We start from the raw sequence: 59,418 nt of genomic DNA, 5'->3' as shown, positions 1-59,418 counted from the left end.
CAGTGTGAGCAGCTCCATATTGCCTTGGGTTGTTCCCAGCAAGCACTACACAAAGAGCTCTACTAGCTACCATTTGTATTTTGTGGTGCCTTTCAGATTAGTTTCTTTCCACAACAAAGTGTAATTATAGATTGCATTATGTTTTAGGCATAAGAAAAGAAAACATTCAGAATAAAGTAAAAAATAGGAATAAAGTTGGGAAAAGAGCTTCATCATGAGAAAGTATGTGGCCACTAGATGTAAGACACACTTTACATAAAGCCTTTCACTGCTGTGAGGGGAAACACAAAACACTTGGAGAAACTACAGGGAAAATTTTCTTTCCATATGCAGGTAAAATGCCATTCTGTCCCTCCTCTCCCAGCATGGGCTGTGTAGTGAGCAGCTCTGGCACGGGACACCACATGCACTGCTGCACACGGGCTCCTTCATGACCCTGAACCCATTCCGGATGGCAGTAGGGGAATGTTGGAGCTTCTTCTCCATGATCCCTCCACCTTCCTTTTCAACAGGGACAAGGGTGCCCAGACCCTTCTCTCCCACCACCTTCTCCTGACCAGCCTTTCCTCAGAGATTCCCTTTCATGATTAAAGGCAGCTGATCCACAGTGTTGGGAGCACTCACCTGTGCAGTCTGTGCGTGTTCCTGGTGCTGATCTGATAGATTCCAGCCAGACCCTCTTTATCTTGATAATGTCCCAGTGTTGAAGGCCAACTCACACTGCTATCAAGATGTCACTGTCAGGAGTTGTGGCTTTGTCTAGGGAGCAAGGGCTTCTACTGCAATGCATGTCCCCAAGGCCATCTCTGTGTGTTCCCTGGCTCCCTGTTATTTCTCTAGCACAGAAACTTTCTGGTCTTAATTACAGTGCCTGTGTGCAGGGAGGCGAAGGAGGGCTGAGATGATGAGCAGTACCTTCAGGGATATAGACGCCTGGACGTGGTCCCTGTCCTGCCCCTCCCCTTCCTAGCACACCAAATTCTGAGGGAACTTGGGAGGAAACATCTGAGAATTCAACGTGGGTACTTTCCAACATTTGCAAAGTTCAGAAACATTGATAAACTTTCACCTCATGATGAAATCTGTGTCTTATGTTCAGGTGTGGTTCTCAGAATCAGCAGGGACATGACCTCAAACACGTAATGTCTTCAGGTACTTGCTGGATGTAAGCTGGAATGAATTTTTGCATTTCACCAAGAAGTTTCCTTCCTTCTTTCTTTCTTCCTCTTGTTCCCTCAACTTTCATTTTGTTTTTTTTTTTGTTTATTTATTTGATTATTTATTCATGAGAGAGAGGCAGAGAGAGAATAGCTATGTCAGAGCCTATTCTCTCTCTGCCTCCAGACACATGAGCTGCCTTGTGTACCTGGCTTTACATTGTTATTGGGGATTGGAACCAGTGTCATCAGGTTTTGCAAGCAAGCACCATAGACACTGAGCCATGTCTCCAGCCCTCACTAAGAAGTTTCTACGGACTCCTTCTCTTCTTGTATGTTACTTTTTTTCATGTGCTCTTTCAACGCCTCCATTATCCTTATATGTAACATTTAAACCACTCTCTCCATATATATATATATGTGATTCTTGAGACAGGCATCTTAGTCTGCCTTCAAAATCCTGAAACTCCTCAGACTCCCAAATTCTGAGATGGGGAGGGGAAGTACTTTTTTTTTTTTTTTGACTCATTCTTATTTTATTTTTTCCTGGTAGGGTCTCACTCCTGCTCAGGCTGATGTGGAATTAGTCTGAGGCTGGCCTCTAAACATAGCAATCCTTATTCTTCTGCCCTTTGAGTACTGGGACCAAAGGTGTGGACCATCACATCAGGCTGACCTATTCTATTTTTTAACTTTTAATTAATTTATTTTTATTAATCTGAAATACTGTATGGGTAAATCCTGTGTTGGTTCCATTCCCCTCATTCCACGGAGGTCCCTCCTCAGTGAGTTTCTGGGATTGACCATGAGGTTATGGGTTATGAGTTGTGACAGAAGTAGTCAGTCATTGTGGTGGTGTGCAATGCCTCTGGATACTCCTTAGCACCCTTGGCTCCTGCAATCTTTTCGTCCCTTCTTCCACAAGGTTCCCTGAGCCTTGGTGGGTGTCTTATAAGTCTACTTTAGTGCTAAGCTCTCAGCAACTTCTTGACTTTTGCTTTCATTCATTTTGGGTGTCCTCACTTTCTACTGCCACCACCCTGGCACAGGTTGTCAGGCTTGCAGTGGGAGCAGCGCTCCTGCTTAACTCGCCAGTTCTTCTGTGGCTCCACCTGGACGCTTGTTCTTGTGCGACACGTGGCTCACCCAATGAGAGGGAGGCTGATATCTTTTCCTGTGATGTTGATGGAGTTTGGTCCTCCTCAGTTTCTACTGCCTTCTGTAAAAAAGAAACATAATTCTACAGTAGATAGTGAGAGGAGAATGGGTTAAAGCAGATAAGCATATTTAATTAGAAGAGATTCGACAGTGTAGCCTTTCCTTTGGCCAAAGATTAATGGGAGCTTCCCACTGTGGTCTGCACCTCTCATCTCCATAGTGTTGTGACTTGGTTCTCATACCAGCTATGAGTACATTCCCATTGTGCGGGTCTCTTATTCAACTAGAGAGCCATTGTTTGCCGGCCTATGCTGAGTGGCACTATTGGGTAAATGTGACCTGTGGTGCACCTCGCTGACTTTTTATCTGGTAGGATCCCCCGCTTGATCACAGTGATGCTGGTCATGTCCCCGAAAAGCTCTTGGAGCACTATGCAGCACCTTGAGGACTAGCTATTAGGGAGCTGACTCAGTGGAAACAAGTTTTATAAATGAGATGTAAGCTTTTCTGTCTGTTCTAAGATTGTTGTCATTTATGTGTATAAGTGAATTATCATTAATTATTTTTAAAACAACGTCACCCACTACATGATTGTTATAGCTATGCATTGTTTCCAAAGTTACTCATGGAGTAATGATGACTTAAGAATTCATAACTGAATTCTTTATTTCTATTCATTTATAACTTTGGGTGATAAAGACACTGATGGCAGAGTGGCACATGCCATAACCCTAATGAATCATATCAATAAAGAATCCACAGATGGTTGGAAAATCATTATTATTTGGAAACAAATTAAATTCACTTTTTTTGTGTGTGTGTGAGTGGGGAGAGACAGAGTGATAGAGAAAGACAGAGAGAGACAGAATTAGCATGCCTGGGCCTCAGCTACTGCAATCAATCTCCATATGCTTGTGCCACCTAGTGGGCATGTGAAACAATGCACTTGCCCCAGCTTTCTGCATCTGGCTAATGTGGGATCTGGAGAGTTGAACATGGGTCCTTAGGCTTTGCAGGAAAATGTCTTAACTTCTAAGCCATCTCTCCAGTCATGGTTTTTGAAGAAGGGTCTCAGGGTAATCTGGAACTAACACTGCAGTCTAGGCTGGTCTTGAACTCATTGGAATTATCCTATGGCAGTCTGCAGAGAACACCACCTTCTTCTTTCTATTTGTTTGTTTTTGCAAGGTAGGGGCGTGTCTTGCCCTTACTATTCTGGACCTGACACTGTAGTCCTAGGCTGGCCTTGAACTCACAGCGATTATGCTAAATCTACCTCTGTAGTCCTAGGAGTAAAAGGCATTTAACATAATTCACCATTCCTGGATACGTTCTTCTCTGCTATTCTTTTTTTCTTTCTTCAAGATCGAGCCTTGCTCTAGTTCAGGTTGCCCTGCAATCCACTATGATTTCTCAGGGTGGCCACAAACTAGCCTACTGTGTTTGTGCTGGAAGTAAAGGAATCCACCACCACACCAGGCCTGGCATTCTTAACAATATAGAAAATACAGAACATAGAAAATGAAGTTTTATGTATTATGAAATAATTTAATTTCTCAAGAAAGTTATATTTTCTCCTACATTTGTCCACATAATCATCAGGTATACAACATCAAATGGAACATGTTTCCCTGAATTTGAATCATATTACTCTGCATTGTCTTCATATTGTTTAAAGTTCTGCCATCAGGCTGTGGAAATGGCTTACTGGTTGAGGTGTTTTCCTGTGAAGCCTATGGACCCCGGTTCTATTCCCCAGGACCCATGTAAGCCAGATGTTCAAGGTGGCTCATGTGTCTGGACCTTGTTTGCAATGGCTGGAAGCCCTGGCATGCCATACTCTTTCTATCTGCTTCTTCCTCTTTCTCTTTCTCTCTCAAATAAATAAATAAATAAATAAATAAAATCTATTTATAAAATATTAGTTCTACCTTTTATGTTATTTCACATAAATCAGTTCTTAATTCTCCATGCCATAAGAAATTCCACAAAATTCCATTGTATAGTAGATGCTTTTTATTTTTTTATTTTTATTTTTTTGGTTTTTTGAGGTAGGGTCTCACTATAGCCCAGGCTGACCTGGAATTCACTATGGAGTCTCAGTGGCGCCACGAACTCACAGCGACCCTCCTGTCTCTGACCCCCAGGGCTGGGATTAAAGGCGCGTGCCAACATGCCCAGCATGGTAGATGCTTTTAATAAACCAATGGAAATCTTCATTTGTTAGTAGGAAATTCAAATATATACTATATATGCATAGAAACGGGTCCAAGAAATGGATTTCCTGGCACAAAAAAATAGATGTGTTATTGCATTTAAAAACTGTGTCCAATTGTTTTTCACACTCTACTATGGAAACTGTGATAAACAGTTCAAATAAGGTAGTTAAGGACATTTTTGAGAGTGGCAGATTGCAGAAAAAGCTTTCAGTGTCATTCCAGCTGTTTCATGATTACCATGTCTTCACTCATAGCTAAAGGACAGCACAGGAAACATTAAAGCATGAACCGCGATGTCTGTCATATACTTTGGTGTTATTTTATTTTACAAACAAAATAAGAAAAATGAGATCTATCAAACTTATAAAAAACAAAATCTTTGAAGACGTTTTCTCCATGTTTTTCTCTCGCACTAAGCATGCCAACCATGCAGATGTCCACCCCTGTGAGTCAGTAAAAAGGGGCTGAGAATGATACACACAATTTGCAGAAATTTTCTAATGTCTAGCATCATAAAATTACTGTTAAGTAAAGAATTTTAAAATAGGGAAAACACACAATTTGTGCAGTAGAAGAAGAGAAAGCACAGCATAAGGAGGAGGACATTCCGAGCAGCTCTCAGCTCAGGGGGAGTTTGGTGGAGCAGCTTGGGGTTCCGCAGGTAGAGGGCATGCTGGTGGTGCCTGTGCAGAAGCAACACCATGTACCCACTGGCCCCACCCGTGACAGCCTGAAAGGCAGCGTTGTATAAAAGCCTGATAATCAGAATGCTCCACTTGACTTTCTTGTAGAAATGAACAATAGGTGTATCTTTGCTTATCTGTGATATGTTTGTGCTGGTTTTCCTGATGGAATGGAGGAAATTCATGATCTTTAAGGGCGTGAGGATCCAGAAGATGAGCAAGAAGGCAAGGCTGAGCCATGAGGTCTTTGGCTTTTACCTCCTCCACAGGGAGTCTCTGGGGCACACAGTGGTGGCCTGGACCACCACTAGCAGACTGCTGGTGCAGACGGAGAGGTCCTGGGCATCCTCTACAGGTAAACCACACTCTGACAGCCTATGTCGTCCAGCAAGTTTCTAAAACCAAAAGCTGCTACTGTGGTTGGCACCCCTTTGGCAAGAAGCGCTGTGAAGTTGGTGAGAGCCACGTGGGTGAAAACGAGGTACACAGACTTCTTCTGAATGTCTCCACAACAGGTGCACACAACGTTCCCAAAGACCAGGACGATCCCTGCAAGTGGATGAGAATGAGGTGCACAGACTTCCTTTGATTGACTCATAACAGGTGCACACAGTGTTCACAAAGGCCAGGATGTTACCTGCAAAGCCAACTCTAGTTTAAGGAAGAGGATAGACGCAAGTTCATCTCTTACACTAGTGGTGGAGAAACCAGGATCCAGGAAGCAGCAGCAGTCCTGGTGTGCATCTTCAAAAATATTTCAAGAATTTTCTGGCATAAATGGAACAGTCATGCTATAATGTAACAGTACCATATTTGTTTTTATGCCCAAAACCTGTAATCGTTTTTCCTCTCTGGTAGTTCTCAATTAATTTGAAATGTCAACTTTACTATTAACAATAAAAAACCTAGATTTTTTCAGTGCAAGTCTTTTCATAGTTGCATAATAATAAAGTCATCCTACTATTTTTGTTTCTTCTCCTGATCTCAGGATCACCATGACAGAAAAGAATCATAAATTCCCAGAAGACTTTCTCCCTGTGAACTTTATTTTGCATCATTCAATTTCAAAAGCCTCGGGACTCAAGCCTAACTTGACTAGTTTCTTTGCACCCCAGTTGAGGTACCTGATGGTGATTGCCTGGACCCTGCTATGGCAGTACATACATGTATCGCTTATATGAAGATATCCTCACCTTTAATATTCACACCTTTAATTCTAGCACTGGGAAGGCACAGGTAGAATAATCAAAGTGAGTTCAAGGCCAGGTTGAGACTGCATAGGGAAATCTAGGTAAGCCTGAGCCAGAATGGAAAAAAGATATTCCTTACAAGTCAAGTTCGGAATTTGAGACCGAATTCTGGACTGGAAGTCCCTGTCTAGATCTCGGGCCCAGAGGTCCCAAGACCCCAAAGTGCTCTCAGCCCATCCCTCACACTGGGTGGTGGATCCTGGGAAGGCGGAGCCACCATGGTCTCTCCACCATGGTCCTTGTTTTTCTCCTATGCATGTCCACATCCGTTTTCCGAGGACGCCCAGAATTGGATATTCCTCTCCTGACCTAGTGAGCAGTGACCAGAAGTGGGAGGCGGCCTGCCGGCTGTGGACAGCAGGGCTGATGGGCAGTGAGCCTAGGCCCTGAGCTCCATCCTTACACTTTGCTGCTCCTGGAGCCTTGGAAGGGAGTCTTGTCCCTGGGCTCTTTGTCGCGCACGGCCAGGTCCGCGACATGGTGAGAAGCGTGTGACCGCGGCGATGGTCACCAGTGTCCTCAGAGCTTCTGGATGCAGTGATGCCCTCTGAGCGCGGGTGGATTCTGCTGTGCTGCCTACCTGCGGGGTCACCTTCTTTGGGTCACGTCCACGCTGCCCTGTGAGCCCCCTGCTTAAAGCATGGCCCAGACTGCTCCTTCTGACTTGCTTTGTTTACACAGGTAGAGAACCATGTGCTCACTGCTCCAGCCCATGAGACTCTGTCTTTGTGAAATAAAATAAATATTTTGTGAAACTTTTATTTTATTTATTTCATTTTTTATACTTTATTTTGATTTATTTAGTTGAGAGAGAGAGAGAGAGAGAGAGAGAGAGAGAGAGAGAGAGAGAGAGAGAGAGAGAGAGAGAATACATGTGCCAGGGCCAGCAAAGTTGCAACCATTTTTCCCATTGAAAACAAGACAATAAAAGCCAAATGATATAAATGGTGAAACGGAGGCAACAAGAGTTCAGCTTTCCAGCTTCTTGGACACCCTGAAGTAGTGTTAGATTGCCTAGCACAAGATGTGCGCTGTGGACTGGACGTCGTATGACATTGTTTTTCCAACTTATTGGAAGTGCTGAACTCCTCTAGTTTGCTGAGTATCAGATTTGTAAATCAGTCCTCCCCACCCCTGCAAAAAACAAAACAAAAACAAAAACAAAAGAACAGCAACAACCCCCCCGAAAACCCAAACTAAGCAAACAGTAAATCCACTATTTTGTTCTTAATTAGTTTTAATTTTAAACTTGTGAGCACTACAGGAATACTTGGTACAAAAATGCTTGCCTTTAAGCACACAGGCAAGGGGACTAACAGGTTAGGACAGACTCAGTTACATTACAAAATACATTACTAAAATAATTAGAGCAAAACATTTTTTCTTTGCAATTCTTAAGTTCATATTTTCAGTACACAGAAACGTGGGTAAAAAATATGATTTAGTATTTTGTCAGGACACTAGCCTTTAGCAACATGGAGATGTCTGCAGATAAGAATAAAGGGGCTGAAAACAGCATAACCAACTTGTAAAAAAAGGATAATCATTAAGAGTATGGAATCATATGTAACTATGGAACTTATGTAGAATGAGAAAATGAAATCTGCCCAATAAAAGAACAGGAAACAGGCCATGAGAATGAGAGTACTCTCTGTGGCTCTGATTAATGGGCTTGAATTATTGGCACACTTGGAGCCATGAAGGTAGAGGACACGCTTGTGATGTTTATGCAGATGGAGAGCCATGGACACACTGCTCCAGCCCATGAGAATCTGAAATACGACATCACGAAGAGTCATGAGACAGATGAAAAACCATCTCACTATTAGTCTGGATGGAGTCATATAGCAGTACCCACCATATGTATGAACTCCAGATCTGTTCACAGTCCTGACTGCTGAAATATAATGCAGCATGTTTGAGCTTACCAGAGAATTTAACAACCAAAAGAGGAGAAGATAGGGAAGAACCTGTCCAGCAGTCTGTGGTTTGAGTTTTCTCCACAGGGTCATCCTGGGATTAATGGTGACAGCCTGGACCATGCTGAGGAGAGAGGTGGTGCAGATGGAGAGTCCTCGAGCCAGCCTTCCCAGGAACACCACAACTTTGCAACCAAAATCACCTAGGAAGTTTCTCCGGTGAAATACTGTGGACATATCTGCAATTTCTATGTTACAAATCAGTGCCAGATTGGAAAATGCCAGGTGAATGATGATGAGGTCTATGGGTTTTCTGTCAGTTCCCATGACCAAAATATATGCATGTCTCACAAATATTAGGATATTCCCCATAATTCCAGGTCCATTAAGAGAAGGAAAGATGGTTGTCCGGACAATGTTGTTCCATATCATGTTCTGACTTTCTAATTAGAACCACGAGAAATTATTTGGGAAACATCAGCAAAATCCTGCATTCATTTTCCTGAAAACAATGGCTTCTGAACTATATATTGTACAGGGCTGTTTCCAACAGGTTACTGATCATATTCCTTGTCATTTTCTTCTATTTGTCTTGCTCCCACTGTCCCCTCTGAAATGAGGTTTTTGATAAACATGTATTGGACACACCTCATCATCAAACACATCTATCTGCCTTTCTGGAAGAACCTTCTTGGTGCCCCACATTTCTGAAATTTATTTGCCTATTAGCTTCCCAGAGAAAGTCTTAAGTACGAGGCATCACTTACTGATCCTGAGTGTCAGTTTGAGCTGCCTCCTTCCTTTTTACTCTTCTCATCAAATTCATGATGCCATGTGCACTGGACCATCGTCCTACTTGATTCCATTGCCCCACATGCAGGCATCACTCAGGAGACTGATTGTCCAAATCGAGTATCTCAGGGGAAACTACATGGCATATAGTTCTCCCCAGGTTCTCAGGCCATTGGTGACAAAGAGGTTAGTGAAATTGAAGAGTAAAAAAGGTTCTTCCTCCTTTCTCAATGTGACACTAACTCTATTGGGAAATTTGTGCTCCAATCTGCTAGCTGGAATCACTGAGGCTCAGTTCTGTCCTTCTTCCAACTTAGCATGTTCTTATTCTTAGTTTCTTTACCACCAGAGCACCAGGAGATCAGCTCCCACCTCAGGGTCTGCTCTTAGGCACTCCACCTAAGACATCTTCTGGTTATGTGCTTTGTCTCTTAAAGATTGTAAAGTCTAGATGTTTTTTCGGTGTGAAATACTCTAGCCTAGAATCAACCTTTCCTGATAATCTTACTGTGTTTTGTGACCACTTTATAGACATCATCATTTTTTCCTCCTTATATGTTAGAATTAAAAGTAATTTTTTTCTCTCTTTTTCTTTTTGTTTTGTTTTGTCAAGGTAGGGGTTTATTCTATCCCAGGCTGACCTGGAATTCACTATGTAGTTTCAGGGTGCCTTTGAACTCACCATGATCTTCCTACCTCTGCTTCCCAAGTGCTGGGATTAAAGGCATGCACCACCACGCCTGACTCCTTTTCTTTTTTGAGGTAGGGTCTCTCACTATCCCAGAGTGACCTGGAATTCCCTATGTATTCTCAGACTTGCCTTAAACTTATAGCAATCCTTCTGCCTCTACCTCCTGAGTGCTGGATAAAAGGTGTGCACACCTAGGTACCACAAATTAACTTGAGGTACAGATCAGTTCCATGAGTTTCACCTCTTACAAACATACATAATTTTACATGTCTATGCAGATTCTGTTTGTCCTCTACAATTTGGCATCCTTCCTACATCCAACTTACTTTTGTTTATTTTAAACTATACCAAATTGCTGTAAAATTGGCACTTACCTTGGCTCAAGGATATACATAACATCCTTGAGCTGGTCTTTGCTAAACCATCACCCTCCATAGCTACCTTCTGTTCATTGTTCATTGTTTATAACTCAGCTCAGAGTTTGTGAAATACACTGCCCTGAATTCACCAGGGTTGCCATCTCTTTCCTTTACCAGCTCCAGCTGCTTCCTTCCCACACAGCATAGCCAGAACACCTGAGGAACACTGCTTAAATATCTAGTTCTAAGCTCTCTGGCATAGCACTTTCTTTCACATTGTTTTAATTTGCTTATAAAAAAAGTTATTAAATGAGTGTCTCGGTTTTTAACAACACTAATCACAGATCTCATCTGACAACTCAGAGTGAATGCATATTTGTTTTGGTTATGCTTGTTAAAATAGCCTAGAGAAATCAATATACTTTAGATGACACATTTATTAGAGTGTTTAGTGTATCACCATATCTATGCTGAGGAAAAAGTTTAGCTTTCCAAAATCCAATGAATGGTACCAGCTATTGCTCAAAGAGATAAATAAGCCAGGTGTGGTGGTGTATGCCTTTAATCTCAGCACTTGGAAGGCAGATGCAGGAGAAACCCCATGAGTTTGAGGCCACCCTGAGACTACATAATGAATTACAGGTCAGCCTGAGCTGGTGAAACCCTGCCTTACCCGCCCCTATAAAATAAAATGATAAATAATTTTCCTTTGCAATGACTCTTTCTTGATCATCCTATGATTGTATAACTGTTCTGACTTTATCTCTATGCTCTCTGAGGAGATAAGTATCATTACTTTGCTAATCATTCCACAGCTGGGCTGAGTAAGCAATGACTACATTTTGAATCTGGAAGGTTATGTATGTATGTATGTATATATATGTATATCTATACATACATAAACGTACATATATAGTAGTTAAAATATTTTATTTTTTTTTTAGAGGGAGAATGAGGCAGAGCTAGAGAGAGAGAGATGATAGAATGGGTGTGCTAAGTACTATAGCCAGTGCAAAGGAACTCTGGATGCATGTGCAACCTTGGGCATCTGTCTTACATGGGTCAAAGGGAAGCAAACTGAGGTCCTTTGGTATTGTAGCAAGTACCATAATCACTAAGCCATATCTTCATTCCTATGTGTATATTTTAATAAGATTTCATCAACTCCCCCCCGCCCCCCAGCATTCAAGAAATAACAAAGTGCCCTAGTGAATTCAGCCTTTTCTCTGGGAAATGGATGGTGAGATCCACAGCTGATTTTTAGTTCCAAATGCCTGACTCATTCCTAAACTTGAGGAAAGTAGAGTTCATGGCTCACAGGAATATCTCTGCTTTCAGCCCTTCTGAAGGCCAACTCCTACTTTCCCAGTTCTCGACTACATGAGTATTTAATGAGACCTGTCTAAGACCCATCAGCCTAGGGATGGTTCTTTGATGTACGCAGGTATATTGTGAGGATTTGGTGTGTGCAGCCACATAGTGCTTTGGGACATGCCCAGCAAGCCTAAACGAAGAGCTCTAATGGCTACCGTCTGTATTTTGTGGTGCCTTTCAGATTAGTTTCTTTCCACAAAACTCTGTAATTATAGATTGCATTGTGTTTTGGGCATAGGAAAAAACATTTGGAATAAAATAAAAAATAGTAATAAAGTTGGGAAAAGAGCTTCATCATGCGAAAGCTTGTGGTCACTGGATCTAAGACACACTTTACATAAAGCCTTTCATTGCTGTGAGGGGAGAAACTATAGAGAACATGTATTTCTTTCCATATTCAGGTAAAATGCCATTCTGTCCCTCCTCTCCTAGCATGGGCTGTGTAGTGAGCAGCTCTGGCATGGGACACCACATGCACTGCTGCACACGGGCTCCTTCATGACCCTGAACCCATTCCGGATGGCAGTAGGGGAATGTTGGGGCTTCTTCTCCATGATCCCTCCACCTTCCTTTTCAACAGGGACAAGGGAGCCCAGACCCTTCTCTCCCACCACCTTCTCCTGACCAGCCTTTCCTCAGAGATTCCCTTCCCTGATCAAAGGCAGCTGATCCACAGTGTTGGGAGCACTCACCTGTGCAGTCTGTGCATACTCAAGGTGGCGATCTGACAGCTCACTGCCAGACCCTCTTTATCCTGATGATGTCCCAGTGCTGAAGGCCAACTCACACTGCTGTCAAGATGTCGCTGTCATGAGTTGTGGCTTCGTCTAGGGAGCAAGGGCTTCTACTGCAATGTAGGTCCCTAAGGTCATCTCTGTGTGTTCCCTGTCTCCCTGTCATTTCTCTAGCACAGAAACTTTCTGGTCTCAATCACAATGCCTGTGTGCAGGGAGGTGAAGGAGGTCTGTGATTTTGAGGGTGCCCTGAGGGCTATAGATTCCTGGATGTGGTCCCTGTTTTACCCCTCCCCCTCCTTGCATCCCAAATCCTGAGAGAACTTGGGAAGAAACATTTGAGAATTCAAAATGGTTGCTTCTCAACATTTTCAAAGTGCAGGAATATTGCTAAAACTTCACCAGTTGATGGAGTCCGTGTATGAACTTCAGGTGTGGCTCATGTATGAGAGAGAGGCAGATAGAGAAAGAGAGAATGCGCGTGCCAGGGCCTCCAGCCACTGCAAAGAACAAACTCCCCACCCATGAGCCTTCTTTTGCATCTGGCTTTACATGGGTACTGGGGAATGGAACCACTGTTCTGTAGTTTTGCAAGCAAGCACGGTAATCCCTGAGCTATCTCTCCAACCCTCACCGAGGCTCCACGTTCTAAGGTTCTGACCCATCTGGAGTTTTAGAATAGGTTGAGATCGTTTCTGCTCCAAGTCCTCTAATCATTTGCTTTACGGGATAAAACTGCGTGGGTGGCCGCGGCTTTCTGCGAGAGCGCCAGCTATCCTGAGGGAAACTTCGGAGGGAACCAGCTACTAGATGGTGCGATTAGTCTTTCGACGGATTTGCACTTCTGGGCCGCTATGGACCTCCACCAGAGTTCCCCCTGGCTTCGCCCTGCCCAGGCATAGTGCACCATCTTTGCGGTCCTAACGCGTGTGCTCATGCTCCACCTCCCCAAGGTCATCTCTGTGTGTTCCCTGGTTCCCTGTCATTTCTTCAGGACAGAAACTTTCTGTTCTCAATCACAATGCCTGTGTGCAGGGAGGCGAAGGAGGGCTGTGATTTTGAAGGTGCCCTGAGGGCTATAGATTCCCGGACGTGGTCCCTGTCTTGCCCCTTCCCTCCTAGCACACCAAACTCAGAGAGAACTTGGGAGGAGACAACTGAGAATTCGAAATGGTTGCTTGTCAACATTTTCAACGTGCAGGAATATTGATAAAAGTTCACCAGCTGATGGAGTCCACGTCTGGTCTTCAGCTGTTGTTCTCAGAATCAGCAGGGGCACGTCCTGTATCACCAGATGTCTTCATGTACTTGCTGGATTCATGCTGGAATGAATTGCTACATTTCACCAAGAAGTTTCTTTCTTTCTCTCTCTTTCTTTCATTCTTATTTATTAATTAATTTATTTTCTTATGAGAGAGAGAGGCAGATAGAGAAAGAGGTAATGGGTCTGCCAGGGCCTCCAGCCACTTTGTCACAATGAATGTAATCTCTTTCTTCCTCCCAGTCACCCTGTTATTACTTTCTATTTCACTGCCCCAACTAAACACCAGGGAAACAGGTCCCAGCCCTTTCTTGTCTCAAGGACTCCTGCAAAACACATTTTGCTGCTTATGTGTTTCAAGAACTGTTATGTCTAAATATTTCCACAGTCAGATCTGCCCCAGCCTACAAGTTAGTGCTTTGTCAGGTCACATACTGATGTGTATTCACTGTGTAAACAGTATCCATTTTTTTTCCTTTTTCTTTTATAGTAGAATTTTTATGTTTTGGGAAATTTTGAAGCAGAAATCGATTCATGTCCTACAAACACATATAACTTCACATGTCAGTCTGCGTAGTATTTGGCATTCCCTCTGAATTACATTTCTTATAATAGCTTTCAATTCACACCAGATAAATGTAACATTGGTGCTGACCTTGCCACTGGAACATGAACAACATTCCGGGGCTTCTGTCTGCCCTTCTTAGCTTCCAGTTGCTCACTGGTCACTCACCAGGTCACAGTTGGTCATATATATTTTCCTCGGCTCGCCTGGCTGTTGTTTGTAGACTTCCTTCCTGCCCTAGACAGTGAGAACACCAGACACACATGGGTTTTGTATCTAGTATCTAAGCTAACTATCACCTACTGCTCCATGCACTAAATTAATTTGTGCATAAATTATTGAACAAGAATCTTAGCTTTAGAACTGCTTATTAGTTATAGAGATGATCTGACAAGCTGATTTGGATAAATGTTTTGGATGGTCTCTTTTCTTAATGACTGCTAAAATGAATGGTCTAGAGAAGTCAGCTGACTTTGAGTGACAAATTCATTGAAGTACTTATTGTCTCCACACATGTATGACAAGGTGAGTTTCCAGTATCCACAACTCTATTGAATGACAGCGACTAACCTTTAATATATATATATATAGAGAGATAGATAGATAGATAGATAGATAGAGGTTAATATTCATTTGCAATTAATCTGCACAGATGTGTTTAGGATCTTTTTTTTTTTTTTTCAGATACACCTCTATACTCTGTGACACGAATGACAGAATCCCCAATAAGGAAATTGTCTTTGCATTCCTCAACTGTGCCATGCCTGGTCGGGAAGACCAAATCTTGTATGTATGTATGTATAATCTAGTTCTATTGTGAAGAAGATTTACACATATCTTGAGCTTTCAAAAGATACTCACTTGTGACATGTAACACTAGTAAATCCAGCTGTGGTAATCTGAGTAATATAGCATTTTCTACAGCAAATGCTGTAAGATGGAGTTATAGATATACCAGATGCTTGGGGGATATAACAAACTTTAGTAATATAATGTTCTAGATTCATAAGAACATGATTAACAATTGCTCACTCTGCATTTAATATTTATTTGACAGAGAAAGCGGGAGGGAGGAAGAGAGAGAGAGAGAGAGAGGGAGAGGGAGAAGGAGAAAGAGAGGAAGAGAGAATGGGCAAGCCAGGGCCTCCAGCAAACAAACTCTATATGTGTGCACCCTCTTGTGCACCCCCTTGTGCACCTGACTAACATGGGTCCTGGGGAATTGAACTAGGGTCCTTTGGCTTTGCAGACACATGCCTTAACCGCTAAGCCATCTGTCCAGCCCTCACTCTGGATTTAAATCCAAGATTTCCTAATCTTTAAATAGATGATATTGACCATAGTATTTGGATGCTCTCAGATACAATATTTTCATAAAATACTACAATTTTTATTTTAATAAAGTGCCATAGAAATTTCTAGTGAGGGGCTGGAGAGATGGCTCAGAGGTTAAGACACTAGCATGCAAAGCCTAATAACCTGAGTTTGATTCCCCAGTACCCAAGTGAAGCCAGATGCACAAGGTGCTGCATGCACCTGGAGTTTAACTGATGAGCAAACTTCCTTGCTCTGCTTCTGAAATTTTTTAAAAAATATTTTATGTATTTTTATTTATTTATTTGAGAGAGACAGACAGAGAGGGAGGGAGGGAGAGAGAAATAGAAAGAGGTAGATAGAGAGAAAGAGAGAATAGGCATGCCAGGGCCAATAGCCACTTCAAATGAACTCCAGACACATGTAACCCCTTGTGCATCTGGCTTACATGGTCCTGGGGTTTTAAACCAGGGTCCTTTGGCTTTGCAGGTAAGTGCCTTAACCACGAAGCCATCTCTCCACCTCTGAAATTGTCTCTTTATCTTGTGCCATCCACAAAAAATTCAACTCAATAGTCAAGACTATAAACTGTAAAGTTCCTGGAAAAATGAATGCAGGAAGCTTTGCTTAAAATTGGCCTGATAATGGTTTTAGAATATGACAGTAAAGGCTCAGATAATAATAACAGTAATAGATAAATAGGATTGCAACAATTTAAAATAGCTCTTAACAGCAGTGTAAGCAATCAATATGAGACAGTGTGAGAAACAAAATCTCTAGACTATACATCTTATAAAAGACATTCTCCAAAATACCTAAAACATATTTCTCCCAAGTTAAAAAAAAAAGAAAACACAATCTGATTTTTTTATTTTTATTTTTTTTTTGGTTTTTCAAGGTAGGGTCTCACTCTAGCACAGGCTGACCTGGAATTCACTATGTAGTCTCAGGGTGGCCTTGAACTCATAGTAATCCTCCTACCTCTGCCTCCCGAGTGCTGGGATTAAAGGCGTGCGCCACCACGCCTGGCCACAATCTGATTTTTAAAAGAATGGAAAAAGAGGGCTGGTGAGATGACTCAGCAGGTAAGGTGCTTACCTGCAAAGCCTAAAGACCCATGTTCTATTCTCCAGGTCCCACAAAGCCAGACACACAAGGTGATACAAGTGTGTAAGGTCATACATGTGCACAAGCTGGTGCACACGTCTGGAGTTTGATTGCAGTGGCTGGAGGCCCTGGCATGCCAATTCTCTCTCTCTAAGAAAAATGGAAAAAGCACCTTAATAGGCATTCTTGTTTATTTTTAGGTTTTCTTAAAATTTTGAACTACTTCTGTAGATGAGGCTAACCCTGAACTCCATATCTGGCTACCTCCACCTCCCAAGTACTAGGATTACTTTCACACCTGCATGAATTGTGCCCAGTCTTGAATGGAAAGTTTTAGAAAGAAGACAAATGGCCAAAAAGTTTTCAAAGAAAAATTACTCAATATTACTAATGTTTATAGAAGCACAAATCAAAGCCCAAACTGGGTATACTGTATTAGGGTATTTGTAGTGTGTATGTTAATGAGGATGTGAAGAAAAAGAAAACCTTTTTTTAAAAAAATATTTTTTATTTATTTATTCGAGAGTGACAGACGGAGAGAGAAAGAGGCAGAGAGAGAGAGAGAGAGAGAGAGAATGGGCATGCCAGGGCCTCCAGCCACTGCAAACAAACTCCAGACGCGTGCGCCCCCTTGTGCATCTGGCTAACGTGGGTCCTGGGTGATCGAACCTTGAACCCGGTCCTTAGGCTTCACAGGCAAGCACTTAACCACTAAGGCTTTTCCAGCCCAAAAGAAAACCTTTTACATGGTTGTAGGGAGATGCAAATTAAAACAGCTGCCATTAGAAAAAGTGTGGAAATCTGCCAAGATATTTCCTTACTCTCTGTATGGTTATAAAAGTATAATTACGTGGGGCAATAGACAAGTGAATTAACATTGCATTAGTTTCTGCCATGTATCAAGACATGCTTTAACTGTGTATATCAAAATTAAATTGCTGGGCGTGGTGGTACACGCCTTTAATCCCAGCACTCGGGAGGCAGAGATAGGAGGATCACCATGAGTTCAAGGCCACCCTGGGACTACAGAGTGAATTCCAGGTCATTAAATTAAATCAAGTTTAAATGCATAGCATGTATAATGGTTTAATGTACAAACACACAAAAAATGCTGTGTGTTATGGCTCCAGCTCACAATCCCAGCAATGGATAAGCTGAAAATAGAAGATAGCAATGAGCTCCGGGCCAGTCTAAACTATAGAGTGATTTGTCAAAGCAAATCAACTAAAATAAAAACTAGTGGGATACAAAGGTCAGCTAGCTCTACATAATGCTTCACCTTAGTGTGGAGAGCCATTTGGCTGGCCTTGTATCCATAGCTCTGGGACCTTTGGCAGCAAGACTTTAGCACCTACATGTAAGCAAGATTATGCACATTCAGTGTTACTGATAAGAGCTGGCCATTCCTTAAGATCTATGCTTGTACTGCTGGGAACCAAGGGTTTGTTTGTTTCCCAACCTTGGGATAATCTTTTGTACTGAGAAATGATTGAAGTGCAAAACTCTGTAACAGAAAGGAGGTTTTTTTTTTTTTTTTTTTTTTTTAAATAGAAACTTATGTGAAGCTCCTGGAACTTTTGTCTATGGGCAAACTGTTTACTAGAAGATGTAAAAAGGACTGCTGAGAATTAGACGACGGGGCTTCAGTCCTGGACTGGAGTCCTTGCTTTCATTCTTTCTCCTGTCTTTCTTTAATCCTCATTCCCCATCAGGTTTGAAGCCTTTCAGCCAGCAGGCTCTGGCACCTTAGCCCACCTCAACACCATGCCTCTGATATGCAGTGTAAACACACACACACACACACACACACACACACACACACACACACACACACACGCATCCCACACTTCACTTCTCCCGAGGTACCCTCTTCCCGCATCCTTTTACATTAAATACACTAAACAGCTAACTTTTTTTATTTTTTAATTTTTATTAACATTTTCTAAACAGCTAACTTTTAAAGAGAGATATTTGTCTTTAAAGCCTCCTCTAATTTCTCTAGGGATATTCGGAATTTGAGACCCAGTTCGGGACGTCCCCGCCCAGCGCTCAGGCCCAGAGGCTCCGGGACCCCGCGCGCTCTCAGCCCGTCCCGCACGCTGCGCGGCCGAGGCGCGGGGAAGGCGGCGCCGCCCGTGTCTCCACCTCGGTCCTCGGGTTTCCCCCACGCGCGTCCGCGTCCGCGTCCGTGTCCAGCACCGGACGTTCCCCTGCTGACCTCGTGAGCAGTGGCCGGAAGTGCGAGGCGGGCTGCGGCGGCGGAGAGCGGGGCTGCCGGGCGGTGAGCCGAGGCCCTGAGCTCAGCCTCCCCGCGCGCTGCTCGCGGAGCCTGGAAGGGAGTCTCGTCCCCGCGCTCTTCGTCGGCACGGCCAGGTCCGCGCCGTGGTGCGAAGCGTGTGACCGCGGCGATGGTCACCGCCGTCCTCAGCGCTTCTGGATGCAGCGACGCCCACCGGGCGCGGATGGACTCTGCTGTGCCGCCTGCCTGCGGGGTCAGCTCCTCCGGTCACGTCCGCGCTGCCCTGCGAGCCACCTGCGTGAAAGAAGGCCCTGACCCCTCCTTCCTGACTTGCCCTTGTGCCCTGGCTTTAGGAAAAAAATAAATAAAATACAGATTTCTGTCAGCAGCCTTTTCTCCAGTATCTTCCCCAGTGCAAACCCGAAGCTAAAAGCCACAGGATAGTTGAATGGTGGTCAGTCAGTTCTTTTGTTACTAACTTCCTGGAAATCTTGAAGTAGTCTTATATTGCCTAGCCACAGATTTCTTCTTTTGTAGATTATATCCATTATTATAAGCCTTTATTAGTTTCTTGCAGGCAGGCTTACAGAACATTGAAAGACTCAAATTGTGTTTTTCTACTAACATCAGAAAGGGAAGAGACACTTTCTTCAGACCAGAGGAACAAATTCCTGGGTAGGAGACTATCCGTTACCCACTTGTAAGGCTACAGATATGGGAGGACGGGTCCCCTTAATAAAATTAGGTTCTCAAACCTGTAGATGCCTCTCCCTTGGCATAGCTTTCTGCAGACCCTCACTAATTAAGCCTGCCTGTATTTTTGAGTTCTTACTGAAAAAGCATTTCCTTCTCTCCCCATCCCCCCTTTTTTCTTTGCATTCAGGCAGAAGTCCTATGGACACTTGCCCCAATACTGGGGATTTTATTCCCTGCTTCAAGCCCCTGACACAGTGTCCTCAATTTCTTATGGGAAACACTCCCATTCTAAGGAGTCTCCGCAATATTTTCCTAAGTAAAGTAAGTAAAGTTTGCCTGCCTGTGAGAAATAGACATGACATTTTTTTTCAGTCACAGTGTTAGAATACTCTCAATTCTGCAAGGATGTCATTCTGGGAAAGCTTTCTGAATCAGCAATCCTTGAGACCCAAAGATCAGCTGTTCCTGAGGCCAGAAGAATTAGCAGTCCTTCAGACCAAGACATTCAGTGGTCCTTGAGACCAAATGTCAGCAATCTGTGAAATTGAAGCTTCTATTTATGCATATGGTACAAGGTCCCTGAATCTTCTCTTCCTTTAGCTTTACCCCCAAAGTTGTGTCTTTTAAAGCATATTTTAGTCAATTGCTTGAGGTCCAAGTCTGACTCAGAATAATGCACAGGACGCTGCCTGCATTGGGTAGCATGAAAAAATGCCTGCAGAGCCCCTGCTTTGTGCTTGTTTGTCATTTTTTTTTTTTTAAAGCTTTGTGTCTGCAGAAGTTAACATTGAGTTGCCAAATATTGTGGTCATTCTCAAACTCTGAAATTATTTCTCATACCACCTCCCATCCTTGTCCACAGTTCTTAATTGTTTCTCAACAAATATTTTTATTTATTTAAGAGAGGGAAAGAGAGAGAGAGAGAGAGAGAATATGAATGCACCAGGGCCTTCTACTGCAAACAAACTCCAGAAACATGCATCATCTTGCTTTACATGGGTACTGGGGAATTGAAGTCCAGCAATTAGACTTTGCAAGCAAGTGCCTTTAACCATCTCTTCAGCTCTACTTCTTTATTTTTCAACGTGAGCTGGAACTCAAGAGCCTTAGTCAGTGAAGAGCAGTGCATGTAGGCGGAGAAGCCCCATTGGTCTCATCCTGCAAGAGCTTGATTTTCTGGTACGTTAGAACGACAAGGCCATGCTTGGTGCAGTGAGGCTTGCCTGTAATTACAGAGACAAGAGGACCAACAGCAACATGACAGAATTGGTAGCATGGCAAAATTCTTTTCTTAAAAAAAAAAATCATTACAGCCAAGCAATTCTTAATGTATATACCTTTAGTTCATGGAGTAATGGGTGTAGAATATAACTATTGCATTAATGAATCCTCCAGGACTTAGCAACATGGACATCTCTGCTGATCAGGGCAAAAGAACTGAGGACAGCATAACCCAGTTCTAACAAACTTTTAAGAATTGTTCTTGTGGAATCACGTGTCAGTATGGAACCCATGTAGAAGGCGAAAGTGAAATCTACCCAGTAGAAGAAAAGGAAGCAGGTCATGAGAATGAGAGTGCTCTGTGTGGCTCTGATTTCTGGACTGGGATTGTTCACACTCTTGGAGCTGTGAAGGTAGAGGACACGCTTGTGATGTTTATACAGATGCAGAGCCATGGACGCACTGCTCCAGCCCATGTCACTGGAAGATGACATCATGGAGAGCCAGGAGATGAAAAACCACCTCACTATTTGTCTAGATGGTAACAGATAGCAATACCTGGCATGCATATGAACTCCAGATCTGTTCACATTAGTGACTGTTGTGATGTAATTTAACATCCAAAAGAGGAGGAGATAGGGAAGAACCTGTCCTGCAGTCTGTGGTTTGAGTTTTCTCCACAGGGTCATCCTGGGGTTGATGGTGACAGCCTGGACCATGCTGAGGAGAGAGGTGGTGCAGATGGAGAGTCCTCGAGTCATTCTTTCCAGAAAAAGCACAATTTTACAACCAGCATCACCCAGGAAGTTCCTGAAATAAAAAAAACCTGTGGCTATGTCTCCAATTTGTACATTGCAAATAATTGTTATATTTGAAAATATCAGGTGAATAAGGATAAGGTCTATGGGTTTTTTTTTTCTCAGTACCAATGGCAAACGTATATACATGTATCACAAGTATTAGGATATCCCCCATAATTCCTGGTCCATTAAGAGAAAGAAAGATTACTGTCCAGAGGAGGTTGTTCCAAAGCATCTTCTGACTTCCAGCTTATAACTAGGAATAACATGTGGGACATACAAGATTCTGTTTATTCTGTTGCTAAGAATGGATTTTGAAATATATTACCATACATGTTTCCTTCATAGCAGACATGTCATCATATTCTTTAGATTTTTTTAAAAATATTTTTTGTTCATTTTTATTTATTTGAGAGTGAGAGAGAGAGAGAGAGAGAGGGAGAGAGAATGGGCACGCCAGGGCTTCTAGCCACTGCAAACGAACTCCAGGCACGTGAGCCCCCTTGTGCACCTGGCTAACATGGGCCCTGCGAAATCAAGCCTCGAACCAGGGTCCTTAGGCTTCACAGGCAAGCGCTTAACCGCTAAGCCATCTCTCCAGCCCATATTCTTTATATTTTGTTCTTCTCGTCTTGCTTCCACTGTCACATCTCCCATAGATCTGACACATCTTGGGCACAAGCCCTGTGCACGTGCATCTCCCTGCCTTTTCAGAACATCCTTCTTTATGTCCGTCACATCCGAAATGCATTTGCTTTCCAGACAAGTGCTGCCTACATGTGAAATCTTTTAGGGGTTCTGAGGATAGCTTGAGCTTTCTCCTTCCTTTTCGCTTAACTGTCCACACCTAATACATGACGCTGTGTGTTCTGGAGCCCAGGCCTAGACACTGCCCCCTATGCAGCCCTCACTCGCATGATTGTTGAGCTAAGAAACACTTGCAGCTGTCCCTGAAGACTGTGATTGGTCACATAGAGCAACAGTATGGTATACACATCTTCCTATGTTCTTGGGCCATACGTGACATAGCGGAGTAGAAAAATCCTTGCTCCTCTCCTGACGGTGAAAGTAACTCTTTGATAAAATTTTTTTGGCCGTTGGTGCTCAAGGCAAGTTTTGAATTAACATCCAGTGAATGCGAGAAGAATTGAGTGAGTGGATGAGTTGAAATGGGAAGAAAAACATGGGACTATGAGCTAAAGAGAAAGTCAATCTTTTCACATTTTAGGGTGATAACAATATACATAAAATAAATTTTATAATTTTAACTTAACAGGATTATGAACATTTATAATGCTGCACAACCCACTTCCAGAAATTTCTCAGCATCCCAGTGCATGCCATCTCAATCCCTAGTCAGCTTTGTTTTTTCTTCTTCATGAATTGGTCACTGTGTCTTGTGCCTAAAGATCTCTCATTAGTAAAGTGTTAAAAGGCTCAAAAGTTGTCTTCCAGTGGTGCATGAATCTGAGCTCACCTGGAGAGTAGAGATCCAAGGTGTGAATCTTGGAGGATATGGGTGTTGATCTTGCTGCCTCTCACATGTTAAGTGAGCACTCTGCCACTTGAGCTAATCCCTAGCTGGCTGCCTTTGATTTGTCCCATTTCCTGGTCCATGCTCCATACCTGCTGTCTTCCTGCTGTCTCTGGAAGCCACAAAGGTAAGCTGGTACTCCACTCATGGCCTGTTTGCTCAAAAGCCATTTCCCAGTTGGGGATGAGAGAAGAGAGCTAGAAGGAAGTGGACACTGGAATACTTCGGTGCCTTCAAACCCCACATTCCTGCAGAACAGGCTGGGTGGAGGCTGCTCTTAGGGTGGAATTATCTTTGGTTCTTCAGCTCTAGCTACAAAGTGACTGGTTGCACCCTAATGAGTCTGACAGGAGGAAAGGACAAGTATACCAGATTTAGAACAGGGGACCTTTTACATGACAGACAAATGGAACTGCCATGGCTCTATGGAAACATCCCATACAACAATGGCCTTTGCATCTTTTGAGGATCTTCTTTCAATACTTGTTTGGCAAGTGGTGTGAAGCAACCACATGATTTGATACAGGTACATGTCCTGGAGTAACTAAATTGAGTAATTAATACTTCCCCACCTTCTTGTTCTCCACTCTCAATGACCACCATTTTACTCTGCTCCTGTGAGCTAGATTTGTCTAGCTTCCATATTATAAGTAAGGTCATGTAGAGCTTGTCCCTCTGAGCCTGGTTTACTTCAGTTAACACCCTGCTCCCAGCTTCATCCTGGTCATTGTATAGGACAGGGACTCATAAAAGGCTCAGCCGTATCCACTGTGCAAGTATAAAGTTTTCTTTGTCCATCCATCTGTTGATGTACACTCAACTTGATTCTGTACCTTCGACTTGGGAGTAATGCTTCCCTGCACATGAAAGGGACTCTCGACTTGTTGGAAATTACACCCTCATGGGATGCACTGCTTGGGATTCTTTCTCCCATTGTGTTCAGGGTCTCTTCACTCTGTAATTCCCTTTGCTGGTCAGGGATTTTATGGTTGTCATCCTGCTTATCTGCTCTTGTGTTTGTTGTCCATGCTTTTGAAATTATAACAAAAAAAAAAAATCACAGAGTAATGTCATGCAGTATTCTCTTGTGCTTTCTCTGGTTACCTTGTGGTTTCAGGTCTTACACTTAAGTCCACTTGATATTTGCATGTTAAGTGAGATAGGGTCCCCAGGCCATTCTTCTGCATGCGGATGTCCAGCTGTCCTAACACCACTTATTAAAGATGCTGTCCTATCCCAACTGTTTGTTAGCATTTCTGTTTTGCTTTGTCAAGGACAACGTCAACATCTTCCCAGTATGTTTCCCTCACACCCATCCACCTGTGTTACATCCCTCAATCAACCACTGCCAAGAAGATGGAAACGTTAGTGTTAGTTACCTCTTCGGCACAGTGCATGGGATCCCCCTCCTCCACAGCCTAGGCATGGTAGAGAGGTTATGTGGACGTAATCACTTTCTGTTGGCAAGGAGGAGTGAATGCAGCAGTGATGGGCACAGGTGGTCATATAGCCCTACAGTGCTCCTATGCCCACTCCTTCCCAATTATGAACACCAGAGTATGATTCCTTGCAATAATCCGCATCAGGAATTCACTAGGTTGGCAGATATAAACTTTGCAGAGGCAAAGGAATCTACACTCGTATTGGGCACTTCCCAAAACAACAGCAGCAACGACATTGCCCACACCATTCGTTATACAGTGCTTACAAGTCAGGGCCATTAAGCTTGGCTATTGGTAACACAATTCTCCTCAGATCCCAGGACTGTCAAAATTATAAGGTGGTTTCTGCGTGTCTTGGGTAAACAAGAGCATCACAGTGCAGAGGTCTGAAGCTACTTGAATATCAGACTCCATCCAACTCCTCAGGAGAGGGTAGGTACGTTTAACCCCAACTTTACCTGTAGAATATAACTCTCACTAGTTCCCAAGCTCATTTTGAAGCTGCTTTCTTCTTTCTTTTTTAAATATTTGTATTTATTTATCTGAGAGAGAGGGAGAGGCAAATAGATGAAAAAGTAGGAGAATCAGCATGCCAGGGCTTCCAACCACTGCAAACAAACTCTGGACACTTGTGCCATATCATGCATCTGGCTTACATGACTCCTGTGGAATCGAACCTGGGTCCTTTGGCTTTGCAGGCAAATGCTTTAATCACTAAGCCATCTCTCCAGCCCAAGACATGCTTATTTATTTATTTATTTATTTTTAAATATTTTCTTTAGGGCTGAAGAGATGGCTTAGTGGTCAAGGAGCTTGCCTATGAAGCCTATAAACCCAGGCTCGATTCCCCAGTGCCCATGTAAGCCAGATTCACGTGGTGTTGCATGTACCTGGAGTTCATTTGCAGTGATTACAAGTCCTGACCTGTCCATTCTCTCTCAAATAAATAAGTAAAAACAATGAATATTTTGGGATGGAGAGATGACTCAGTAGTTTTGTTGTTTGCCTGCCAACAACCCAGTTTCAATTCCTAGGTACCCAAGTAGAGCCAGATACACAAAGTGGCACACATATATGGTATTTGTTTGCAGTGGCTAGAGGCTCTGGCACACCCATTCTCTCTCTCTCTTTTCTCTTTCTCTCTACTTGAAAATAAATAAATAAATATTTTTAAAGATTTCATTTACTTAAGAGAGAGAAAGAAGTATATAGACAGAGAATGGGTGCACCAGGACCTGCTGCTGCAAATGAACCAGACCTGTACCAGCCCTTATGCATCCGGCTCTATGACTGTACTGGAGAATTGTACCCAGATCATTAGACTGTCCAAAACTTCTGGAAAGACACTGATTTTGAGCTGGCTTTGAATTCCAGATTGCAATGTGAGTGCTGAACAGAACTTGGGAACTGCCTGGGATCTATTGCACCAAGTAGAGAGGTGGAAGGCCCAGCACAGGATAGAAACAGTGAAGGTGTAGATGAAGATGAGAAGGCTACACGATCTCACTTCCCTGCATTTCATAACCAAGGATACTTTCTGAAACAACAACCCCCCCCCCAAAAAACAACCCCCACATTAACTTGGAGCTATCTCTGAGAATATTGTGAAAGCCAACTCTTTCTCTACGGCTTTCTGTTTGACAGTCTGATGGCATTTGCTCCTCTGTGTGCTGGTAAAGTAGTGACAGCATTGGCCATGAGGTCCTCTTAAGAGCCGAGCTTATGCTAAGTTCTATGCTTTTACACATCCAGAGATGAGCTTAGTAAACCCCTTCACAAGGTTATCATGCCTCAAGAATTTCACTTTAGCAATAAAAAGTGGATTGCTGATCCTTCGGGCCCAAGAATTTCTAGCCCATTGCTTGGCCAATAGAGGACATTTGGCCTATTTTGTTGATGCAGGAAGAATCAAACACAAGCCCATGATAATAAGGAAATGAACAAGTAGGTGCCCAAAGTCGCACATGGGTCTGGAATTCATTTGCTGTGGCAAGATGCCTTGATGCACCCATTCTCTCTCATAAATAAATTTAAGATTTAATAGTAAAGAACTTCAATACAGTATCCATGTACAAAATGAACCTAAAAGCCAGTTTGAATTTCTATCATAATACAGTTTATTTGAAATGAATTCAAGAAAACAGTTCCATTTAAAATCTAGCACACAAGCACATACCCAGAGGACTAAATTTACCCAAGGAAGTAAAAGATCTGTACACTGAAAACTGTTAAACATTGATGAGAGTATTTAGAGAAGACATAAATTAATGGAACAATATTTATGTATTGCAACATTTTATATTCATATTAATTTATTAATGCCATCCAAAACAGTGTATGTAAAAAACATAAGTGGTATTGTAATTCCAGTGACTGTTTGAAATTAAACAATTATAAAATTCATATGGTACCACAAAAGACCAAAGCAAATTTGCAAAATAAAGAAGTTGAAAGTATCATAGTGGCCAATTTCAAAATATAGAATGAAGATAATAGCAAGTATATGGTATGATAATGATATATAGACAAAACAAACACTGCATGGCCAGAAATAAACCAGGTATATACAGTCAATTGATTTCCATAAGTATGCCAAAAATATACATTAGGGGAACAAGATATTGAAGATATTATCTTCAATAAATAATGTTAGGAAAACTGGTATTTCATGCAAAATAATGAAATTAGATCTTTATCATACACCATACACATAAATCAACTTAAAATGCTTAAAACACAAAAGTTCAGACAAAACACTGTAAAGCTACTACCAGAATTATAAAAGGAAACATTGCTTAAAGTTGGCCTTGACAACATTCTTTTTTGTGTAAAGCAGTGGACAACAAAAGAAACAACAGATAAATAGGACTTTGACCACATAACAAGGCTGATGCCAATAAATAAGATAATGTGAATACAAGATTTGTAAACTATATATTTTATAAATGTTATTCAAAATTTATAAAACTGCTCACAAGCCAAAAACAAAACAAAATAAATGATCTGATTAAAATGGGCAGAGTCTCAATTACCATTCTTATTCACTTTTAGGGCTTCTTTACAGTTTGAACTACTTATGTACATGACAGTGGTTCTGTCTTTTTGATCCTTCTGCCTGAACCCACCCAAGTGCTAAGATTACAAGTGTGTGCTACTGTGCCCAGCCTTGAACAGATGGCATTTGAAAGAAGAGAAATGACCAACAAGTGTATGAAGAAATACTCAACATTGTTGATCATCACAAAAGTGCAATTGAAAACTACAATGAGGTATTCCTTCACAGTAGTTGGGGGGGAGAGAGAGAGAGGGGGGGGGGGATTGTATTAAGAAAGCATGATGAACAAGTGTATGCAAATTAGCACAACTACCATGAGAAAGAGTAAGGACATTCTTGGAAAATTAAAAATAGGACTGCCTAGTGTAATGGGGCCAGGGAGGAGGGTAAAGATGTATCCATGCAAAGTTTCTACTTAATAAAAAAAAAAAAAAAGGAGCTAGAGGGATGGTTTAGCATTCAAGGCACTTGCCTGCAAAGCCACAGGACCCAGGTTTGATTCCCTAGGCTCCACGTGAGCTGGATGCACAAGGTGACAATTGCATCTGGCGTTTGTTTGCAGTGGCTAGAGGCCCTGGAGTACTCTCTCTCTCTCTCTCTCTCTCTCTCCCTCTCTCTCTCTCTCATAAATAAAATATGATAAAAAGAATGAATGTGTGTAATTTCTGGATTTAGTGAGCACTCCAGTATCTAGCAATGTCTCTGGTGATCAGGACAAAGGGGCTAAAAACAGCATAACCAAAATTTAGAAAACTTTTAATAATTAAGATGATGGAGTCTTGTGTCAGTGTTGAACCTGTATAGAATGAGAAGATGAAATCTACCCAATAAAAGACCAGGAAACAAGTCATGAGAATAAGAGTGCTCAGTGTGGCTCTGATTTCTGGGCTGGAATTTTTCACATACTTGGAGCTGTGAAGGTAGGAGACACGCTTGTGATGTTGGTATAGATGGAGAGCCATGGACGCACTGCTCCAGCCCATGAGACTCTGGAAGACGACATCACGGAGAGCCATGAGAGAGAGGAACAGCCACCTCACTGTGAGCCTAGATGGTAGCATATTGCAGTACCCAGCATACCTGTCAACTCCAGATCTGTTCACAGTACTGATTGCTGTTATATAGAACAGCAAGTTGGAGCTTACCAGAGAATTTAACAACCAAAAGAGGAGAAGATAGGGAAGAACCTGTCCTGCAGTCTGTGGTTTGAGTTTTCTCCACAGGGTTATCCTGGGGTTGACGGTGACAGCCTGGACCATGCTGAGGAGACAGGTGGTGCAGATGGAGAGGCCTCGAGCCATCCTTCCCAGAAAAACCACAACTTTACAACCAACATCACCTAGGAAGATCTTGAAATAAAGCTTTATGGCTGCATCACTGACAACTATGCTACAAATAATGACTATATTTGAAAATGCCAAGTGAACCAGGATAAGGTCTAAGGGTTTTTTCTCAGTCACCACAAGAACATCATATACATATTTCCCAAATATTAGCACATTCCCCACAATTCCAGGCATAGTAAGAAAGAGGCAGGTTATTGTGTGGATATGCTCATTCCAAAGCATCTTCTGATTTTGTGCATAGAATTAAAAGGTTTTGAAAATCTCAAGCAAGATTGTCCCTATTGGACTAGAGATGGCTTAGTGGTTAAGGCACTTGCCTACAAAGCCAAAGGACCCGAATTCGATTCCCCAGGACCCACGTAAGCCAGATGCACAAGGTAGCACATGCATCTGTGGTTTATTTGCAGTGGCTGAAGGCCCTAGCATACCTATTCTCTCTCTATCTGTCTGTTTGTCTCTCTCTCAAATAAACAACAACAACAACAAAAACTAAAAATAAGATTGTCTCTGTTTATTTTAGTAGAAACAATACTCTTTCTGATTATTTGTTTTAAGGACAGTTAAATCTAGTTATTTTTTTCAGTCTACTCAGCCTGCAAATTAATCCTTCCAAAAAAATCACAAAGGAGGGCTGGAGAGATGGCTTAGCAGTTAAGTGCTTGCCTGTGAAGCCTAAGGACCCCGGTTTGACGCTTGATTCCCCAGGACCCACGTTAACCAGATGCACAAGGGGGTGCAAGCATCTGGAGTTTACTTGCAGTGGCTGGAGGCCTCTCTCTCTCTCCCTCTCTCTCTCTCTCTGTTGCTCTCAAACAAATAAAAAGGAACAAAAAAAAAATTAAAAAAAAAATCACAAAGGGGGCTGGAGAGATGGCTTAGTGGTTAAGCGCTTGCCTGTGAAGCCTAAGGACCCTGGTTCGAGGCTCGATTCCCCAGGTCCCACGTTAGCCAGATGCACAAGGGGGCACACGCGTCTGGAGTTCGTTTGCAGAGGCTGGAAGCCCTGGCGCGCCCATTCTCTCTCTATCTGTCTTTCTCTCTGTGTCTGTCACTCTCAAATAAATAAATAAATAATTAAAAAAAAATCACAAAGGAATGTGTGGCCACTATATAAATGGCATTTCTCTCTCTCTCTCTCTCTCTCTCTCTCTCTCTCTCTCTCTCTCTCTTCTAGGATGGAGTAAAAATTGGCTTTTGGAGCAGAAAGCTAATTCCAATTTCATGTCTTACAAACCTATAACTTTACATGTCAGTCTGAATCCTATTTGTTCTTCACAATTGGGCATTCTCTACATAAAATTCTTGTTCCTGCTAACTTCTATCTTCTCCAAGTCAATGTAACATTGCTACTTACCTTGCCACAGAAATATATATATATATAATTGCCAGGGGAATCTTTGCTCAACCACCATCCTTAGTTGCTACCATCATTCACAAATGAGGTCAAAATTGAGCTGCATAACACTTTCCCTGAACTCACCAGTGGTGCCTGTGAATCTATTTCCTTCCTGTGCAAGACATTGAGAATACCTGAGGGCCATTGATGTAGTGTGTATTATCTAAGCTATATAGAACAGGACCTGATTACATGGTCAAAAATTGTTAATGAACTACTTTATCAATGTGTTGGGAGCTATGAGCCAAACCTCGGCCATGTTGACAGAAACCGCCATATAGCAAGTTAAGTTTCTATTTCCTCATCTAATGATCTATTACCAGAAATGAAGAAGCCATTATGCCTGGGTGATAGCCTCTCCTGGTGCTGCTGGTAATTGGTGAAGAAACAAAAGTTGCATTTAGCCAGTAACCCTGTGATCTCTGGCCTGATTATGACTCCTTCCCCCTACAACCCTATAAAAACTTATATGTAAAAATAAACTTTGAGACCTTGACAAATACCTAGCTTGGTCTCGTTCTTGTGTCTGTTTGCCTTCCCCCAATCAGGTTAACTTCCCCTCAAGTCCTTGTTCGACTCCCTGCTGGCCGGGGCATCAGTGGGTCTCTGGATTTTTTTAAATTGCACACTAATTACAGAGAGGATGTGACAAGCCAGTTTGGAAAAGTGTTTAGATTGTTCTCTTTTCTTATGAGTGTTAAAACTGAGTGACCTGGAAAAGTCAATCGACCTTGGGTGACACCTTCAGTAGGGTATTTATTGCACCATTACATGTATGATGGGGTTAGTGCCTGGGCTTCCACCAATCCAGTTCATGACATGTATTATCCTGTAAGGGATTTAGAAATTGTGGTTAATTTTTTTGTTTGCAATGTCTCTGTGTTGATTTCCTTATGATTAGAAATAGGTTTATATGTGCTTCTCTATTCTCTGATATATAAACAACAGAACTTATAATAAGGATATTATCATTGCTTTCATAGTTAGTGCCATGGATGGATTAGGTAAACCATTAATCCATGATTCCTCCAAGATTCTTGTTGAGAATTTCATGCATATATTTTAATATTTATTATTATTATTATTATTATCTTATTTTTTTGATATTTTAAGGTAGGGTCTCACTCTAGCCCAGGCTGACCTGGAATTCACTATGGAGCATCAGGGTGGCCTTGAACTCATGGCAATCCTCCTACCTCTGCCTCCAGAGTGCTGGGATTAAAGGTGTGCACCACCATGCCCGGCTCTATTTATTTTTATAATTTTATTTATTTGAGTGAAAGAGAGGAGGAAGAGAGAGAAAGAGAGAATGGGCAGGCCATGGCCTTCAGCCACTACAAACAAGCTCCAGATGTGTGTGCCACTATGTGCATCTATCTTACATGAATCCTGGGGAATCGAACCTAGGTCCTTTGGCTTTGCAGGCAAGGGCCTTAACCACTAAGCAATTGCTCCAGCCCTATGCATATATTTTAATAAGCTTTTACAAGCTTCTTCCTCCAGCATTTAAGAAATCACAAAGTGCAGTTTTTGTAACTCCATAAAATTGGGTATTTTCTGTAGGAAATGGAATTTGAGGGCCAGCAGATCATACAAGTTCCAGATGCCTGGCAAATGGTTAGAACCAAGAAAAATAATGACCGTGACTCACAAGAACATTTCTGCCACCAGGCATTCCAAGTGCCAAATTCCGACTTCTCTGTTCCTGACTGCAAAGCTTTGAGCATGTCACACTAGGCCTCTGTAACCACTCAGCTAGGGATGGTCTGCTGTTCTATGCATTCATATTGTGAGGATTCGGTGAGTGGAGGTACCTAGTGCATTGGGAGGTGCTCAGCAAGCATTACATAAACACGCTCTCACACCATTGCTTGTGTTACTATGTTCTCATGTTAGTTTTTTCTTTCCTTTCCTTTTTTTTTTTTTTTTTCAAGATACAGTCTCACTCTAGCACAGGATAATCTGGAATTCACTATGTAGTCTCAGGGTGGCCTCGAACTCATGGCAATCCATGTACCTCTGCCTCCCAAGTGCTGGGGTTAAAAGCATTGCCACCACACCCAACTATCAGGTTAGTTTTTGTCTACAACTCTCTGTAATTATCTATGTTGTACTTTGGTTTTGTGAAAAGAAAACATGTAAAAATAAAATGGAAATGGCAATACATCTCAGAAAACAAAAACAAAAACAAAAACAAAAACCTCTATCCTGAGAAGCCTAATGGCCACTGGCTATAAGATACAGTTTAAATAGAACCTTTCCCTATTGTGACAGAGCAATAGTCAAGGCTGTGTGGAGGCTGCAGAGTCAGGTCTTTCCCTCACACAGGCGAAATGCCATCCACCTGTGCCTCCTACCCGTCTCTGGTGTGTGTAGCGAGCAGATGTGACGCTGTGCACCACACGAGCTGCCGCACCGGGTTCCCTTGTGACACTGGAACAGAATTCCGTTTGGGAAATGATGGGCCTCATTCTCCCCGATGCTTCAACCTTTTCTGTCACTATGAAAAGGAAGCTCAGACCCTTCCATGCCACCACTTCCACCTGACCTGCGCTGCCTCACGTTTCCCCTTCCCAGACCAAAGGCAGGGGCTTCTGCCGTGCAGGGAACACTCACCTGTGCAGTCTGGGCCATGTGTGCTGCTCTCACAGTTCGGTGCCAGACGCTGTTTATCATTCCTATGGTCCCAGTGCTCACAGCCAACTCTAATTATTGTTAAGATGTCACTAACATGACTTGTGGCTTCTCCAGGGAAGAAGGGTTTCTCCTGTACACTTCTATCCCCAAGGCCAGTTCTGCTTTCTCCCTGATGCCCTGACATTTGCAGGACCAGAAACTTTCTGATCCTAATTACAATGCCCGAGAAGACACTGTGATGATGAACAGTGTCCTGAGAGCCTTTAATTCCTGCCCTTTGTTCCAGGTCTGCTCCTTCCCCTCCTTTCATGAACAAAGCCAGGAACCAACTTGAACAAATATGGAAGAATTCCAATTGGTCACTTTCTCACAATTTTCAAAGTTTATAGTTAATTGATAGAATGTCACCAGGTGCTAGAATCTGTGGCTGGTCTTCAGGTGTGGTGCCCAGCACAGACCGCAGGGAAACTTCCTGTGAATTAGTGTCTGTTTCTTTTTTTTAAATTAAATTGTTTTTTATTAACAACTTCCATAATTGTAAACAATATCTTGTGGTAATTCCCTTCCTCACCCCACTTTTCCCTTTGAACCTCCACTCTCCATCATATCCTCTCCCCGTCTCAATCAGTCTCTCTTTTGTTTTGATGCCATCATCTTTTCCTCCTATTATGATGGTCTTATATAGGTAGTGTCAGGCACTTTGAGGTCATGGATATCCAGGCCAATTTGTGTCTGGAGGGGCACGTTGTAAGGAGTCCTACCCTTCCTTTGGCTCTTACATTCTTTCTGCCACCTCTTCCGCAATGGACCCTGAGCCTTGGAAGGTGTGATAGAGATATTGCAGTGCCGAGCACTCTTCTGTCACTTCTTCCCAGCACCATGATGCCTTCTGAGTCATCCCAAGGTCACTGCCATCTGAAAAGAGAAGATTCTCTACCAAAAGTGAGAGTAGCATTAATATATGGGTATGAACATTAAGAGAAGGGCTTACTGGGCAGTTTAGTGAGCATAGTATATACATTTAGCCTGACAGCAGCAGACATTACACCTCTGGGCTCATGACTACTCCTGTTTTATGTTTTCAGTATCAGGGATATATTCTCTCCTGTAGAGTGGGCCTCCAGTCCAATTAGAGGACAGCTGGTTTCCACCATGACAGACATGCCACTATTGTACCAGTTGGCTCATTTGGTCTGGCTGGCAAAATATAAGGCTTGCAGTATCCACTGTTGAGTATTTTCACTGGTGATTTCTCTCTCTCCCATTGAACTGCGTGTAGAATGGCTTCTTCCGGCTTTCTGTCAGCTGGTCTACATGGAGGAGGTTATCAGCTTAGTTCCAGCAGGATTTCTCAGTGGCCTTGCAGCCCAAGTATGTGGAGTCTTCAGCAGTAAAGTCTTACTTTATATTCTTGGTGGGAAACCAAGGGCCTCAGCAATGGCCTGAAATGTTTTGGGGCATTAGGGACCTTCCTGGCCAATAACTCACTGGAAGGTATTCCATCCCTGGCACTGAAACTTATCTAGTAACAATCTATGGCTCCTGTGTGTTCCATTGTCCAAAAAAGTAGGTTTCCATGTGATTTATTTATTTGATTAGCCCTCCCTCCACCTTTCCTTTACTTAATCTCTTCCTCTGATCTCACTTGGGCCTTTTCACCCCCATTAATCTATTCTTCTACTTACATATATACAATACCATCCTATTAAGCACCCCACTCCCTTCCTTTCTTTTCCCTTTATACCTCTTTTCTAGCTTACTGGCCTTTGCTACTGAGTTTTCTTCCTACTCACACAGAAGTCCAATCATTTGTAGCTAGGACACACATATGAGAGAGAACATACGATGTTTGGCTTTCTGGGCCTGGGTTACATCACTTAGTATAATCCTTTCCAGATCCATCCATTCTCCTGCAAATTGCATAACCTCATTTTTCTTTATTGCTGAGTAGAACTCCATTGTATAAATGTGCCACACTTTCATTATCCATTCATCAGTTGAGGGACATCTAGGCTGGTTCCATTTCCCAGCTATTGTGAATAGAGTGGTAGGATTCCTTCTTTTTATATTTTATGGAAATGTTTAAGAAGCATTGGTGTTAGTTATTCCCTGAAGGCCTGGTAAAATTCACCAGTGAATCCATCTGAGCTTGGACGTTTTTTAGTTGGGAGATTTTTGATAACTGCAAGGAATTATTTCAATTTTCCTGTATTTGTTAAGGTTCTCTTTGTGTCCTTCTATTATGGAGATATTTTTTAAAAGATATTTTATTTATTTATTTATTTGAGAGAGAAAAAAAAGAAACAAGCATATAGATAGAGGCAGATGGAGAGAGAGAGAGAGAGATAAGAAAAGAGAAAATGGGCACACTGGGACCTCTAGCCCTGCAAACCAACTCCAGATGCAAGCACTACCTTGTATCTGGCTTATGTGGGTCCTGGGGAATCAAACTTGGGTCCATTGTCTTTGCAGGCAAGCACCTTAACTGGGCCATATGCAGATCTTTTGTAGGTAGATCCAGCCACTGTGAGGTCATGAATACCACATCCACTTAATGTCCAGAAAACAGTACTATAAAGTACTCCTCTTTTCCTTCTTAAATTCAAGAAATTCTTTATTTTTTATTTTCTTGCTTGTATGTTTCTGTCTTTTCACTGTTTACTGTCAAAGAGTGTTTCTGGCTCTGGAAGCTCAGATTCATCACTGAGTGCCCAGGTATAAAGGACAGAATCACCTGTGAGGTCCACTCATCATTCTGGGTCTCTAACACCATTTTAATAATAATAATAATAAAATAAACATGTTCAGATCTAAATCTGTCTATTAGCCAACAGAGGAGATCCAAGGAGAAATCAGTCGGATGTATTTTCACCCCAGGCAGCAGCACAAATCTGTTACCATCATGTTTCCTGATCTTCCATCCCTCCCCCATGGCTATTCCTCTTATTGATGTATGAAGGAATGTATTGGAACGGCAGGATGTGAGAACTAATATCTCCATGACACTATTTTTCTAGAAGCTAGCTCATCTGTCTTTGTGTCTGCTGAGTTGCAGATTGAGAAGATGAGGGAGGAGAAGAGGACTCCTACTGCTGCCCAGAGACACTGCCCTGTTTGCAGAACTGGGGTGTTGGTTTACACTGTCCACAGCAGTGTTGCTGAAAGCCCTCCGCTGCTCCATCCTGTGTCTCACTGGATATTTAGGGTGAATCCGGCTACCTGGTGCTACTGATGGGGACAGATTCCTCTCACGTGTGTGGTCTTTTCTTAATTCTGATGAGTTTCTGTTTGGCATTGGAGCTCAGTGTATGCGTAAGTGTGTGAAGATGTCAGAGCTACATTGTGTATTGTGTGCACAGCTCTTTATACATACCCAGAGAAAATCTAAGCAATAGAGATTTTATAACACAGACAGCAGCCTTTTAAAATTTCTGTGCAAAGCAGTAAGACAAACACACATTTTGTGTTGCACCACAGTGCACTGATGGATATATTATGCCCACCAAACTGCCCTCTAAATACTTATGTTTCTACCCATGCTACTCTCTCCTTTGGTTTGAAAAGCTTCTATTTTCAGATGGCAGTGACCGCTGGAGAGACTTGCCAAAGTACTGAGAAGAAGTGATGGTGGAGCGCTCAGCAGTAAGTGCGACATCTCTATGGCACCTTCCAAGGCTCAGGGACTGTTGCCTAAGAAGTGGGAGAATGAATGTAAGAGCGAAAACAAGGGGCAAAGTGCTAGGAAACACTGTCTTCCAGACACAACGTGGCCTTGATAGTCATGACCTCATAGTGGCTGATACTTCCTACACAGGCCCTGCATAATAGGAGGGAAGACTTCTGACATCAAAACCAGAGGGAGTTTAGTTGGTAAAAATGGATTTAGTGGAGGGAGCAGAAGCTTAAGTATGTAGACAGATTAGTGCCCATAATATATCCATTTAGCCGGACAACAGCAATAGTACCCACCTTAGGGTTTTTGACCTCCACAACCATAGGGCTTTGATTGGGATTTCAGCATCAGGAAAGAATGCCATCTCCTGGATTGGGCCTCAAATCCCACCTGAGAGCAGCTGGTTTTCCCCCAAAGAGACATGCCACCATTGCACCTGTTGGCACATTAGCTCATCTGTCTTTATGTCTGCTGAGTTGCACTTAGTGGGGTTGAGAAGATGAGAGAGCCTTAAATTTATTGCTGGTTAAGAACATTGATGACTTTTCTCTCCCTAGAAGCTACATAGATCTTTCCTGTATCATGACAGCTAGTCAACAGGAAAGAGGCTTCCAGCTCAGCTCCAGCTTGATTTCTCAGAGCCCTGTAGCTCAAACATGTGGCGCCAGGCTCATTTTGAAGGCTCTACGGGGCTTGCTGCCCATTTTTCTTTCTAAATCTATTCCGGGGTGGGTGCAGTGGTGCACAGTTCTAATCGCAGCAATCGGAAGGCAGAGGCAGTCTCATTTAAATAAATACTTCCGTTTGGGGGAAACATTAAAAATAAGTGTGATGGTTAAGGTAGGCAACAAGACCCTACCTGGAAAACAAAACAAACAAAAAGAGGAATTCAGAAAAGGGACTTGTCAGGTAGAAGGGGTTCAGACAAGACGGGATATGGAGGAGGGTGGTGTGAGAGCATTGTGTGTATGTGTGGAGATTGTCAATGAAACGCTTTTATTTAAAGTCAGATAATTCCACACCTAATCTCACTCCGTAGACCACACCCCACAAACGTAAGCTCTTATAACCTGTGTAAACACACACACACACACACACACACACACACACACACACACTCCTAGAAGCAGGCTTTTCCCCATCCTATCACATCAAAACAGTCCAACAACCAAGTCTTTATTGTGGATATTTTTAAAGCCTCCTCTAATTTCTCTAGGGATATTCGGAATTTGAGACCCAGTTCGGGACGTCCCCGCCCAGCGCTCAGGCCCAGAGGCTCCGGACCCCGCGCGCTCTCAGCCCGTCCCGCACGCTGCGCGGCCGAGGCGCGGGGAAGGCGGCGCCGCCCGTGTCTCCACCTCGGTCCTCGGGTTTCCCCCACGCGCGTCCGCGTCCGTGTCCAGCACCGGACGTTCCCCTGCTGACCTCGTGAGCAGTGGCCAGAAGTTACGAGATGGGGCTGCGGGCGGCGGAGAGCGGGGCTGCCGGGCAGTGAGCCGAGGCCCTGAGCTCAGCCTCCCCGCGCGCTGCTCGCGGAGCCTGGAAGGGAGTCTCATCCCCGCGCTCTTCCAGGTCCGCGCCGTGGTGCGAAGCGTGTGACCGCGGCGATGGTCACCGGCGTCCTCAGCGCTTCTGGATGCAGCGACGCCCACCGGGCGCGGATGGACTCTGCTGTGCCGCCTGCCTGCGGGGTCAGCTCCTCCGGTCACGTCCGCGCTGCCCTGCGAGCCACCTGCGTGAAAGAAGGCCCTGACCTCTCCTTCCTGACTTGCCCTTATGCTGTGGCTTTGGTAACAACAAGAAAGTAAAATCTATATGGTTTGGGGCAGGAGGAGGGAGAATGAAGACCTGCTCTTTCCACCTTCTTGGAAACTCTGGACTGATTCAGAATTGAGTGTGATAGAGCCATATTCTCTGCCCACGCAGCGTTATGGTATGCGGTAACACCAATACGACACAGGAATTCGGAGATATCTTTGGGATCTACAGATCCTCTCTCAGGTCTTTATTGGACTTTAACCTAGGGGTTACAGTGCCAGACTGTCACAGTTATGCACAATGTCCACTAAGTGGCCTTCAGGGTCTTTTCTTATGAATTCAAAGAACTGAAATCCACAAACAAGAGGGGAAATCCAGAGATTTCATCACAGGGACAAAGAACTGAAATCTACAAACGAGAGCAAATCCAGAGATTCTATTGCAGGAATAAAGAATTGAAATCCACAAATAAGAGGGCAAATCCAGAGATTTCATCACAGGTTTTATATAGCTCAAAAGAAGAGAAAGGGAAATACTGCCCAAGAGAAAACGGGGGCTGGACTGTAGGAAACTGAAGTTCCCAGAAGCCAAGAGAAGGAACACAACTTTCTTACTCAAGACATGGCAAAGGGAGCAGGACATGGTGGCGCACGCCTTTAATCCCAGCCCCCGGGAGGCAGAGGTAGGAGGATCGCTGGGAGTTTGAGGCCACCCTGAGACTACATAGTGAATTCCAAGTCAGCCAGAGCTAGAGAGAGACCTACCTTGAAAAACCAAAAATAAATAAATAAATAAAAGATGGCAAAGGGGGAAGGGAGGTCTGGAAAATGCAAAGTTCCTCCTCAGAGACTAATTGGGGGTGTTTAAATGTTATATAGCTTGAGAAGAAAATAATACAGAGTTACTGCCCAGGAGGAGGTAGGAACAGGGTTCCAAGAAATGGGAAAGTCCATTTACAAACCAAGACTGGGTTCTAAATGGGAACAGAATTGACCGTGCCCCCAGATTGCTATTAAGGAAATCAAGTTGAATCCTTCCAGATTCTTTTTTTTTTTTTTTTTTTTTTTGGTTTTTCGAGGTAAGGTCTCCCTCTAGCCCAGGCTGACCTGGAATTCTCTATGTAGTCTCAGGGTGGCCTCAAACTCATAGTGATCCTCCTACCTCTGCCTCACGAATGCTGGGATTAAAGGCATGCGCCACCACCCAGAAATCTTTTACACTCGCAAAGTGAACTATTCTAAGAAAAAGGATCTTCTCTCTAGGGTGGGACTTGTAATGGTGTTTATGGAATTCAGAAAGAGTCCTTAAACTCCAAACTCTGAGTTCATGTCTGTTTTACCAAAGAAGTGAAATAAAACAAGACTGAGAAAACTAATTATTAAATTATTACATAATAAGGGAAAATAGATACACTCATGCGTCTGAGAGCTGTGTGGGAAGTGAGCCTGGGCCTGAAACATGAAGAAGGATTTAGAGAGGAAAGAGAAGGAAGTACAGAAAGCTCCTACCATGTGGAACAAAGGAGAGCTCCTTAAAAAATATTACAGAGACAGGGCCTTCAGCTACTGCAAATGAACTACAGATGCATGTGCCACCTTGTGCATCTGGCTTACTTGGGTACTGGGAAATCAAACCTGGGTCCTTTGGCTTTGCAGGCAAGTACCTTAACTGCTAAGCCATTTCTCCAGCCCTAGTTTAATTTTCTGATACATTAAAACATTAGGGTGATGCCTGGTGTAGTGATTCCCACCTGTCATCACAGAGGAAAGAAGACCGACAGCTCTCAAACTGAGTCAGTTTCATAGCAAAATCCGTTTTTAAAATAATTACTGGGCCAGGTGTGGTGGCACATGCCTTTAATTCTAGCACTTGGGAGGCTGATGTAGGAGGACTGCTATGAGTTTAAGGCCACCCTGAGACTACAGAGCGAATTCAAGGTCAGCCTTGGCTAGAGCAAAATCGTATCACAAAAATAAAATCATTAGTGCAAAGAAATTATTATTGTATATTCTGCCTCTTCATGGGGAAATTGGTATGGAATGTAATTTCAACATTTTGTAACCATACAGTGTTTATTTAGTAGCATGGACATCTCTGCTGATCAGAATAAAGGGGCAGAGAACAGCATAACCAGGTTCTAGAAAAGTTTTAATGATAAAGGTGATGGAATTTCTTGTCACGGTGAAACCTGTGTAGCAGGAGAAGAGGAAATCTACCCAATAGAAGAAAAGGAAGCAGGTCATCAGAATGAGAGTGCTCAGTGTGGCCCTGATTTCTGGGCTGGAATTGTTCACACACTTGGAGCTGTGAAGGTAGAGGACACGCTTGTGATGTTTATATAAATGCAGAGCCATGGACGCACTGCTCCAGCCCATGAGACTCTGGAAGATGACATCACGGAAAGCCATGAGAGAGATAAAAAAATATCTCACTATTAGCCTAGATGATTGCATATAGCAATATCCACCATACATGTCAGTTCCAGATATGTTCACAGTACTGACTACTGTGATATAATACAACAAATTGGAGCTTATTAGAGAATTAAAGATACAAAAGAGGAGAAGATAGAGAAAAATCTGCCCTGTAGTCTGTGATTTGAGTTTTCTCCACAATGTGGTCCAGGGATTGATGGTGACAGCCTGGACCATGCTGAGGAGACAGGTGGTGCAGATGGAGAGTCCTCGAGCCATCCTTCCCAGAAAAACCACAATTTTACAACCAACATCACCTAGGAAGTTCCTGAAATAAAAAACGGTGGCTAAATCTCTGATAACTGTGCTACAAGTAATGACTATATTTGAAAATGCCACGTGGATTAGGATAAGGTCTACAGACTTTTTCCCAGTCCCCATGAGAAAATGATATACGTATCTGACAAATATTAGTATATTCCCCACAATTCCAGGCACAGTAAAACACAGGCAGATGATTTTCTGGATATGGTCACTCCAAAGCATCTTCTGACTTTATTCATAGAACTAGAAAAAAAGATTAGAAAACCTCAAGTAAGACTGTGTCTCTTTGTCCTACTGAAAACAATGAGTGAATAATTTTCCAACCTCATACCTCTTGTTAGTTATGCGTTTTGTCTTTTAAAAATGGTTCTATTTATTTCTTTACAATCAGAGCAGCAAACTTTGCAAGCAATCATTTGTCAATGCCCCTGTTTTGTCTTTTAAGGACTGGCAAGTCTATTATTTTCTTAGTCAGAAATGCCCCAGCTGTAAGTCATTCTCTCCTAAAATTACACATGAATGTATGACCAGTTTATACACAGCATTCTTTTTTCTCTTTCTTTTGTATATGGCAGTGAAGATGAGCGTTTAAGCAGAAATCTGTGATTAGTTTCATGTCTTGTAAACACACGTAGCGTCTCGCGTCAGCCTGAGTGCTGCTTGTCCTCTACAGTCCTGCATCCCGTCTATATCAATTTTATTTTTAATAACTTTTGGATTCCCCCTGCAAGGGAAATGTTACACTGATACTTATCTCCCCACAGGAATATGCATAACAGTCCCAGACTCATCTTCCCTTCACCACTGCCCTTCAGAACTAAATCAGCTCACACTTTAGTCACATATACTGTGAACTTTCCCTGTTGCCTGTGTATCTGCTTTCCCCCCGCCAGCACAGGACAGTGAGATCACCTGAGAGACACGGTTTAAATGTCTCATAAGCTATCTAGCATAGCACCTGAGATTACATGGTCAAGAGTTGTTAAACAACAAGTTGCTAAATGAGGCTGTGTATAGATAATCTTCACACTAATTTCAGAGATGATCTGGAAAACTAATGTTTTGTTTGGATTCTTTTTTTTTTTTTTTTAATTTTAACAACTATTAGAACTGTCTGGGCCAAGCATGGTGGCACCCACCTTTAGTCCCAGCACTTGGAAAGCAGAGGGAGGAGGACTCTGTGAGTTTGAGGCAGTCTGGGACTACACAGTGAGTGCCAGGTCAGCCTGGGCTACAGTGAGACCCCGTGTAGAAAAACAACAGAAAAACAAACAAAACCCAAAAACTGAATGGCCTTGAGCAGATAATCCACTTTGGGTGACACTTTCAGTGGGATATTTAGTGTGTTCTCAACTGTATAATGAGGTGAATTTCCAGTATTGTACCAATCAGGGGATGACATGGACTATACTTTAAGAAATTTATAAGTTATTTAAAATGTTCTTTTTCAATGTTTCTGTATTGATCTTTGTTTAAAAATTTTTTTTCGTTTATTATTTATTTATTTATTTATTTGAGAGCAACAGACAGAGAGAGAAAGAGGCAGGGAGAGAGACAGAGAGATAGAGAGGTAAAGAGAGAGAGAGAGAGAGAGAGAGAGAGAATGGGTGCCCCAGGGCCTCCAGCCACTGCAAATGAACTCCAGACACATGCGCCCCCTTGTGCATCTGCTAACGTGGGTCCTGGGGAATCAATCCTCGAACAGGGGTCCTTAAGCTTCACAGGCAAGTGCTTACCCGCTAAGCCATTTCTCCAGCCCTGTAATGATCTTTTAATGACTGGATATGTGTTTTCGACTCATCTCTTTGTGACATTATTAACAGAATTTTTAATAAGGAGATTGTCATTTGTTTCGTGATCTTTGTCACTGCTGGGTTGGGCAACTGACAGTTGTACAGAGAAGAGGATGTGTATTTAGTCAGCGCTCACAACCTTCTCCCCTCCAGCATCTCAGATGTGACCAAGTGCAGTTGGTGTGACTCTTGCAAATTTAGCATTTACTGTAGAAAATGAATGGTGTGGGCTGGGTGAGCACACATGTTCCAGATGCCTGAGAGGTCGTTTGTTCACTCTGGACAAAGTTTATGACTCAGAACAACCCTGTTGTCAGTCACTCTGGATGTCAATTCTGCTTTATCAGTTCCTGAATATAGGACTGCAAGCATATGATTAGGCATCTCTAAGCCCCACCGCGTAAGGATGCTGCTATGGAACACCCGTGTATTGTGAGGATTTGGTGCACAGAAGGACACAGCTCTTAGGGAGGTGCCCAGCAAGAATCAAACAAACAGCTTATGTTATGTGGTGTTTTAAGGGTAGTTTCTTTTCTATAATTTTCTCTAATTATATCTTGCTTTGTGTTTTGGGTCTAAAAAAGTACAACATTCAGAATGAAATCAAAATAGTGATACAAAAAAAGAGCTCCATCGTGAGAAGGCTGATAGTCACCAGATATAAGATAGAGTTTAAATGAAACCTTTCACTGTTCCGAGGAGAAGGCAGTCAAGGCTGTGGAGAAAACTCAAGAGAACAAGTGCTTCTCCCACATAGGTAAAATGCCATCCTGCAGTGCCTCCTATCCCTCCCTGACCTGTGTGGTGAGCAGCTCTGGCAGAGGGCACCTCACCCAGTGCTGCACACAGGCTCCGTCATGACATTGAGTCAGAATTCTGGATGGCAGTTGGGAAATGACTGATTCTATTCTCTATGGCCCGCCCCACCTTCCTCTCCTACAGTGAGAAGGAATTCACACTCTTCTCTCCCACCACCTGCTCCTGACCACCCTTACCTCACAGCTTCCCTTCCTTGGTGAGTCCACATTTCCCGGAGCAATCCCCTGTGCAGTTTGTGCTGTGATTATGGTGGCTGTTCTGACAGCTCACAGCCAGACCCGTTTTATCCCTGCCAGCGTCCCAGTGCTTGCTGCCAACTGTCACTGCATTATGTTACCATCATGACATGTGGTTCTGCCAGAGGAGAAGGGACCTGCCCCTTCCCTGGTGACCCATCATTTGCTGAGCACTGAAACTTTCTCATGGCAGTTAAAGTGTTTGGAGGCTTAGCAGTTAAGGCATTTGCTGGCAAATCCAAAGGACCGAGGATCGATTCCCTAGGACCCACATAAAGCCAGATGCACAAGGTGGCACACGTGTCTGGAGTTCATTTGCAGGCGGGAGGCCCCATTCCCTCTCTCTCCCTCTCTTAAATAAATAACTAAATAAGAAAAAATTAAAAAAAATAATGTGTTTGTGAAGCTATGGGGAAGAATGTGATGAACAGTGTCCTAAACCCCCTGGATTAGGATACCCATTCTCTCTGGATTTTTTTTTTCTCTCTCTCTGTCTCTCTTGCTCAAATAAATGAAATAATACTTTTTCTGATTTATTTATTAGAGGCAGAGAGAGAGAGAATGAGAATGGGAGCACCAGGGCCCCTAGCCACTGCAAACGAGTTCCAGATGCATGCATCGGGCTTAGTGGGACCTGGACAATCAAACCTGGGTCCTTAGGCTGCACAGGCAAGTGCCTTAAACTCTAAACCATCTCTTTAGCCTGAAAAACACATTTTTAAAAGCACAGGGCTTTTAACAAAAGGTCAAAAGGTGCTAGAATCAGTGGTTGGTCTTTAGGTATGGTGCCCAAGAGAGAGAACAGAGGGATCTCTTGCATACCACTGTCTGTTTCTTGATGTATTTTCTGGCTTTCTTTTAAGCTCCCTATCACATCTCTTCTTATTTATATGTTACTGCTGTTTTTTAGTGTTGACTGTCAGACCATTCCTCTGTCCCTGAAAGCTCATGTTCTTTAGTTATTGTCCAGACTCTGAGAAGATTGTTCACAATCACCTGTAAGGACCACACATCAGATCTGAGTCCCTAAAGCCATTTTTGAAATGATGTTATCAGTCCTCATCTGTCAACAGAGGAGATGCAAGGAGAAGGCAGCTGGATGTACCATCACCACAGGCAGCAGAGAAGACCTGTTCTCATGATCTATGATTTCTCCTATTCCTTTCCTTCCTAGTGGTCTTTCTAATCTTGGATATGAAGGAATGTTTTGGAATGGAAGGATCTTAAACACAGTGTTCTCGTAAAGCCTTTTTGTAGTCATAGGAGCTTGTGAGCTCCAATCAGACGAGCTGTATGAGTGGGGTGATAGTTGGCGGGAGCAGAGGAGAGCAAACAAGCTTTCCCGAGACGCTGCCCAAGTAGCAGAAGTGCTGCATCCGGTTCAGTACCTACCACAGTGCTGTCCCAGCCCCTGGGCTGCTGCGTCCCACGTCTGGCTGAAGACTCAGTGTCAAGGGCGTGCTGCCTCCTGTTACTATGGGAACATATTAGTTGCTTTCAGGCCATTTTCACTCAATTCTGATAACCTCCTTAGTGTGGCATTGGAGTTCCCTCCAAACTCGAGGGTATGTGTGTGTGTGCAAATATGTCATAAGCACATTGTGTACCGTGTTCACAGAACATGTACAGACCTAGAGAAAATCTAAACAATAGAAATTTCATAGCGCAGACCAAAATTTTCTATAATTTCTTCACAAGTGATAAGATGCAAACCTGTTTCACAATGAATGACAAAACACTGGGTTGGCACTCTTATCAAGTACTTTTGAGTTCCCTCAATATTGATACACTCACGCACTCGTGTGTGTGTGTGTGTGTGTGTGTGTGTGTGTGTGTGTGTTTGGAGAATAGACTATGTGTAATTATAGTGGAAACAAAAATACTATGCTTGCAGCACTTATATAGTGATTTAGAAAAAAAGAATATGGTAGTTGCTTCCTTCACAAGGCTTAGATAATATGAAGCCCAATATTTCTACTTTTAACTGTGTAGTCACATGAAATCATTGCCCAATCCATTGTCATGGGACTTTTCAAATGCTTTCTCCATAGTGTTTTTATAATTTTGTCCCATAAATGCATGTATCAGGTCAATTTTGTTTATGGTGTAAGACCAATCTAAATGTTTTGCAGTGGATGTCTAATTTCTGTGTCATTTGCTTAAAAGGCTGTGATTTTCTTCATTACTGAAAAGTTTTGGTACCCTGGGAAACATCATTGTATTATATATACATGATCTTATTTCTTGGCTCGGTCATATTCTATTAATAGGTTTTTTTTTCTCTGGCAACACCAGAATGTATGCCCCCCCACAGACACAGGTGTTTTATCAAAGCTTGTAACTTGGATTTCCAACTGCTTGGCTGGAGGAGGTGTCACTGGTGTATGGGGTGGATCCTAGGATGTAGCCCGAAGCTGTGTTTGGGGCTGGATCTAATTTCTGGACCAAAGGTATGCAGAGCAGTTTGAGCTCTGCCTGCGGTCTCTGCTGTTTGCTGTTGGTTTTGTGCGTGTTGCTTTTAGTGTTCACTTGTTAGTGATGGCTTCTCTCTGCTTGGATGAGAGGCAGTGGACTTCTCTACCACTGATGGAACTTCCTCTGGGACCTGTAAGCTTACATTAAATCCCTTCCTCCCACAAACGGTGCCTGGTTCATTCTAGTAATGTGAAGCTGACTATAACACATGCCAACTAAAGCTATCGACAGGGTTAACACAACCCTATCAAAATTCTTATGTTCTAACCAAATAGAGACATACAGCCTAGAATTCTTAAAGAACCCAAGATAACTAGAATAGCCAGGCACTATTATAAAGAGCAAAGTTGAATGACTTATATATCCTGACTTTAGCAGGCCCATAAGAGAAAGCTCCAGTGTACCTTATTAGCTGTAAAAGGTCCATGTTTGGGGTCTGCAGAAATGGCTGAGTGGTTAAGACACTTGCCTGCAAAGCCTAACAACATGCGTTCAGCTCCCCAGTACACATATAAAAGTCAGAGGAACACATATATCTGGACTTCATTTGCAGTGGCAGGAGGCCCTAGCATTCTTTCTCCCTTCCCTTTTTTGGCTTACACATTTAAAAAGATCCATAGTTTGTCTTATACTTACAACCTCTCTGGTGTAATCCATTTGTGTGAGATGCTGAATGCTTTTTTTTTAAATGAGATTATATTCTTTGTCTTTTATCTGGGAATTCATAAATTGGCAGATTTCATTATTAATGATCATTACTCAACATACTGATAAAAGAGACAACAGACAATGTTTTTTTCAAAACATATTTCATTTATTTATTTGAGAGTTAGAAAGAGGGACAGAGAGAGAGAATGGGCACTCCAGGGCCACTGCAAAGGAACTCCAGATGCATGTGACCCATGTGCATCTGGTTTACTTGAGTCCTGGAGAACCGAACCCAGATCCTTTGGACTTGCAGGCAAGCTCTTTAACTGCTAAACCATCTCTCTAGCCCCCAGACTCATAATTTTAACCCAGAGAATCTTGCACAAGATAAACCCTAAGTCAGCAAGGATCTCTTCCTTGCTGTGAGTTATGTGTCCTTCCTTCTGGGTCAGTTTGCCCTTCAGCCTGTCTCACAGCCTCAGAAAGGCAGGCTCTCAAATCTTTTTAAAAATGTTTTATTTTTAGCCAGGCACGGTGACACGGCTTTAATCCCAGCATTTGGGAGGCAGAGGTAAAGCCCGGGGCAGGAACCTTCCGCTCCTGTGCGCTGCGCGCCCTCAGCGCTGCCATTCTCAGAGGAAACCAGTTTGCCCTCAACCTTCCGGGAAGATGGCTCCGGAACTCTGGACATGTACTCGCGATGAGGGCGGGGAGGGGACAGGATGACGGAACAAAGGCTGGAAGTTCCTTTATGGTTTGCGTTTAGAGTCAGCGGAAGTGGGGCCAGATGACCCTCTGTCACTGTCCAGCCCTGCCCTTGCTCTGTGCGCCAGGACGATGCTCAGGTCGTGATTTGGTCCTCACGGTCAGGCCACCCTGAGACTCCATAGTGAATTTCAGGTCAGCCTGAACTAGAGTGAGACCCTACCTCGGAAAACCAAATGTTATATATAATAAATATAATACGTATATATAATCCATATAATTTTTATTATTTATGAGAGCCAGAGAATAGGCACACCGGGGCCAGAACCCCTACCTAGCCACTACACACAAACTCCAGATGCATGTGCCATCATGTGCTTATGTGGGTTCTGGGGAATTGAACCTGGGTCCTTCGGCTTCACAGGCAAGTGCCTTAACCACCTAACTATCTCTGTAGCCCCTCACATCTGCTATAGAAGTGATCATGTCTCAAGCAGACAGATCAACCACAGGTGGTAAGATTGGCCTTTTCAAACCCTGTCTCCCCTTAGTGGACCTGCCACTTTCACAATTATAACTTGTCAGCGCTCCGGGATATCTGGGGTGGAAAACATTCAGCTGTCAAAATCTGTTTTTCATTCTTGCTCCATCATTAGTCAACTTATCTTATGTGAGTCATGGTGTATCAAACAAAAAGCTCTAAATACTGACTCACAAATTCTTATACTAGGAAAAGCATAACCTAAAACATTGTTAGAGTACAAAAGTATGTGGTTTTCAATACCTGTTACAAGTTTTGAGAGCTATGGAGACTTTCTTAGTTTTGAGTGAGGTTAGCTTGGGCTTTAGAGGGATAGACACTCCATATTAACTGTAACTCCCCAAACGATTAGTTCTCTGTCTCCTAGTCATGTAGACCAGCAAAAAAGGACTGGAAGGCATGCAAGAAAGGGATGAAAGAAAATTTACTGGAAGGGTAGACCTCAGCCCCTTGTCGAGGTGAGGATAGTCTACGATGAGTTGCCATAAACACTCAGGACGTGTGGCTTTTACACGTTTGGAATGAGTCTGGGCGATGTATGGAGTATACACAGACTTAACCAGGGGTCTCTGAATGAAGAGGTGAGATTGCGCAGGCATAAGGGAGCCCACTAATAGAAGTCAGAAAGTGGGCGGCAGGCCAAAATTCTAAGGACGCTGTGGGACCAAGAAGTGGGGAAAAACAACAGGCAAATGGGTTGGTCAGCCAGTGTGCTGACCAGTCAGCAGCTAGCACCTTGATGAGTAGAAGTGCTCTTATAATTTCAGTTCCTGAAATGGAGCTGCCCTATTGTTGGGCATCAGGGCAATTCAATCTTTCTCTTATCTCGAGGGCCTGTGACCATGACTAAACAGTCCATAACATGAGCCTTTGGTTCCTATTCCCTATCATCAACATTTCCTGTAATTATGTTCATAACAGAGACATTTGTTTTTCCCATATCCCATAACATTCCGAAGAAGACGGTCTGTAATCTAGTCAGACATTATTACAATCCGAGTTCAATTTAACGAGACATTAGTGTTTCACAGACTCAAGGCCTGATGACCCGGTTGCATTTACTGCTCCTTGTAAAATCTCAATTCTCTAGATCCGGACTGACCCCAAGTAACCACTGCATCCCTGGCTCCGCCTCCATCCCTTAGCAGTTCAGCCTCTCTCCTTTCAGGAGCCCGAGCGGGCACAAGGGCACTGTCTTGGTGACGCGCCACAGGGTGCAGCGAGGGTCTGGCAGCAGGCAGAGGTCTCCTTCCTGTTCACCGGGCATCTTCCAGGCAACGACCGAGGAAGGGGAATTTCCAAATGAGCGGATAGTCCCAGAATCCCGGCCAGGATCCTTCTGCACGAGTCCGCTGCGCGCCCTCAGCGCCGCCGTCCCCGCGTGCTCAGCGGAAACCAGTCCGCCCTCGAGCTTCCGGGAAGATGGCGCCGGAACTCTGGAGGCGCGCCCGCAATTCCGGGGGAAACAGGATGACGGAACAAACGCCGGAAGTTCCTTTATGGTCTGTGTTTAGAGTCAGCGGAAGTGGGCCCAGCTGACTTTCCGTCACAGTGGCCGGCCGGGTCATTGCTCCGTGCGCCGGAGGGATGCCCAGCGGGGGTTTGGTCATCACCGTGAGCGTAGTTCGAATCCCGCGCTCCGGCCGCGTCCCGCGTGAGGGTGGCCTACGGCGAGGGGCGCCCGGGCAGCGTGCTCCCGCGCTGGAACCCGCCGCGCCACGCCGCCGCCTACCAGACCCGCTGTGCTGCCCCGGGTGACGCCGCTCTGCCCCCACAGCCGACCTCGGAGGACGTCGCCTGACCGCCTACCCTCTTTGGGGGGCTATCCTTCGGATTTGGGAGAGAGAAATACTGATTTCTGGCAGTTTCTTTACCCCCAGTAGCTTTCCTAATCTAAACGAATAGTTTAAAAGCCACGTAACGGGGATGGTGGAATAGGAAGGCAGAGAGAATCTATTTTTATCTCATTGGACACTCTGAACTAGTCTGATTGCCTAGTTCATAATGCTTCAAGATGGAAGTAAATCTATTGTAATATTGAATTTAATGTTCTCGCATATACCTCGACCATCAGGGTATCAAAAAATGATCAGGAAATAAGATTTAAAACAAGTATAAAACGCTCTGTAGATCCCGAGGTAAAGAAGAGTAAAGTGGAAAAGATCATTAGGGTAAAGTGCTGTGTGGTGGCTAACACCTGTAATCCTAGTATTTGGAATTCTGAGGCAGGGGATTGTTAGTTCAAAACCAGCTTGGGCTAAGTTATGACTTTCAGGACAGTGTGTTATGTAGTAAAACCATGTTGTCCCCGTACAACAATAACAAAATCAACCAGTAGAATAAAGCCTTTCATTCACAGTCTATACACTTTAATTCATGACATAGAATCTAATTTCTGTTGTTCTTTGACAGCATTGAGGATTTAGCAATATGGATGTCTTTGGTGATAAGGACAAAGGGACTGAGAACAGCATAACCAAGTACTAGGAACGTTTTAATATTTAGGAATATGGAGCCATGCGTCTCCATGGAACCATGTGTCACTATGGAACCTGTGTAGAAGGAAAAGATGAAATCTGCCCAGTAATGGAAAAGGAAACATGTCATAAGGATGATGGTACTACGTGTAGCTCTGATTTCTGGGCTGGAAATGTTCACACACCTGGAGCTGTGAAGGTAAAGGACACGCTTGTGATGTTTATACAGATGCAGAGCCATGGACGCACTGCTCCAGCCCATGAGACTCTGGAAGGCAACATCCCGAAGAGCCATGAGAGAGAGGAAAGACCACCTCACTATTAGCCTAGATGGTAGCATATAACAATATTCACTATACTTGCCCAATCCAGATTGGTTCATTTTATTACCTGCTGTGATGTAGCACAACATGTTGGAGCTTATCAGAGAATTAAAGATCCAAAAGAGGAGGAGATAGAAAAGAACCTGCCCTGTAGTCTGTGGTTTGAGCTTTTCCCACAGGGTGGCCCTAGGATTGATGGTGACTGCCTGAAACATGCTGAGGAGACAAGTGGTGCAGATGGAGAGGCCTCGAGCCACCCTTACCAAGTAAACCACAGTTTTACAACCAACATCCCCAAGGAAGTTTTGGAAATAAAAAATTGTGGCTGCATCTCTGATAACTATGCTACAAATCATAAGTGTATTTGAAAATGCTAAGTGAGTGAAGATAAGGTCTATGGGTTTTTTCTCAGTTGCCATGACAAAAGTATACACATATCTCATGAATATTAAGATATTACCCACAATTCCAGGTCCAGTAAGAAAAAGGCAGATTATTGTCTGGGTAAGATTATTCCAAATCATCTTCTGACCTTATGCACAGATCTAGAAAAAAAATTTAAGAAATTCAAGTAAGATTGTCTCTTCTAGTGTAAAGAATACATTATTGGAATATGTTAATATTCATGAGTTTTTTCACAACAGACACCTGATCATAGTCTTTGCTTTCTTCTTGACATGCTTCTATTTACATGGAACTGTTGATAACTGTCATTTAGCACAAATCCTGTGATGATGCATCCAAGATACTTTCCAAAGATCCTTCTTTTCATTTTAAAATTTTAATTTTTTATTTTTATTGACTTCCATAATTATAGACAATAAGCATGGTTTGTTTGTTTATTTATTTATTTTGCGTTTTTGAAGTAGGGTCTTACTGTAGCTGAGGCTCACCTGGAATTCACTATGTAGCCTCAGGATGGCTTTGAACTCATAGTGATCCTCCTTCCTCTGCCTCCTGAATGCTGGGATTAAAGGCTTGTGCCATTATGCCTGGCTCATGGTTTATTTTTTATGAGGGAGAGAGAGAGAGAGTGAGACAGAGAGAGAATGGGCATGCCACACCCTCTAGCCAGTGCAATTGAACTCCAGATGCATGCACTACCTTGTACATCTGGTTTACATGGGTTCTGGGGAGTCAAACCTGTGTCCTTGGTCTTCACAGGCAAGCACCTTAACCAGTAACCCATCTGTCTAGCCCAGATACTTAAAAAAAAAAAAAAGTATTTGAGGGCTGGAGGGATAGTTTAGCGGTTGAAGCATTTGTCTGTAAAGCCAAAGGACCCAGGTTTGATTCCCCAGCACTCATGTTAGCCAGATGCACAAGGGGGTGCATGCATCTGGAGTTCGTTTGCAGTGGCTGGAGGCCTTTGCACACCCATTCTTCCTCATCCTCTGTCAAATAAATAAATAAAAATAAAATATTAAAAAATGCATTTGAGAGAGTATAAGAGAGAGAAAGAGGGGAAGGGAGAAAGAATGGGTGTGTCAGGGCCTCTACCCACTGCAAAACTAATTCCAATACCCTATAAATCTGGCTTTATGTGGGAACTAGGGAATTGAACCTACATTGTTAAGGTTTTCAGGTAAATGCCTTAACTGCTGACCCATCTCTCCTACCCCAAGAGGCTTCTTTTTATTCATCACCCCTATTGCAGTCAGGTTCACATTGCTGGCAGAAAACCCTCAACCAAGAGCAGCTTGTGGGACAAAGGATAATTTTGGTTTAAGGACTTGAGGGGAAGTTCCATGATGGCAGGGGAAATGATGGCATGAACAGAGAGGGTGGACATCACCTCCTGGCCAACATCAGGTGGACAACAGCAACAGGAGACTGTGCGAAACACTGGCAAGAGGAAACTGTCTATAACACCCATAAGCCAAACCCAAAAAATACACTGCCTCCACGAGGCTTTAATTACTAAATTGCCATCACCTGGGGACATGGTATTCAGAACACCTAGGTTTATGGGGGACACCTGAATCAAACCACCACAACACCTAAGTATCAAACGGTTGTTCTTTCTTCAGAAGTTAAATTCCTGGCATAATTTTGTAGTTACTAAAATAATCTAATTTTGAGATTTACTTTTCAAGTCCATTGTGTTAACCACTTGGCCACAACTTCCTTGAGTGTCACCTTTCAGTGCTTCCCTCACCTTCACTGCTTGCATCTGGTAATGACCTGGAGCTCCTGGGTGGCGCTGGTGCTGCCCTTTATTCTCCTCACTGCCCTGTGTGCCTCAGTCTCTCACATGACTGTGGATGGATCAAGACTTGTGGCTTCCCCAGATAATTGTGATGATCCAAATGGATTAGTTTCTCAGGGCAGATTATTTGCAAGTCTGTTCTCCTTAATTCCTTTGACCATAAGTGACACAGAGATTAGTAATTTAAAAGTATAAAAATGCTGAAAGTTGGATTATCTGTGGTAAAAATTCATCCTCTCAATCTGGTACATGGTTAAAATGATATTGAATGTGATTTCTTTCTTCCTCTCAGTTACTCTATTAGTACTCTGTATTTCTCACCCTTAACAAAATACCAGGGAAGCATTTCATATCTCAGGGTCTTAAGGATGTCAACAAAAACATATCTTGATGATATATGTGCTTTAAGGACTATTAAATCTTTTACAGCCAGGCTGGAGAAGTAGCTTAGCAGTTAAGACACTTGCCTGTGAATCCTAAGGACCCATGTTTGATTCTCCAGGTCCCACTTAAACCAGGCACATAAGGTGATACAAATGCACAAGTCGCACATGAGCACAAGGTGGCACATGCATCTGGAATTAGATCACAGTGGCTGGAGGCCTTGGCGCACCAATGCTCTCACGTTCCCTCCCTCCTTCCCTCTCTCTCACACATAAAAAAGGCTGGTCTGTTCAGCTTGCCTCAAAAACAGAAAGAAATACCCTAGCTTGTAAGTCAGTACTTTCTAAAATCACACACTATGTGTAACCATTGTATAAATTATACCTTTTTTCTTTTATATTAGAATAAAAATGAACTTTTGAAGCAGAAATGTATTTACTAATTTCACCTCTTACAAACATATCCTCGTATCTTTACATGTCAGACTGAATTGTGTTTGACCTCCACAGTTTGGCATTCTGTCTGCATCAAATCACTTCTAATTACTTTCAATTCACATCAGGTAAGTGTAACATTGGTACTGACCTTGCCAGAGGAACATACGTAACATCCCCAGTCTGATCTTTGCTCAACTACCACTCTTCGTAGCTATCGGTTGCTCAGTGTTGACAACCAGCTCGGCACTTAGTCACATGTACTTTCTCTGAACTGACCAGGCTGTTGCCTCTGTACCTGCTTCCCTCCTGCCCTAGACAGTGAGGACTTCTGAGATGCACTGGTTTTGCATCCAGTATCTAACAGCTCAACAGCACCTGCTATTACATGCTCAAAAATAATGTGTGCATAAGCTACTGAACAAGAATCTTGGTTTTTAGAACTGCACAATAATCACAGACATGACCTGACAAGTCAATTTGGAGAAGTGTTGAGGATGGTCTCTTTTTTGACTGTTAAACTGAATGATCTGGAGAAGTCAGTCTGCTTCGGGGAACACACTCAACAGGGTATTTAGTGTCTCCACAAATGTATAATTTGGATTTCCTTTATCTCACCAATCTATTGAATGGCACGGGGTACCTTTAAGATACTTACAAATTATTATGAATATTCCTTTGTAATATCTCTGCATTTGTTTGCTTATGATTTAATACTTTCTTTTTCAGATATATATCTGTATTATCTGAGACAACAGCAGCAGAATTTCTATAAGGGGATTGTCATTGTTTTTTTAAACAGTGCCATCCATTGCTGGTAATTCATGTATGCGTACTAGTTCTAGTTCTGTTGGTAGAGAAATTACATGTGTCTTTTAATGAGCTTTAATAAGTTACTCACTTGCAGCATGTAACAGTACTAAATTCACTTATTGTTAATGCAAACAAGACAGTATTTTCCACAGCAAATAGTGTGGGGTGGAGTTATACACACGCCACATACTTGAGGGATATAATGAGAAATATAAAGTTATGAACTCCCAAGAACATGGTTTGCAATTGGTCACTAGATACAAATTCAGGCTTCCCCAACTCCTATATGCATTACATTGAATGTATTTATTTGGCCCTCCCTTAGGTACAATATTCTAATCTATAACCTAGCAGTGGTGCTTTGTACCATTAAGTTTTTTTTTTTTAATATTGTATTTATTTGAGATACAGGCAGAAGGAGAAAGGCAGACAGAGAGAAAGAGGAAGGGAGAGGTAGAGAATGGACGCACCAGGACCTCCATTCACTGCAAACAAATGCCAGACTCATGTGCCACCTTGTTCATCTGGCTCATGTGGGTACTGGGGAATCAAACCTCAGCCCTTTGCCTTTACCGGCAAACGCCTTAACCACAATGTTTTATAGTGAGAATTTAATGAGCTGAGTGAGGCATGTGGTGCATAGGAAGTGCCTAGAAAGCAAGAGTCATTTTCATCTGGCTCATGTGGGTACTGGGGAATCAAACCTCAGCCCTTTGCCTTTACCGGCAAACGCCTTAACCACAATGTTTTATAGTGAGAATTTAATGAGCTGAGTGAGGCATGTGGTGCATAGGAAGTGCCTAGAAAGCAAGAGTCATTTTCCATAGCAATTTTTGGCGTTATTACATATCCAAATGTCCATTTTGTTAAGTTTCTCTACAACTATTTACATCGCTTTAATTTGGATCCAGCAAGGCAACAACAACAACAAAAAAGAAAGAAAAGAAAAGAAATCTTAATAAGGCACATGAACCTATCCTCTGAATTCTGAAGGACTCTAAAGATAATATACACAGCTTAAATTACAATTCTTAGCCTATTGAGGGACAAACACAGAAGGCTGTGCAGAAACTCCAGCAAATAGATGCTTCCCCAAGTTCAGGTGGATAATGGCATCTTGTGCCCCTTATCCACAAAACGCCCCCCCCCCCCACTTGTGTAGTGAGCAGCTCTGGTGCAGTGCATCTAACACGCCGCCTCACAACACTGATACATAATTCTGGTAGGGAGTTGAGAAATGGCAGGCTCCCTTCTGGTCCTACCATCTTCTTCCACAGTGACAGGGGGCCCAGACCCTTCTCTACAACCACCTGTCCCTGACCACCCTTGCCTCACAGCTTAACCTCCCAGGTCAACTGGAGGACCATCTGCAGCGTTGGCAGCACTCACCTGTGCCATCTGCGCTGGGCTCAGCATGGATACTGTGAGAGCTCACAGCCAGGCTCTGCTTATCCCTCCTGGTATCCTAGTGATAATCACCAACTCTCACTGCTGTCAGGATGTCACTGTCATAAGTTGTAATTTCACAGGGGAGGAGAAGGGCGCCTTCTGCACATCCCCTTCCCTGGGGACAGCTCTGCCCTGACATTTTCTTAGACTAGAAACTTTCTTGTCCTAATTACGGCTATGAGAAGAAGGACTGTGACGATGCCCCGAGAGCCTTGAATTCTGAAGCTGCCCCAGTCCTTCTCGTTTTACTATTCTCAATGCCGTCATCAGCAACAGCTTAGGAGACACATCTGGGAATAGGAAATGGTCACTGTCCGAACATTTAGAAATTACAGGAACATTGATAGAAGGTTACTGCCAGGTGTGAGAATCAGTAGCTAGTCTTTTTTTTTTTTTTTTAAATTTAATTTATTAGTTTTCTTTTCAGTAAATACAGGCAGTTTGGTACCATTATTTAGGCTCATCTGTGATCTACCCCCTCCCATTAGACCCTCCTTATTATTGAAAATGGGTCGTGCATTGTGGAGTTAGCCCCCAGTTATTAGTATGATAAATGTCTCTGAAAATCATGACCCAACATGTAACTCTGACATTCTTTCCGCCCCCTCTTCCGCAAGATTTCCCTGAGCCATGTTGGGTTCATTTTTGGTCTGCTTCAGTGCTGAGGTGTTGGGGGCCTCTGAGGCTCTGGATCTCTGATTTGGTAGGAGTTGATTTTTCTCTGAATTGATCTCCTTCCCCTTTGTGCTGGTATCCAGTTCACAGGAAAACATCACCCTTGCTTATTTCGCCAGTTGTCCTTAGTTTCAGTTGGGCCCCTTCTGAGGTATGTTGGGGCAGCTCTCTTCTTAGGATCTGCATCTATCTGGAAAAGAGAAGCAGATTCTCCAACGGAGAGTGAGTTAGCACCCAGAAAATTGAGATAACACTTACTTTTTTGATAGACAGTTTGATAGGTGTAGGCCCTCTTATACCCCGTGATTGATGGTAGCTTGATATTGTAGAGTGGGCTTGTGTTTGGGTATGGTTCTGACTTGTTTCCCAGCTCCAGCTAAGGGTCTAGTACCACTGAGTGGATCAGTTAGCCAAATCAAGAGCAATTGATTCCTCACCATGGCTGTGTACCACTATTGCACTTGTTGTTGCTACTTAGGTTAAACAATGTGTTGCTTGGACAGATCTTGGTCACTTCCCCCAGTCGCCTATGTAGCACCTTCTGGCACTAGACACGCTGACTGTCTGGGGACTGACTCTCTCCTGGCTTCCAGCCATGTCATTCCATTTTACGTGTCAGCTGCGTATGGAGTCTTCAGCAATAGGGTCTTACCACTGGCCTTTGGTGGGTCATCAATTACTCTGACAGAAGTCTGTCATTGTTTTGGGAAACCTTGTAGGTTTCTTTGATCAAAAGCATATTGTGGATTGTAGGCCCAAGCTGGAAGTGGGGGTTACAGGTCAGTGTGCATTAAGAAATTGAGGAAAAAGATAACTAATATACAAGAGTTAGAGAGAAGAGAGATAGAGGGGAGAGGGGGAGAGGGAGGGAGGGAAGATGTAGGAGATTTAGGTCAGTCTTGATCCTACCCTCTCCAGTGTCTTGTGGTTCAGGTGTTTCCTGTAAGGGACTAGTGAAGGTTCAGTCATTTGGTCTGTCTTTTAGGAAGTAGAATTTTATGGTACCATTGCCGTTTGGGTCCGGATTACTGTTTTCCACCCTTTGATTCCCTCCCCACCCTCCCATCCATCTTATTGTCTAGTCCATGAGGTACTTGCTGGGTATGTAAGGCATCTTGGGCAACTCCAGGTTAGGTGTTGCAGATGAGTGAGACTATGTGTCGATTTTTTTTCTGTGATTGGGTAAGTTCGCTGAGAATGATCTGTTCCAGGTTCAACCATTTTTCCTCAAATTTCTTTATGTCGTTTTTTCTTACTGCTGTATAGAATTCCATTGTGTAGATATACCACATCTTTGCTAGTCTTCAGCTGTAGTGCCCAGGGTTCACCACCAGGGGTCTGCCTGGAAATACTTTTCTTGTATTTGTTGGCTTTGTGCATGACCATGAGTTTCTGAACCCACTGGGAAGTTCATAATCGATTTTCTATCCACCGCCACCCCCCCCCGCCCCCATCCCGCGCCTGTCTTTCCAATAGTCAGTGTCAGTAAATTTTTCTGGCTCTAGAAGCTCATTATTCTTCACTTGGAAGCACAAAAAACCTAGAATATCTAAAACAATTTTAAGCAACAAAAATAAGGCTGATGGTATCATCATACCTAATTTTAACCTATATTGCAGAATTGTAGCAACAAAAACAGCATGGTACTGGCACAAAACAGACATGTATATCAATGGAATAGGACAAAGGACCTAGATGTAAATCTGGGTAGCTATAACCACCTGACTTTCTTCAAAAATGCCCACTGGAAAATACTCACTGGAAAAAAGACAGCCTCTTCAGTAAATGGTGCTGGGAAAACTGGATATGTATCTGTTGAAGGATGAAAGTAGACCCTTATCTTTCTCCATGTACAAGAATTAAGTCCAAATGGATCATAGACCTTAATATCAGGCATGAAACTCTGAAACTGATAGAGGGAAAAGTAGGGGAAACACTTTAACATATTGGTCTTGCAGAAGACTTTCTGAATATAACCCCAGTTGCTCAGGAAATAAAACCACAAATCAACTGCGGGGACCTCATAAAATTACAAAGTTTTTGTACAGCAAAGGACACTGTGAATAGAGGCAAAGAGGCAACCTACAGAATGGGAGAAAATCTTTGCCAGCTGTACATCTGATAAAGGATTAATATCCAGGATATACAAAGAACTCAAAAAATTAAATAATAAGAAATCCAACAATCCAATTAAAATGGGCTATGGAGGGCTGGAGAGATGGCTTAGCAGTTAAGTGCTTACCTGTAAAGCCTAAGAACCCTGGTTCGAGGCTTCATTCCCCAGGACACACGTAAGCCAGATGCATAAGGTGGTGATAC

General features: G+C 43.0%; 4 protein-coding genes and 1 pseudogene across 4 annotated transcripts; all 5 read right to left on the bottom strand.

Moving 5' to 3' along the window:
• Positions 1 to 4,747: 4,747 nt before the first annotated feature.
• Positions 4,748 to 6,946, bottom strand: LOC123454197 (annotated as a pseudogene).
• A 981-nt stretch (positions 6,947 to 7,927) lies between these two features.
• On the bottom strand, positions 7,928 to 8,818 carry LOC101615904 (putative vomeronasal receptor-like protein 4). Its single transcript, XM_004670895.2, has one exon. The coding sequence runs from the start codon at positions 8,816 to 8,818 to the stop codon at positions 7,928 to 7,930; it is 891 nt and encodes a 296-aa protein (XP_004670952.2).
• A 19,423-nt stretch (positions 8,819 to 28,241) lies between these two features.
• Positions 28,242 to 29,138, bottom strand: LOC101615317 (putative vomeronasal receptor-like protein 4). Its single transcript, XM_004670894.1, has one exon. It carries the CDS (start codon positions 29,136 to 29,138, stop codon positions 28,242 to 28,244), a length of 897 nt encoding a protein of 298 aa, XP_004670951.1.
• Positions 29,139 to 40,452: 11,314 nt separating this feature from the next.
• LOC101615029 (putative vomeronasal receptor-like protein 4) lies at positions 40,453 to 41,340 on the bottom strand. The gene has a single exon (XM_004670893.2). The coding sequence runs from the start codon at positions 41,338 to 41,340 to the stop codon at positions 40,453 to 40,455; it is 888 nt and encodes a 295-aa protein (XP_004670950.2).
• A 9,383-nt stretch (positions 41,341 to 50,723) lies between these two features.
• Positions 50,724 to 51,659, bottom strand: LOC101614741 (putative vomeronasal receptor-like protein 4). The gene has a single exon (XM_004670892.3). The coding sequence runs from the start codon at positions 51,657 to 51,659 to the stop codon at positions 50,724 to 50,726; it is 936 nt and encodes a 311-aa protein (XP_004670949.3).
• Between the last annotated feature and the right edge of the window lie 7,759 nt (positions 51,660 to 59,418).

Source organism: Jaculus jaculus, chromosome 13 (genome assembly GCF_020740685.1).
Source record: "Jaculus jaculus isolate mJacJac1 chromosome 13, mJacJac1.mat.Y.cur, whole genome shotgun sequence".
Lineage (NCBI taxonomy): Eukaryota > Metazoa > Chordata > Mammalia > Rodentia > Dipodidae > Jaculus > Jaculus jaculus.
This window is presented reverse-complemented; position numbering and strand designations above follow the sequence as displayed.

Bases quoted from the DNA above. Each gene is read 5' to 3' on its own strand.
- LOC101615904 (XM_004670895.2), bottom strand. From the start codon at position 8,818: ATGATATGGAACAACATTGTCCGGACAACCATCTTTCCTTCTCTTAAT.
- LOC101615317 (XM_004670894.1), bottom strand. From the start codon at position 29,138: ATGCTTTGGAATGAGCATATCCACACAATAACCTGCCTCTTTCTTACT.
- LOC101615029 (XM_004670893.2), bottom strand. From the start codon at position 41,340: ATGCTTTGGAGTGACCATATCCAGAAAATCATCTGCCTGTGTTTTACT.
- LOC101614741 (XM_004670892.3), bottom strand. From the start codon at position 51,659: ATGATTTGGAATAATCTTACCCAGACAATAATCTGCCTTTTTCTTACT.